General features: G+C 34.3%; 6 protein-coding genes and 1 non-coding gene across 13 annotated transcripts; 2 read left to right on the forward strand and 5 right to left on the reverse strand.

The window, feature by feature from the left end:
• Positions 1-1,880: 1,880 nt before the first annotated feature.
• On the reverse strand, positions 1,881-6,513 carry LOC133303725 (putative E3 ubiquitin-protein ligase RF298). The gene is made up of 4 exons (XM_061503689.1): positions 6,400-6,513; positions 6,049-6,087; positions 3,359-5,477; positions 1,881-2,540 (listed from the first exon to the last, which is right to left on the reverse strand). The coding sequence occupies exons 3-4, from the start codon at positions 5,471-5,473 to the stop codon at positions 1,998-2,000; spliced, it is 2,658 nt and encodes an 885-aa protein (XP_061359673.1). The 5' UTR covers positions 5,474-5,477; positions 6,049-6,087; positions 6,400-6,513; the 3' UTR covers positions 1,881-1,997.
• Positions 6,514-20,506: 13,993 nt separating this feature from the next.
• LOC133303734 (uncharacterized) lies at positions 20,507-23,524 on the forward strand. 3 transcript variants are annotated; one of them, XR_009750505.1, is made up of 4 exons: positions 20,507-20,678; positions 20,776-20,821; positions 21,093-21,229; positions 23,214-23,524. XR_009750505.1 is itself a non-coding variant. In XM_061503700.1 (3 exons), the coding sequence occupies exons 1-3, from the start codon at positions 20,541-20,543 to the stop codon at positions 21,146-21,148; spliced, it is 240 nt and encodes a 79-aa protein (XP_061359684.1). In that variant the 5' UTR covers positions 20,507-20,540; the 3' UTR covers positions 21,149-21,532. The 3 variants fall into 3 exon arrangements, 1 of the variants encoding a protein (XP_061359684.1); XR_009750506.1 differs by having other exon boundaries at positions 23,291-23,519; XM_061503700.1 differs by lacking the exon at positions 23,214-23,524 and having other exon boundaries at positions 21,093-21,532.
• A 1,650-nt stretch (positions 23,525-25,174) lies between these two features.
• Positions 25,175-30,234, reverse strand: LOC133303724 (peptide methionine sulfoxide reductase B5-like). 3 transcript variants are annotated; one of them, XM_061503688.1, is made up of 4 exons: positions 30,226-30,234; positions 27,778-27,875; positions 25,596-25,752; positions 25,175-25,501 (listed from the first exon to the last, which is right to left on the reverse strand). In XM_061503688.1, exons 2-4 carry the CDS (start codon positions 27,870-27,872, stop codon positions 25,337-25,339), a joined length of 417 nt encoding a protein of 138 aa, XP_061359672.1. In that variant the 5' UTR covers positions 27,873-27,875; positions 30,226-30,234; the 3' UTR covers positions 25,175-25,336. The 3 variants fall into 3 exon arrangements, with proteins under 3 accessions (XP_061359672.1, XP_061359669.1, XP_061359670.1); XM_061503685.1 differs by lacking the exon at positions 30,226-30,234 and having other exon boundaries at positions 27,778-27,939; XM_061503686.1 differs by lacking the exon at positions 30,226-30,234 and having other exon boundaries at positions 27,811-27,887.
• A 365-nt stretch (positions 30,235-30,599) lies between these two features.
• On the forward strand, positions 30,600-39,740 carry LOC133303719 (SAC3 family protein B). The gene is made up of 13 exons (XM_061503676.1): positions 30,600-30,919; positions 31,251-31,481; positions 32,672-32,890; positions 32,994-33,247; positions 33,670-33,770; positions 33,866-34,081; positions 35,188-35,415; positions 35,497-35,588; positions 35,667-35,760; positions 36,211-36,303; positions 36,453-37,207; positions 37,343-37,457; positions 37,889-39,740. The coding sequence occupies exons 1-13, from the start codon at positions 30,786-30,788 to the stop codon at positions 39,605-39,607; spliced, it is 4,251 nt and encodes a 1,416-aa protein (XP_061359660.1). The 5' UTR covers positions 30,600-30,785; the 3' UTR covers positions 39,608-39,740.
• A 2,407-nt stretch (positions 39,741-42,147) lies between these two features.
• Positions 42,148-46,127, reverse strand: LOC133303730 (probable protein phosphatase 2C 35). Of its 3 annotated transcripts, XR_009750504.1 has the most exons (5): positions 44,558-46,127; positions 43,352-43,483; positions 42,649-42,870; positions 42,495-42,550; positions 42,148-42,346 (listed from the first exon to the last, which is right to left on the reverse strand). XR_009750504.1 is itself a non-coding variant. In XM_061503695.1 (4 exons), exons 1-3 carry the CDS (start codon positions 45,473-45,475, stop codon positions 42,652-42,654), a joined length of 1,269 nt encoding a protein of 422 aa, XP_061359679.1. In that variant the 5' UTR covers positions 45,476-46,127; the 3' UTR covers positions 42,148-42,346; positions 42,649-42,651. The 3 variants fall into 3 exon arrangements, 2 of the variants coding, with proteins under 2 accessions (XP_061359679.1, XP_061359680.1); XM_061503695.1 differs by lacking the exon at positions 42,495-42,550; XM_061503696.1 differs by lacking the exons at positions 42,148-42,346; positions 42,495-42,550 and having other exon boundaries at positions 42,703-42,866.
• A 3,120-nt stretch (positions 46,128-49,247) lies between these two features.
• Positions 49,248-49,330, reverse strand: TRNAL-UAA (transfer RNA leucine (anticodon UAA)). The gene has a single exon. It is a non-coding gene; the product is annotated as a tRNA-Leu (tRNA).
• A 3,746-nt stretch (positions 49,331-53,076) lies between these two features.
• On the reverse strand, positions 53,077-54,184 carry LOC133303735 (S-adenosylmethionine decarboxylase proenzyme 4-like). Its single transcript, XM_061503701.1, has one exon. The coding sequence runs from the start codon at positions 54,182-54,184 to the stop codon at positions 53,117-53,119; it is 1,068 nt and encodes a 355-aa protein (XP_061359685.1). The 3' UTR covers positions 53,077-53,116.
• Positions 54,185-71,504: the final 17,320 nt, after the last annotated feature.

A 71,504-nucleotide genomic window follows, 5' to 3' on the forward strand; every position in this document is an offset into this window, starting at 1 on the left:
GGATTCATATAGTATAGCAATAAATATTGGAAATGCTAGATAGACAGGAATTTGAATATAATGACTTGGTAGGTTTCTTGATTCGCGAATGGATAAATGGTATGTCATTTATCAAATATATATTTGCATTTAAATCTTCCAACAAAATGCTTGTATAAAGTTAGAGCTCCTCAAGTAAATATTTTCACATAATAACATAAGTCCATAAATAGGCAGAAAAGATGAGAAAGAGCTAGATAATATATAAAGGGACAGAGGACAATTAAACTTACCATTTCAGCTGCTTCAATGATTGGGAGTGTCAACAAAATACCACCAAGTATCTGGATCAATTGATGGGGTTATTCAAATTTAACTAGTGGTCTTGAGTGTGAGTCTTAGCTAGTATGTAATTGTGCATGTGTTCCCAAGCATGGGGTATATATAGCATGAGGAAAGATTTCCTAACGTAGGAAGTGTGATGTCATAATTGTTTTCAATTCCATGGCTCCACTAACATGTGAGGCTGCATGACCTCTCACATCCAGGGTTATGCGTGCATGGGGAAAATTAAGTGTAAGGACCATTTGTTTTCTGATGAGTTAATGGTTTGTTAGGAGAGTGCAAAATAGCATTCCTCGGTTGGGGGGGAAAATTTAATATGCTCCAGGCCCTCCACTTATTCAGTGGTTCATTTGCCGTAAATGGAAAATTTTCTTCCATTTCTATCCCTATCTTTTTGATCTTTTCCTCTTCAATCTTTTCTTTTTTTTTATTTTGGAGAGAGACTACCATGATCCAGACCCATAAAGAACCTTCTCCGGTTCGGAGAAGGAAAGCCGTGCATTTCTTGAAAGGATGCTAATTCAGGGGTACAGCATCATCTGTGATCTCCATCTCGCAAATATCAGTCTTTCTCCTACAAAGCAATCATCGACCCAAGTTCATTCTTTTATGTACGTACTCAAATGCAACACTATTAGTCTCAGAAGGGACCTAGACCTAGGAAGTGACGAGCGTGAGGGAGAATTAAGGCCTCCAAGAAGCAACCAACTTTAGTGGAATAAATACCTCGTATGGTATTGTTTGAGAATTGGCGTGTTATGTAAACCTCGTAGCCCGTACATTCTAACGCAATTTCACTACTTGGAAATACAATTCTAACAATAGTAATACCTTTTCATCTAACAAGAGTCAGCATACATTAAGACAGTGTTGTGCTATTTTTCACATCAATTTTTACGGCATACGTTTTTTGGTATTTAAATTGGTTGTTAAAAGAGTGAATCTCTCACTTGTAATGTACAAAATCATAATAAGAGATATTGTATTTTAAGAATATTTGTTGGTATGAATGTATGATGCTTTTTCTTTTATTTTTCTTCATTTTTTAATGTCTCCCAATCAGTTTTCTTTTGCTTTTATTTCTACTTCTAATCGAGTATGTGAGTGGCCTTTCTTTGTGACCAAACCTACATTTCTGATGCACACGTGCTCACACACTGCAATTTTTTTTTTTTTGAAAATATTTCAATCGATTCATTGCTTCGCAATTAATCCGATTCGAGGCGGATCCAGGATTAAGGCTTTAAACCCCTCCCAAAAGTGGTACTGAGAAGATTCGAACACATGCTCTCACCTCCACCCTGCTTAGCTCCCATGCACCAACTGAGCTACCACCATTTAGTACTGATTGCATTTTTTAAGCATGTGTTTAGAGATTTTCAGATTTTCTTCTGGCCCAAAAAGTTACATATTATTATGGAGGAGGAGGAGGGTTTGATGAGGAGCGGAACGAGCATTATATTTTTCACCAAGCAAACAAAGACAAGTGCAACCTCACGAGAGAAAAGAACTTCAAATAAAACCAAAACAGCAGAAGAAAAAGAAAGCAGTAGCGGAAGAATCAACCTTGGCATTGAAAGCAACTTAATGTGTCTGAACTCATGCATGATTTGAATGCATTATTCAATTCAAGTGACATTATTCAAAATGCTCAAAACACTCAGGTAGATGAACTATGAACGGGCATAACGTACGGTAATACGCCTCTGGATGGGGCTCCTACAAGAAGGACAGTCTTGCATACCCTGTTTCTCATGGAGCTCATTGCATGTAGAGCAAACAACCTGATGAGCACATGGGAGGAATACAACAGACATCTCCTCGGAAAGACACATTACACATTCCCTTTCCCGTTTCACACCCCCTGTCAAAGAGTAGTCACTTAAATTTGTAACTAGTTCTGAAATAAAAGTGGTCCGGGATTCTTCTAGAGCAGAGCCAGTTTTCATGTCCATACAGCTGCTGGCATTGCTTCCATCAATTCCCCTTCTCAGAGCAGCAATTTTCGAAGAGTCGGTCTTCTGTCTCAGTTGTGCCACTTCTTTTTCAAGTTTCTGGATGTCATCTCTGAACCTCTGCAGATTCTCTTCTGCTTTTAATTTGATCATTTCCTCCTTCGATTTTGCTGACTCCTCAATTTGTTCTCTTTCTTTTCTTATAGTACTGGCCTGTATGAGAAGTTCTTCTTTTGCCTTTGCTGCCTGCTGCCATCTAGCCTGTGAAATTTTTCCTTTACAATGAGAACAGTCCCAGTAACAAAACTCATTTAGCACTTACAGATTGAATACGGTTGCATCTGTGGAATCTAACAAGTGATGCATGTGTACCAAACTTTACTCTCATGTGTCACTTCAGTAAAACAATATTCACATTTTTGTGATTCTGATATCAGTATTTTTTTACTAAAGGACAAGTCTTGCAGCCACAAGAGAGATAGAACCTTTAACGTCAAATGAGACAAAAAAGGTGTACGAGGACAGAAAAAAGATGATAGATCATCATATTGATTAATAGCTTGGAGAAGGGGAGGCTGTTCTTGACTTTTTAGAAGGTAAAAAGATGATGTTGAGTTTGAGCCCAGGGAATGGAAAAAGGGGTCTTGGGAGAGCTACCCCTTATAATGAGTCTGACAGTACTCGAACCTGACAAGTCGAGTAATCGATGAACCGGTGGATATATCCAAAAAAAAAGATGATGTTACCTTGTTAGCTAATACTGTGGGAAGGGGAAACCTGTTCTACATGAAAACAATGTTAATGATTAAAACATGCATAGAAATGAATAACAAATACATGTCAATGCGAGTTCATCGAAATTTATTTCATTTAATTCTGAGCAAAAAATGAGAGTGGGGGAGTTTTGAAATTTCAGATAAAATAATCTCTTACTTCGTACGAAATGAGGCTTGTATATTGAAGACACCATGAGACTAAACTATAGCCTAAGCCATATATGTTAGTATCGATATCAGGTGAACATTTACAAGATAGAAAGCACATGGAAAAACAGTAGTAATGAGCTTGAAATAGCATACCTCAACTTGCTCCTGTTGCAATTTAGCTTGCTCCAATTCCTGCCGCAGCTGTGCCAATTTGTGTTTTTCAGCCATTAGTTCTTCCTGAAACAAGGATTTCTGCTTTCCCCATGATTGAAACTTCATTTGGGTCTTCTTTTCCCTCTGTGACACCTCTTGACAGCTTGTGGCTGATTCTGCCGCACGTAACTTAGCAGCCTCCATCTCTCTCCTCAGCACAGCATTCTCCACTTCAAGCTTCCGGACAGCAGTGTTAGCTCGTTCCACCTGTCCACTTGCTTTACACAAGGCATTTTCCATCTCAGAAAGCTTCTTCATGGTATTTTCCTCTAGAGATTGCTTCTCTTTTTTAAGACGATCAACTTCATCTTTCTCTTGCCTTAGTGTCTTAAGCTCAGCCTTGTCCTTACTCAGCCGACGGGCAGCCTGCATAATCTTCTGATTTGCCCACTCTGTCCATTCTTGAAGCTGATTTTGCAGCTCCCGAACCCTTGGAACCAGCTTCAAAATCATCTCATCTTTTTTGTCCTGGGGTATCCATTGCCCCAAGGACTTGTCAAACGGTATCCCCAAACAACTACTATTAGGTGCCTCATTATTGAGGCAGATAGACGACTTGCTTTTTGAAGATAATGAAAGAGAAAGGTCAGTAACTGTAGCTGATAATGCATTTGGGCTACTGACCGCTGGGATAGCTTTGGCTTCATGTACCGAACATGAAGTATCAGTTGAGTGAGAAACAGTATCAGTAGAATCCAGGCTAAATGCAATTGGGGTAGGTGGTCCATCATTAGATGAGAAATCAGCGTCATGATTGTCTTTAGTCACATCAACTCCCATCGCCTTACTTATGTTTAAGGATGCACTCTTTAAGTTTACGGCAGTAGATTCTGATACAGATTTAAGTTTTTTATCCAAGAGTAAACCACTCAAGCCACTCAGCTTTCCTCCTCTTGAAGACCCTTTAGACCCATATGTCCGGTAACTTTTTTCCACATGGAATGGCTTCTGTCGTAGAATGTAGTCCCTCTTGGTGCTACTGGAATGAACCTTTCTAGCACTCCCACTCTTTTCTTCCACCAGGGGAGATTGAGATGCTAAGGCAGTACTAGATGATTTATCAACAAAATCAAATCCAGAATTAACACCCTCTTTCTCTGAGAGTCCACCAAGAATTTGAGAATTCTTGAAGTTGTTCATGCCAGAATTTCCTGCTACACAGGATTTCTCACATTGAGAACCTGAGGGAATTGATTTACAAGGACTTGGAAGACTCAATTTACGAGCTTTTATTTCTATTTTTGATTGTGATTCAGTCTGGACAGAAGAAGAACAGCCATCAGCAATGCCATCACTGCCTAAACTACTTAAAGGGTCACTGTCCATTGCACAAGCATGTGAAACGTTCATGTCACAAATTAACAAACACCACATTGCATCCCCAGTACTGAAGAATGGCCTAACCTCTCGAAGAACACAAACCAATTCAGCCAAGATGTACTTCTCAAGCTGCACTAAATCTTCAAAAGAGTGTTCCAGTGAAAGGTCAATCTCTTGGCCATTCCTAAGAAATGCTAATGTATTGTCAACTACATTAGACACAGTATCTTTGCATCCATAACAGATGCCAGACCTTAAGATGGCCTTTGTAGCAACTTCTTCAGTGTAGCCACATGCAACAATTTTTTTTATTGCACTCCTGAAAATGGTGTCCAAATTGCTCAGGACAAGTTCTTCCAACTGGGATTCTGTGAGATCGTTCCAATCAGCATCATGAAATTCATCCACCTCGAGTTCCTCCTTAGTCGGGCTAAGCCTGACCTCAGATGAAACTAGAGGACTAGACAATCCAAGGTCAAGCTTCAATCCATTGGAATGATCTTGGCTAATACTACACAGGTTAGAAACAGCGGCTTGCCCATGACTTTGGGTTATTTCGAATTTCTCAGCAGAAAATTCATAACTGAGGCTTTCATGTTGAGGTGAAGGAACAATCTTATTTGGCTCCCCAAAAGGTGGATCAGCCCTGAATTTTCTCTTATTCCTACTTCCTTTTTCTTGGACAGAAACTGAAGGAGGCATTTGACTGCTACCGCTGGCAACCAATGATGCCATTTAGCTGCAAACCAGAAGTAATAAAAAGAAAAAAGATCAAACCAATGAATACACTCATCATCAAGTATTATGACTTTATCTAGCAACAATTCACAAAGCATCCAAAATTTACTTATTCCAAAAACAAGTTATGTCTATAAAGATAATGGGAAAATTGTTGAGATATATAAAATCATTAATGTAGCCTCACCCAATAGCTTAAGCTTTTGGGTTGAATTGGTTCTTTACATGGTATCAGAGTCTCGGTGTCACTGCCCCCCCCCCCCCCACCCACTTTATTTCTAGTGGAATTTCTTTCTTCGCACGTGTAGGTGGGCATGTGCATTGTCCACCCTTCAAGCCCAGTGGACTCTCGTGTGAGGGGGCGTGTTGAGATATATAAAATTATTAATGTAGCCTCAATCAATAACTTAAGCTTTTGAGTTGAATTGGTTCTTTACAAAAATTAAAATTGATGAGATAAATTCAGAACAAATTCTGTAACATTATCCACCAAGAAGAAAAAAAAGAAAATAAGTAGTAGTAACACTGGATTATAATGCATTGCATGTATTTAACAACTGAAGATTCATTACCTCTAAACCTCAGTATTGCGACCTACAGTATATAACTCCCTGAAGCGTTCAGACAGAGAAAAACTAATCAATGAATAATAATAATAATCAAAATACTAAAAACACTACCCAGAAATATATAACCAGTAATTGAAAAAGAGCATACCCAATTGAAAAAGATAGAAAATTGAAAACACCCAAATGAATTCAAAGACATATCAATACTCCAGAGTCAGCCACAAATCAGAAAAGTTATCAAAGAAAATTAAGTTTTTAATATTATAGCATAGGCAGCCACCGATACGCAGAAGATCCCAAATAAAAGTGGAAGAAAACCAGAGTTAGAATCAGTATTAGACGATCGAGACGTACCCGATTGAAGCAAATTTATGAACAATCGAAAGTAAGATCGATCTTAGAACATCGGAGAATCAAAAAGAAAATTCCACAATTTTCTTTTTTCTATTTTTTTTTTCTGGTTATTTTATTAGCGCTGAGGCCGTAAGAGCTTGGAGAGTCTTTAAAAGCCTTCTAAGCATTGAACGTCGCCGTCCCTCTATAGTAACTAGGTTTGCATCATCATGGGGTTATAAAAGTGAAAATAAGTCTTTTAAAATAATAATAATAATAATAATAATTTTATGATATAATTTTGGATTTTGTTAATCTCATATTAAAAGAGATAAGTTATCTCATGTCATATAAATAAATGTGTGAGCTCCAACACTTGAAAAAAAAGAAAAAAAAAATGACACTGTTATCGAAAGGTGTGTAAAAAAAAAAATTATCTCATGTAGCATAAGAATAATTTTTTTCTATAATTTTATATCATTTTAGATAAAATGACGTCATTTTGCTATATAATTGATAGTTTTTTTGTCTCCTCTTGTCTTTACTTTCACTCTCTTCTTAATTTTATGGAGTAAAAAAAATATAAAACATTTTCAAATATACATCATTTAAAATAATAAATACTTTTGCAATAATAATAATAATAATTTTGTATAAAATAATATTGTAAGAAGAAGAGTTAATAGCAGCTTCTTTGGAATATTATTTGTATGGGATTTGGACATTTTTATCGTACTATTGGGCACGTACGATAGTAACATCAAAAAATATATTAACCAAGGTTTTATAGATTTTTCCTACGCTGCCGTTATAGTAGTATTAGGTGTGTATGATAGTAACATCAAAAAATATATTAACAAATCAAATCGCAACTGAGCTTCTAAATATTTGTTTGAGTCAGGAGTTTAAACGTTATCTCAAGCAAATTTTTGGAAAAATTTGGAGAGTTAGAGGATGTGTCTCTCTCCTCGAATGGGGGAATTAGTCTCATCCCGTATCCTGAGGACAAAGTAACCGGAAGAAGTTGAATGGAGATACCTTCAGGTTATATCAAAAAATATATATATATTAAGGAAGCAGATTATTCCTACGTTGCCTTTATTTATTTATTTTTCCTCTTTATTTTATTTTGTTTTCTCTTATTTTATTCATTTTTATTCTTTATTTTTTATGGTTTTTATTCAATTAATTTGGAATATAAGTGATATTAATGTTAAAAATGTTGATGTGATACCCTTATAGTAAAAGATGTGATTAGACCAAATACAATATGGGTTAGCCAATGTGTATTGGGCCGAATCACACACAGTTGAGACGGGATGGTGTTCTTTGCCTTTGGGCTTAGAGTTGTTGTTGAGGATCAGTATAGCCTTTGTCCTTTGCTAGCGCGGTGAATCCGAATGGGGTACCTGCGAAGACACTCTGATGTTTAAGTTAGTATCAGAGACAGGTGTATGTATGTGATAATAAAAATAGATAGATGTACCTGGATGTGTACCCTCTGCTTAAATAGTAGTTATGATGCCGCCTTCATAAGGCGGTATGGCTTCTGATTGGCCCTGTTTGGGCTGCAGGTCAGACTAGGACCTAAGTAGCCTTATCTCCTTAGTATCAGGTTATCTGTGTAGAGTCGCGACGAGCTGGAGCTGTCCTTTGTTTATTAGTTCAAAGGCGCGGTGAGCTTGCCTTAGTTCTTAAGTTAGCTTCCTTGTTTTCGGAGCTTATATCAAAGGGCGGTTTCATGCGTGATAGGAGCATCGCGTCTTACCTTGCGTGATGGGGACATCGCGTCTGGCCTGGTGCGCGATGCTCACCATCGCGCTTTGCTCTGGACCCTTCATAAGATTGGGTTTCCTTGTATGTTATTGGACCTTTAATGAGCCTACTATATTTTATGCAGATCAAGATGTTTATTTCATTCTTTGTGTTCTTTCTGGATATTTAAATTGGATATAATTTTATTTGATGTATTTGTAATTTGATAGTGTATTTGTAACGACATGATTAAAGAATTTTCCAAAGTTTATTCTGTCTCTCTTTTTTGCCGAAATTTAATAAAATTCACCTTACTATAAAAAAAATTGCAAGAATATATCTTTGAAGAAAGAATATGTTTAATGAAAAGTTGAAAGACACAAGCAACGACTTTGTAACACAATTGGGATTAATTGGGACCATTCTAAATCTTTAACTTCAAGCGTGATATTAACATTGATGGTCCAATCTTTTATGATGTCATCTTTTTGTCATCCTTTCCGATATATGCTTTCATCTTTTATTTCCATAATAAAAAATAAAAATAAAATACTCATATTTATATTAACTAACCAAAATATCACATTATATTTAATTTTTATTTTAAATATTTTATTAAAGTATTTCTTTGTAGGTCTAATTACAAACATACAAACTTAAAAGCTTTTATATCTATCGATCTATATAGGTCCAATTAAGTTTTATGCGAAGTTAATTACAAGTAATTGAATTTGGATTATTGAATTCCTTAAGTTAATTCAACTCCATAAATACTCTAATAAGGAAACATTAAGATGATAATTTAATTGAGTATTTACAAGTAACATGTGAGTATTGAATAATAAAATAAATTTGATAACGTTACTACAAGAAAAAAGTTTATTTGTGACAAAAATTTTCGTCACAAATTTTGTCACAAATGACAATTTTCGACACAAATAATCAAATTTCGTCACAAATAAATTTGCGACTTAGGAATTTGTGACGAAATTTCATATGTAGTGACGAAATTTGCGACACTAATAAGATTTTTTCTTGTATTTTATATATCCAAATCATGACAATTGAGATATATTATTGTTTTTTTAAGTTCAAATGAAAATAACTTGTTTTAATTTTGCCATACAACAGCTGCAAAAATGATTATATACATATATATATATATAAATAGGTTCGATTTTTATACAGTCAATATAGATAACTTATCTACATTGAACTTAAAACGACGTCGTTTTGAGGCTGAAATCAAGGTATTTTTGTACTTATAATTTATTTCAGGGTTATAATAGTCTTTTTATTATAATTTTTTAATTTTTCAACCCAAAACAACGTCGTTTTGGGAGCGAATGTAGATAACTTATCTACATTCCCTACTGTAGAAACATTAAAGCTTATATATATATGATAAAATTATTTCTATAGCTGTTTTACGTTCAGCAGTAACAGATATATATAGGGGTTTATATTTCTACAGCTGTTATACGTGTAGCAATTAAATACTTACCATATATATACGTAAAAGTGTTAAATATGAGGAATCATAACCATACAAAAGGGAAAAACATTAAATGTGGGAAATACATAAAAGTATTAAGTATGGGAATCATAACCATACAAAAAGGGAAAGCATAATGCGGGGAATCATTTCTATACATCTGGCACTATTGTACATAAACGGTTATAGAAATGATTTTATCTTATATATATATATATGGGTTATATTTATCTTATGTTATAGGAAAATGGTTATCTCGTGTTATATAAATAAAATTACAAGTGGAACCCACATCTAAGAGGAGAAAAAAAAATAGATGTAGTACCCACCTCCACTTTGTGTGTGTAGAAAGCTTGTTTATCTTATGTAACATAAGATAAATATAACCCTATATATATATATATATATATATATATATATATATATACGGGAAAAATATTTATCATTTTAAAGGATATAACCTTATGTCATTTTAGATCCTAACCGTTGATTTCTGTCAATCAACGGTTATAATTTATTGGGTCAAACTTAATGGGCCAAACTTATTTTTAATTAAGAGTAAATACCTTTTTTAGTCCCTGGAAATATTTGCGAAGCACAATTTAGTCCCTCGGTTTAAAAAAGTCACATTTCAGTGTTTCATTTTTAAAAAAAAGGGACACGTTTATCCTTCTGTTAAGTGGAAAGTGACGGCCCTGTTGACGGACACCACCTGGAACGTTAAGTGGCTGAGTCACTAACGTCCTGCCCACGTGGATGAAAGGGTGAGTGACCCAATATAGTCCCTGTCAAATTTAGAACCCTAAATCAGCCTAAGAATAAAAAAAAACCCCAAAACACATTTTGTTGAAGATTGAATAGAGTGTCAAGTAGAAGGTGTTTACTGGCTATTTTCTGGTGCGTAGAAGAAGATGACTATGTTATCTGGCTTGGGGGATCAAGTTTTCTGGTGCATTTGGGAGTAGAACAACCTGACGGAATTTTGGACGAAGGTGCAAGATGTTGTTCAGCAAGATCTGAGTATGAAGGTGCAGGAAAGAAAGCTGTGATGATTGCAATGGTTGTAACAATGAAATGAATTGTACGAAATGTAGTTTTTCTTGAATGAAATTGAATGACTTGTTGACCACTGTGATGAATAATGTTGAGAAGATGCACTTTTGGTCCCTGGATATTGGAACCTAATGATATAAACTAGAACCCAATTTAGTCCCTGGATATTGGACCCTAATGATATAAACTAGAACCCAATTTAGTCCCTGGATTTTTTATCGAGGGCCAATTAGGTCCTTGAAAAAATATATCGGGGCACTTTTTGGTCCCTGACAGTTAAAATTTGGACATAACCTGTTTAGACTAAATTGAACACAAGCTGCAATTCAAAAGTTGTTCATCACAAAGACATAATGCAGCAATTCAAAAATCAGCAAGCTGCAGCAATTCAAAAGCTGCAATTCATACAAGCTGCAATCCAAAAATTGGACATGAACACATTGCATTCAAATTTGTCCAAACAGCAACGACCAAACAGTACCCAGAATTGGACCACCTGCATTGTAGCCAGAATAAAAAAGATTCATACACAAATTAACAAATCAGCATACAGATACAGCTTGCAGCAATGGGAAACAACTAATATAAAAAAGGAAGTTGTAGTCATTCATAATGGAACTTGTAGTCAATTACAATTGCATACCCTTCCATCATAATTAAAGGCTTGTCAAAAAACAGAACCTATGATGGGCACCAAAACCATTCTAAAACATCCATTTCATACACAAAAAACAGAACCTATGATGGGCACCAGAACCTATGGGGGTACCAAAAAATACAGTCATGAACATTGTTGCCTATACAACAAAAAAGTGAACCCCTATACAAAAAAACTGTATCCAAGCATGACTCAAGCTGGTCTTGGTGGCCTAAACCCAGGTGTGGCCATGAAAGCCATAAGCCTGCTCCTTGTGCCACTGCTTGTTGCATTGATGGTTTCAGTTGACAATTGTTCTGCTGGTGGTGGGGCTGTAGGTGGTGGGTTGTTGCCCCTAGTGGCTTTCCTTTGTCATCCACTCTCCCATTTTCATAAGTCAGCTTTCCTTTGCCATTCCTAACCAACACACCTCCATGATGATATCTTATAACTATATAATCTTCTATCTGCATACAAAACAGAACATAATCATTTTTTACACTACCATCATATTAATTTACAATATCATACAAGTAATCACTACTTAACAATATTAATTGGGGCTTTTCAATGGCTGCATAAAACTAATTCCACGACACTGTCATAAATAAATTTGGGGCTTTTTTGGTAATCACTACACACACCAACTTAAAATAACAAATGGGGGACCACATGCAACAAGTTCCAAAAAGATTCAACCAAAGGCAACAAGTCATTCCTTAACCACACAGGGACCATTAAGCAAAAACAGATAATAAACAAAGAAACGAATTTCACGTACCTTGCACGACAGTAACCAGAGTCACAACCGTTTAACGATCTCTTCAACCTAAACCACACTACTTCCACAAGCTTCCAACTGCAGAAGCCACGTACAACAACAAACCACCGTGGGTCACCAACCTTCACCGCAACTGAAGCTCACGAGCTGAGGAAATGGGGGAGGAAATGGCGGGTATGGACGACTTGTGTGACTGTGTCAACTGAGTCAACAACAGGTTTAGATCAACTCACATGCCATTCCTCAAACGACGTCGTTCCCTTTCTGAAATACCTGATACAACCTTCCAATGTAAAACGACGTCGTTCCTTTCTCTCCACGTGGGCAGGACATTAGTGACTCAGCCACTTAACGTTCCAGGTGGCGTCCGTCAACAGGGCCGTCACTTTCCACTTAACAGAAGGATAAACGTGTCCCTTTTTTTCAAAAATGAAACACTGAAATGTGACTTTTTTAAACCTAGGGACTAAATTGTGCTTCGCAAATATTTCCAGGGACTAAAAAGGGTATTCACTCATTAATTAATTAATAATTTTGACCTGATAAATTATAACCGTTGATTTACGGAAATCAACGGTTAGGATCTAAAATGACACAAGGTTATATCCTTTAAAAGGACAAATATTTTTTGGGCTCAATGTAGACTAATTATCTACATTAACTGTAAAAAAACAAACCCATATATATATATATATATGAGTTTGATTTTTCTGCAGCCACACTTCACGTGCAACAGTGACAAATTTTCCATATATATATAAGTTAAAACATTTAATGTGGAAAATCATAACTATGCAAAACGTGAAAACATTACATGTGAGGAATCATAATCATACACCTGTCATTGCTACAGGTACATCAACATTAGATATGATTTCACACACACACACACACACACACACACACATATATATATATTAGAGATATTCTAATCGATTTATCATTTCGTGAATAGTTGATGTGCCTCTGGCAAATGTGGTTTTTTCATGTTAAAATTGATAAGAATTGGGTCATAAGAGAGCAATTTAAATACGTATTTGCTACTTATATTGATTCTTTCTATGTCAATAATATTCACCTTTTGGTTGTGTTTTTACAGGAAAAAGAGGAGTGAAAAATACAAATTATAAAAAGCCTGTTGACGTGACTCCACACGCACGGATGTATCACAGTACAAATGCCAGAGAATTGGCGCTAGTTGGCGCCATAATGGCGCAAACTAGCGCCACCATGCCACCTTGCGCCAACTGAAGAGAAGTGGCGCCACCAAAGTGAAGCAAACCAGCGCCCAAATTGCAAGGAGATGACGCCACTAGGCGCCCACTAAGAGAGGAGAAGTGGCGCTAGTTGGCGCCCAAAATGTGAAGGATGGCGCCAACTGGCGCCGAGTCACGTGCAATCAGGTCCGACTTTTCATTTTGAGACAGAAGCTCCGCGCAAACATGCGCCACACCGGCGCCAACTGGCGCCAGTTTGCAGAAAGAAGTATCGTGCTGCGCGAAGGGTATTTTTGGAAGAAGGAAAATAGTCATATAAATAGGATCCTTTTGACAGAATTAGGGATTCAGACCTATTTCTTCATAAGGAGGCCGACGACAGAACTCAGGAGGATTCTTCTACAGTTCTTCTTCTCTTTTCTTCTTAATTTTATGCTTTTGAATATTGAATTATTTTTAGCCATGATTATGCTTGGCTAGTTTTCTTTTATTGTAGTTAGGGTCACAAACCCTATGTGAACCCTTGTTACGTGGATTGATTTATAATTGCTCGTTTATATAATTATCTTTATCTCTACCTTGTTCGTATTTGATATTTTCTTTATTAGAATTGATCACTCTAATAGTTGATAATAGTCTGAGGATTAGAACCCTAGATAGGGATATTGGGGTTTTCATCCTGAAAGGGGGTAGGATAACGGTTCGTATGCATGCTAGGAATAGATGTGTATTGAATTGCGGATGCCTAAATTATAGAGTTCATTGCTTAATTTTCATGAGGGGTTGCTAAGGGATTAGGATTTCAATTGGGGATTAAATGGTTAAATTGTCGAGGGATTGAGATTTAACTAATTATTTTAGATAATAATTTATTTTATTTTGTTCTATCTTGTTTTGTGTTTGCAGGTGCTACTAATTATTTTGTTTTCTGAGTTTATGCGAGGTAGACTTGCTCCTACAGATTTTGTGATAGATTCTGAAATTGCAAGGACTGAGAGGAGAATGCGGAAAGTTGCCAAGTAGATAATTTGGGAAGAATTCAACAACGTACCTGTACAACCAATACAAGAAATGGCGGGTAACAACAACGCAAACAACCCACCTCCAAGATTGTTGGACACCATTCTGACTCCGGTTTTCAATAGGCCAAATTCAAGTATAATCAGGCCGACGGTGGAGGCAAACAATTTTGAGCTGAAGCCATCTCTGATTACTTTGGTGGAAAAGGTTCAGTTTTCTGGTGCTGAGGAGGAAGATCCTCATGAGTTCATAGATCGATTTCTGATGATCTGTGACACTACCAAGCACAGTGGAGTGTCTGCTGATGCTATCAGGATGCGATTATTCCCTTTTGCTGTTAAGGGAAAAGCTCTCAGATGGATAGAGAGGCAGCCAACTAATAGTATCATGACATGGGAAGACTTGTCCACCAAGTTCTTTGCCGAGTTCTTTTCTATGGAGAAGTACAACCAGCTGGTAAATGAGATCACAAACTTCCGCCAGTTTGAAGGAGAATCGCTGTGTGCAACCTGGAAGAGATTCCAGGAACTTATCCGGAAGTGTCCGCACTATGAGAGAGATGATGACAGAAAGGTAGCAATCTTCTTTAATGGCATCTCTCCTGAAACAAGATTGGTGATAAATAGTGCAGCTGGGGGTTCTATTCGGCAGAGTACATCTGAGCAAGCCATTGATTTGATCAAGAAACTTGCAAGAAATGAGAATGAGAGCTTCCCAGTTCAGGCAAGGAAAGGAGTAATAAAGCTGGAAAGTAATGATGCTATGCTTCCTGAACAAAAGCTGTAGTCCAAAAAGTTTGACAGCTTGAATGAGAAGTTTGAGAAAATGCAAGAGTCCAAGGTTCAATCAACTTCTGTGATGTGTGAATACTGCAAGGAAGCTCATGAGTCTAATGAGTGTCCCACTCTAATGGGTGATAATCCACAGCAGTTGCAAGTGAATGGGGTTTGGTATGAGCAGAAGCCCCAACAAAATTTTCAAAGAAATCAGAGTTCTCCTGGCAAAAGTAATTTTCAGAGGAGAGGTCAAGGAGGTGGTCTTGATTATAGCTCAAACAACTTTCTGCAACCTCCTCCTATTCCACAGAAGGAACTTTCTGATTTGGAGAGATTAATTGGACAAATGGCTCAACACTCCAATGCTTTTATGGAGGAGACTAGAGCCAATACAAAAAATACAAATGCTTTCATGGAAGAGACTAGGGCTAATACCAGAAACATGAGTGCTTCAATCAGAAATCTGGAGAATCAAATTGGCCAGCTGGCCAAGCAAGTTGCTAATAGAACTCCAGGTAATTTCCTTAGTAACGCAATTATAAATCCCTAGTAACACAGTTATAAGTCCCAAGGCATCCGTCATTTTCCTTCCATCCGCATGACAATTTGGAGTTTATTTTACGAAGATACTGAAACACGAAGATTATGAATTAATATTATGGATAATACTTTTTTGGAAAAAATATTTATGCAAGTTACCACAGATAAGTTATCTGCAATTATTTCTAAAATGACGTCATTTTGGTATTGAAATCTTAAAAATTATAAATATAAAGACTATTATAACTTTAAAATAAATTAAAATTACAAAAACACCATGATTTTCACCCAAAACGACGTCGTATTGGGCTTACTGCAGATAACTTATCTGCAGTAACTGCAGAAAAAGTGAACCATACTTTTTTATGTTACATAAGAAAAGTATTATCTCCTACGCTCACATTTTTTAAATAGGTCCCACAATAAATTTGTTCTCTTACCTCAAACTCTTTTCTCTCTCTTATTTATTGTTTGAGCAGGAGATAATATTTTTCTTATGTAACATAAGAAAAATATTACCCTATTATTGTTAGGGGTGTGCAAAATAACAAAAAAACTGAACCGAATCATGAACTGAACCGAACCGCTCCTTAAAATAACCAGTTTTTAAAAACCAGTTCATGAACCGAACCAATTTTTAAAAAACCAGTTCAAGAACCGAACCGGTTTTTACAACCAGTTTAAGAACCGAACCAGTTTTTAGAACTAGTTTAAGAATCGAACCGTTTTGAACCGAACCGTTTTCAAACCGAACCAAATTGATTTTTATAACTTTATTTTTATTTTTATTTTATTTTTCAAAAGAGGGTCGACCCGAACCGGTTCCGAACCGAACCGTTTCCTACCGAACCGAACCATTTAAACCAATTCGGTTCGGTTTTTCAAAAAAACCGGTTCGGTTCGATCCATGCACATCCCTCATTATTATTATTTTTATTATCATGGAAAATTATTTATTTTTAAATGATATATTATTGTGTCATTTTAAGAGAGATAAAAATATAGCCTAGTGCTTTTTTATTTAAAATATAAATTTATAAAAAAATCACTCATTTTTTCTCCATAATTTTTATTATTTGTTTCTTTCTCTCACTTAAAATGACAAAACTTCATATTATTTAAAAGTACAAACACTATACCTTTATTATTATTATTATGATTATTGTTGAAAATGGGTTCTTTGATTGCTTTTCCGCAATGTTTTGTCTTTTTGCTTTAAATTATTCTCTTCGCCGGCTACGCATTCACTACTTGTTTACATTTTTCGTATTTCTGCTATGTTACGAAGTAGAATCTCTAATTTTGTTGGGCTATTTTTCTTCATGTATAATTATGTTTTCGTTTCCTATATTTTCATATTGTCTTTGTTCCATACTTCATTTTCAATTAAATATTTCAATTTATCATCTTTATTTAAAGGGTTTTATAAGAGTTGTGTTGTAGGAAAAGTGATTGTGTTATATTATAGAGATTCGTTTTGCGTGCCGGATTTTTTTTTTTGCTTAAAAAGTTGTGGGTCCCACAAAATATTGTTTGTGTAAGAAAGTTGTTGTGGTCATGTTAAATGATAGATGCAAATCCCTTATTTAAATAGTTTTCTTGGAGATGATTATTTTACTTAAACTATATTGTTACCAATGGAGGCTTTTTTATCACCGTAGCCTTTATTTAATAATTAATTACCGAATTGACCTTGATTAGAAACTATTTCAAAAAATTAACCCTACCAAAAAACATAACACCAATCTACTCTTATTTGACCGTTAACCATGCAGCGTACTCGGGTATCCCCTCCCTACTCGGGTAATTTTTGAAAATTTTATCCTACCCGAGTAAAGAGGAGAATACCTGGGTAAATTTCTTAAATCTGAGTTAATGCTTGAATTATTTACCCGGGTAAAGAGGCGGCTACCCGGGTAAATTTCGCGACAAGATGAGACAGAAACAAGACCGTCTTCAAACAGCTTCAAGGCTCAAGGCATGAACACAAACCGAGCAAAACGCAAGAAGGTCAAGCTTCAAGGCTTTCAAAGCCAGTGGATCAAACAAAGCTGGATAAAAGGTGGAGCAAGCTATTTATATTTTTATAAAAATATTTAGATTTTGAAAAAAAATTTGACTTTTCTTTTTTGTGACTTCTGTTTTTTTTAAAAGCAAACATCCAAACGAACTAAAAATGAAAAGTTCTTTTTTTCAAAAAAAAAAAAATCCATCCAAACGGACCTTTGTCTTCCAAACATTTTTACTGAAAATCAATTGATTAAAACCCAACAACCAATGAACAGAGAGCAAGCGAAACACCAAATAATGCTACAATTCTCTTGAAATCAACAAGAGCCTACGAGAAACCTCTCCCTCTTGACCATCAAAAGCATCAAAGAGATGCAAATACATGATCAAAAAATCATGGCAGAAGATGGGGTCATAGGAACGAATAATTCCAAAAAACTGCACCTTGAGCATGGATGGCTGCAATGGAACGGAGGCATGTTGAAAGGAACCATTGGAACAGAGGTGTTGAGAATGGAGACACTGAGTTTCCGATCCAAGATGTTGTGGATCACTGTGGTGAAGAGCAAGATCTAGCATTGCGAAGTGTGTGTTCGTTCTAGCAAAATTTACCCGGGTAGACCCTCCTTACCCGGGTTAATAATTCAAGCATTTACGAAATCTACCTGGGTATCTCCTTCTCTACCCGAGTAAGGTAAATTTTTAAAAAAATACCCGGGTAGAGAGGGGATACCCGGGTAGGCTGCATGGTCAACGGTCAAACAGGGGCAGATTGGTGTTATGTTTTTTGGTAGGGTTAATTTTTCGAAATAGTTTCTAATCAAAGACAATTCAGTAATTAATTATTAAATAAGGGCTACAGTGGTTAAAAAGCCGTTGAACATAAATTAAAAGGGTTTGATGAGTTATATCATTTTAGGAGAGAGATAGACACAAGGAATGAAAATCATGAGTGAGAAAGTGAGTGGTTTTTTTTAATTTAAATTTTAAAAGGAAGGTTATACTTACAACATATTTTCGTTTACAACCTCTTAAAACCATATCTTAACAGTTGATTTCCGTCAATTAACAGTTATCATTTATTATGAATTAATAATTAAATAATGAGTTTAATTTGAAAAAATAACAACCATTAATTGGCAGAAATCGTGTTAAGATATGATTGTAAACAAAAATAGGTTGTAAGTATAACTTTCCTCAAATTTTACATAAAAAATATTATTTTGTGTCTATTTTTCTCTTAAAATAACATAACTTTATGTCATTTTACAACCATATCCTCAAATTGAGGAAGGTTATACGTACAATTTTTTTTTTTTACAAACTCTTACAACCATATCTTAACACTGTTGATTTCCGCCAATCAAAGGTTATGATTTTTCTAAATTAAACTCATTAATTAATTATTAATTCACAATAAATGATAACCGTTGATTGACGAAAATCAATGGTGTTAAGATATGGTTGTAAGAAATTGTAAAATAAAAGTTATAAGTATAACCTTCCTCCATTTAAAATGATAAACACTTTTTCCAAATTAAAAATGGGAAATGTACTTATGCTGTTGAGCAAAACTTTACATCAACACATATATATATAAAAAGATACGTCGACGTATCCTAATTTTTTTTTTTTCAAAAGTGAGTCTCATTTTGTGTGTGGCTATTGTAACAGAAAAAGTGGTGCAGTGATAGACAAAAAAGGCACCCATTGAAAATTGTATAAAAAAAGGATTTTCGTTTTATCCTTTAACATAACACAACAAACTTTCCTACTCTCATAACATTTTGTGGAGCCCACACTTTTTAAAACAAAAAAATGAATAAAAAATTAAGGCACGCAAAACGAATCTCTATAACATTACACAATCACTTTTCCTACAACATAACTCTTACAAAACCGATAAAAAAATATTGTACATTTCCAACATAATACTTGCTTTTATATTTAATCAGATAATAGGTGCCATACAAAATTGATTCTTCTAATTGTATTAAATCGATACGGAGGTGTATTTGTAAAATAGATTAAAGTAGTTAACAACTAAGGCTAACCAAGAGATATTATTACAAATTAAAACTAATAAAGTACTAAGTAAGGCTAATTCTATGGCACATGTTACTGCATACAAAAGCTTTATACAATATGTATTTCCAAAAAAAAAAAAAAAAACTTTATACGATATCGGCAAATCGATGGGCATTACTTGCTTGTGAATTTGTATTTTTACTTTTAATTATATAATCAAATAATTATAAAATATGTTTAAAAAAATTATAATCATGCATAATCAAAATTTCAAAAATATTAAAAATAACTGTAGTCAATTGTTTCTATTATTAAATTATTAAATGAGTAATAAGATGTGTTTATTTAAATAATATTTAATAACAATAAATGTTTAAAAAATCAAACACCAAAATAGAGAAAAAGTAATATAGAATAAATTCACCTTAATTGTTTTGTGCGCACGCATGAGGTTAGGATTACGTTAGTTTGATAAATTTGTTTGTATTTTTTTTTATTATCGTCTTTGTATACATATAAAAGTTCATAGACAAAAGAATAAAATAATTGTGTATCCAATAATAAAGGAATTTATTAACTTTTATTACATGAAATAATTATCTCATATAATAGATATAGGATAGTAATTTTTATTATTATTCTTTTAAATAATAATTTTTGATATTTTATTTTTGTTGTATAAAATAATTATCTTATACAAATAATTATTTCGTTGGTGAATTGTCGTTTGGTGATTGTCAAGTGAAACGACATCCCAGAGATCGTAAACTAGAGTCGTTTCCTTGATGCACTTTTTAAAGACGTGATATGGGATGGTTTCACAGGGTTGGGCAGTTTTGGGGACCAGTTAATGGATGAACCACCGCCGAACCGGAGCGAAGCGAAGCCGTTAGCGGCGGCGCCACCCTTTCATCAGAGTGACGCAGACGAGGATGACGAGAACGTGAAGCAGCTCGACGAGTGCTCTTCTCTCTATCTCTTGATGCAGGTTTGTTACTTTCCCTTCCTTAAACCCTAAACCCCTCAATTTTCGGATTCATCGAACTCGTCGATTTATAGATGAAATTTGTTTCCTTATTTTTCAGGATTGCGTTGTTCGAACAAACAGGAATTGGAAAGAATGCCAGACAGGTATCTATTTGTATTCTCTCTTTCTGTGTGTGTGTGTGTGTGTAAAATGTGTTCTCATTTTCTTAAATTTTTTTGTTTAATTTATAAAAAAAATTGCTGGAATTCATAGAATTTTTCACTTGGAATTCAAATAATTATAAAATTTCATTAAATTATTTTCTCCAGAAAGTTTACATGCCATGCTTATATTTAAATTAAGTATTGTTGTTGTGCACCAAAAAACAAAACAATTAACCATTGTAACTTCGTAAATTGTTGAACTTTTTGACAGAAGTGCAAGCTTTGAGAGAGTGTTTTGAAAAGAGAAAGAGAAAGAAAGACAAGTAAGAATTTTGCAGGGATGGGATTTTTAGTTGGCTGAGGTCATCTACTGTGCTTCCTAGTTATTCTTTATGGTAGCACAATGAGGTACAGACACTTCCACCCCCCCCAAAATGAATTTTTTGAAGCATAATTCATTTGAAAGTCATTGAGATTGAACTTGGGAAAATGGGACATTTATACAAAGATCTATAAATAAGCAATGCTTTCAAGTGGAAATACCAAAGATGCGTTGTGAGGGAAGAATAATCACCTCCCTTAAATTGTTTTTTCTTTTTAAAATAATTGGAATTGTGTATTGCTTGCTGTTTGATGATAGTATGTTGCATGAATAATACCTTTTCATGCACTCAACAATTTGGTATCCTAAGAGCTCTAGTTTAATATGTTTATTTCCAATATATTGATGAGGTTTTAGATGACATGGTCCTCGTCGGTTTTAAAATCACAAGAGAAAGATGGAATCTTCCTTTTAAAAAATAAAAAATAAATCGTTATGTTGGTCAAAAACCTCTGCATATCCTTTCTTTGTTATGAAGTAGTGAAATTAGCCTTTTACTTGCTAACAGAATGGTGAGTTTGTTACCGATAGCAGTAAAGGTAATAAGGAGACTTGGTAAAACACCCTTATTATCGCCATAATTTGAAGGATTTGGGAAATTGGGATCATAAATCCCATACAAAAATATAAATAAAAATTCATTTACAGAAAAATCTGAACTTATTCTGCAATATAATAGGTAAGGATTAGACTTATGAGGGTCATAGTTTATAGATGCTACGCTGATGCCTTAGAATTAGTCTTTTGGGCTGAAAAGCCCTCGTGGCAAACTGGCAATGCCCTAATTGCTTTCGACAATTGAATCATTTCATTAAGATCTTGTAGAAAAAATATAATTCATGATGGCTAAATTATAATTTTAAAAACATAGAGAAATGGCAGAAGCAGCATTAATACATTTCCCAAGATTCAAGGATATTGGCAGAACCATGTAATAAAAATTCAAACACAATAAGAGTTTTGGATTTAGGGGTAACCTTTGGCAGTTGCATAACATCCTATATAGACTTGTTGGGTGGCATCTTTGTGTCAGATGCTCGTGAATCCTTTCTGCCTCAGTTAGATTGCTATATTTCACACGTTTTTGTATCCACTACCGTGGACAGAAAAAAAAAAAAAAACACCATCAGTAATTAGTAGTGATAACATTTATACGAACCTTGGTAGAACTCTGCAAGATTAAATATTGAAAGATAATTTGGTTTATCATATGTGCAGGATTAAAACCTAATTGTAATGTTGATCATGACCACTTGATTCATTGATTGTATGGGCGTCATCTTTAAGATTAGTCTGTCTGTTTGAAATCCTGCAATATTAGTTTCCGACTTCTCACGGGTAGATATTTCTCCCAAATGAGAAATGATTTTTGCATTTTTGCACCATTTGTTACCTTATAAAAAAGGGAAAAATGTTTGTCAGTTTAAATGATATAAAGTTATTTCATTTTAAGAAAGAGATAGACACAATAATATATTTTTTATTTAAGATTTAAATTAACAAAAACCAGATATTTTCTCTCCCATTTTTATTTATTGTGTCTATCTCTCTTTTAAAATGACATAACTTATGTCATTTAAAATGACAAACACCAAACCGAATAAAAAATTCCTTTAAAGTGAGTTTGTTTTTACAATGAGTAAGAGTGTATTTATTTTTGAATTTTAATAAGTCAATATCATTATCTAAGTTGCACATACTTGTTTGGATAAAAATAAAAAATAAAAAGAGTATATGTTATGAAATGTGTTTTCCTTGTTTTATTACTCAAAATTAAAAAAGTTGTAAAACGATATAATAAAAGTGATGCTTAAAGAACTTTGATGTTCTGCAAATACAGGTTAATATTCGATAACCGAACTCAAGTTGTTTTTTTTTCTTGTTTTTCCCCTTACGTAGGTCATCTATTAGACTATAATACATTATAATAATAGGAAATGTCACTTTCCAGTGTACAATATGTGCTGCCACCATTGCTTTTCGTTATAAATTGTTTTTTTCCCCAATCAGACATGAAGAGAGACGAGTGTAAATATCAAACTTTCTCACGGAGGATATGTTAGATGAATAAGAAATTCTTCGTGTAGATTACATGTATTCAAGAATATCTGCGGACGAAGACAAACACCTTAAATATAATTCTCCCGTGGCAACATCATGGTATGGCGAAAGAAAGCTTGGAGCATGACCGATTGAGTTAAAGTCATCGAGAGTGGGGGTTACTATTGCCACGCAATCATATTGTCTGTATTATTAAGACTAATTCCAAGTGGTGGTATAACATCAAGATCTCCCATTATTCAGAAATACTATTTGCTCAAAAAAGTCAGTAGCAGACGTTCTCATTATCATCATCAAAGGCGCATATTTTAAAAAAGAGAACCTTCAACTACCCCTTGATAAAATGGCCTCTTAAGTTCGATAAACGCATGGAGGAGGGGGAAGCGACCTAAGGGTATGTTTAATTGTTTTTTGATTTTTTGTTTTAAAAATTATTTTGTAGAATAGTTATGAAAATAGATTTTTTTTATTTTTTAAGTTAAAAGTCAAAATATAAAACAAAAATAACTCAAATATTTTTTCTAAATTTAATTCTTAAAACAAGAAAAACAGTTACAATTTTAAAATTTCTTTTTACAAAATAAGACTTATTAAATAGGTTTTTTTCTTCTTCTGAAAATCAAAAAATTAATTTTAGAAACAATATTCAAACATGGCCTGAGTCTCAAAACTGAGAGATCAGAATTGTTATGGGTGCGGCCCAAGAGCCTAACGTCAGTTTGATTTATTAGAAAATATACGAGTATGGTAAAATAATTATAATTTTATTTGATTTTAATAGCAGTAGGGTTCTTTTCTTTTCTTTTCTTTTTTCTTAACAGCCCAAGAACCTTTACCTCATGTGGCTATTTTTATTTATTTATTAAGTAATGTTTGTGCATTGTAAGGCTGTATCTAGTAGGATTTAGCTCAGATTAGGTTAATTTTAGTGGGTTAAGGTTATTTTTAATGTTTTAGTTTATAAAAGTTAATAAAAGGGATTGAAGAGAAATGAAGAAACAAAATAAAAAATGGAAACATATAGGATAAAAAAATAAAATTTAATAGAATTTGATGAATAAAAATATTTTAAAAAATATAAAGTACCCGAAAATAAATTTAAAATAAGAGAATTACATTGTGGGTTGATTTGAATAAAGCTCGAGTTTTCTTTATCACTTTTCAGTTGTCTCTGTATGCTAATTATAATGTTATTTTATTATTAATCCTTGTCGAGAAATTTACCCTCAACATTTCACTTTTCTTTAATTTGTTAAAATTAACCAATTCATAATTTTTTTTTTTAAAAAAATAACATGACTATGAGTTTCACATTACATTTAAAAAGTCGTGTCAGATTTCTCTAAAATCAAATTGATACAAATAGGTAAATAGTATCATGTTAGATAAGTAAGGGAAATTAGAGAGTTTATTATTTTGTTATTCCTATACTTCTTGAAAGGAAAATGTGTTTGGTTTTTGTATCAATTTAAATCGGCTATTCTGTACCAATTTAATCTTCCCAATTTAATTTCCTAAATTGTGTTTGGTTTTTTACTTTTATTTTAATTTAGAGATAAAACAATTTTTTTTAACTTCAATCTCATTTTTATCGATTTAAAAAAAATAAAGATTTCTAATTTTTCATAATTTAAATGTTGACCTATATTTTATTTTTAAACAAATTTGATTGTCCCTCCAGATGGTCCATAATTAGATAAAAATAAAAATAAAAATTTCTTTCGACTAATGCAATTTATTCGTAATGATTTCACAGGTGCAACTTACCCCATAATCTATTTCTTCATAGTACCATTAAAATTTGTAACAAAAATTAGTCATGGCATCATGCAGAAAAAAAATAAACTAACCATGTTTATGGCACACGCAGACAGACCAAATCTTTCCTCCACCAAACAGAAAGCCATATAGAAGACGGAAAAAAAAAAGTGAACGGATTTTACTAGTATCAAGTACAATCAGTGCTTGGTCATGCAAGCTTATAGCAGGAGTTGTCTTTATTAGAACCCCAAATAAATAAGGCTACAAACAAAACAAGTATTTCATTATGACACCTCCAATGAAGCAATGTTTCACAGTGAAGTAGAAGCATTTCCTGGTATAAATTTGACAGAAACACTATTGACACAATGGCGTTCATCAGTGGGTGTCTTGAATCCCTCTCCTTTGAAAACATGACCCAAGTGCCCGCCACAGGCTGCACAAGTTATCTCAGTTCTCCTCCCATCTGGGTCCGACTGAAAATGGGAACTTCCAAAATTACAATTCAATTCCAACCAATAATATTAACAAGGAAAAATGAACATTCAAGAATAAGTTAAAAACACTCACTGTGCGATTGATAGCACCAGGAAAACCCTCATAGAAAGCAGGCCAACCACAACCAGAATCAAACTTGGTAGCAGACTTGTAAAGAGGAGCACCGCAGCCACCGCAATTGTAAATTCCTTCTTCAAAGAACTTGTTATATTCTCCTGTACCCCTCATTCTGCACATGTTCCCAGTTAAGCACAATTTACAATCAGTCCCGATTGCGACTCAATCCAACTCAGGTAAAATGTAGAATTTGTGTGATATTCAAGAGTGATGAAGTCTCACATTAATTGATAAATAGGTTAAGTAAAGTTCACATATAAGTGGTGGGAGGATCAATGAACCCAATGTCACCCACCATGAGCTCCCGCGCAATGCCTTAAGTTTTGGGTTGAGAATTGAGATGTGCAGAGGTGTAAAAAGGATGGGCTAGGCTAGACTAGGCTATGCCTTAAAGAAGCCAGATCTGTGTAAAATACTTTAGGCCTAGTCACGTTTGTTAGACTTGTATAAAATCAGATTATAAGTCATTATAAGTCTGGTAAGCCTTAGGTCTATTAGTCTGTTTAAACCTATTAGGCTAATTAAAAAAAAAAATTAAAATAGTATTACTTTATTATTCAAAATTATTAAAATAATAATTTATTTATTTTATTTAAAATAAATAATATGTTATAGGCCGGCATGTAGGCTTATAGGCCCGACATGTCATGTAAAAGAAAGTTCATGGCCTGCTCTGCTTTCTAAATAGACTTTTTTTTTAAGGTCAAGGCATGTTCTATTTGACTATATGTAATAAAACAAGTTTGGCCTGTTGTAGGCCGAGTTGTAGGTCCCTGTTACACCCCTATGGTGTCAGACCCACTAGCTTATTGGTTTTGGTCACACCTACTATAGGCTCCCCCTAACACCCGACTCTATGTCCAACAACATGTATCAACCCAAAACCTTAAGACATTGAGCTCTCACTTTTATGAACTTCATTTAGCTTATTACCAACTAATATGGGACTTCACTTAGGGCTTGTTTGGTGTGATGTATAAGGCCTGATAGTATAAGCTTATACTATACGTTATGACATTTTTAGTTGTTTGGTGTGACGACCGTATAGTATAAGCTTAATCAAGCATAAGAGAGTAGGATTAGGCCTGATAAGGGGTTGATGTATTAATGTTGCTTAAAAGTACAATTCCCAAGAACTAATATATCATCTCAATATGAATATATTAAAATAATTTTTTTTAATATATTAATTTTTAAAATATTAGAGGATATTATTTTATACAATATCATACCAAACGCAGGATAGTATTAAAATTTAATCAGGTCTTGTACAATCAGGTCTTATACTATCAGGTCTTATACTATCAGGCCTTATCCTATACTATGCACCAAACATGCCCTTAAGCTAGACCAACCATATCAAGTGGGTTCGACACCACATCTCAACCCATAACCTTAAGGCATTGTGCTAGGGGGACCACCTCATCAATGAGCTAAGCTAACCCAACCGTAACAAATGGTACAACATCATATATCAACCCAAAATCAGTCTTAAGACATTGTGTTCATAGTCACCCGTTTATATGGACTTCACATAACTCGTTACCAAAATGTGAGACTTGAATATCCCAAAGGTTACCAATATCAAGGCTTAGAAGAGGGGTCTATCTATTCTATCAAGGGCATCCATCGCAAGTGTCTATGCTTATAAAAATGGACACTACGCAAGCTGCCTCCGACGTCTATGAATCAAAACATATATAAAAGGAAATGTAAATGGGACTTCATTTTCCAATGAAAAACAACTAATGATAGAAGAAATGGCTCTAAAACGCTGCACATAGCAAAACGAATCTACAGGAGCAATCACACTCGCTTACCCCTAAAAGATGATGCATGTTTAAGTAGATTTTCAAAAAAGTATCCACCTTTACACTTTGCACTTCTTCATCTTCCTTTTTAATGAACACCCTTTGAGTTACCTTCAATTTCTACCCTAAAAAATAAATTGCACTTCCATGCATACGCAATAGCCAAAATCCCACCCCCTTCTTCTGACAAAAAAATAGAGAAGAAAAGAAGAGAAAAAAAATTACAAGTTCTAAATTCCAATTCACAATATAATGAATCATATGACAGTGCACAAGAAGCGAAGATATGGAAAAAAAAAGTGTAGAAGAAATGATTGAGAATTTACTCAGTTCCTTTCTGGCGAATGATCCGAAATTGCTCAGGGGAGAGAACGGCCCTCCATTCCTCCTCTGTTTTCTGAACCGGAGTTGTTGCTGCCATTGACTTTCTGCTCACTGCGTACGGCAATTTGGATTGAGATTAATACAATAACAACATTTTCTGGGAAAATGAACTTGGATGGAAAATTGGATCTGGGTGATATTCGAGAAGTTGGGCCACGTGGCACGTAATGGACTTGCTTTCTCATGCATTGTGTCAACGCACAGGACACCGTTACTTTTCTGCGGACAAAAGTATAAATAATAAAAAAAATTGAGAAGAATATTTTATCATTTTAAACGATAGTTATTTTAATTAAAATTATGTTTTATTTAATATTTAAATTAAAAAATCTTTCATTTACTCTTATTATAATCTTTATGGTGTAATTCTTTAATTTTGATTAAAAAAACACAATTCCATACCTTTTAAAATAACAAACACAAATATCAGAAAAGTTAAGTAATAATAACCTATTGTTTTTTTTCCGGATCAGCCCGACAAAACAAACAATCCCCAAATTGGCCAGTAATTGGGCATTATTAAAATAGTCGAAAAGAGATAAAGGCTTGTTTGAAATCTGTTTTGAAAACAGTTTTATGATTTTCGAAATAAAAAAATAAAAAATCTATTTGGTAAAGTTTGTTTTGTTAAAAAAAATTGTAATTTTTTTTTTGGTTTGATATTTATCATTTTAAATAATGTAAGTTATGTCATTTTAGAAGAGAGATAGACACAAGAAATAAAAATCATGTAGGAAAAACGAGTGGTTTTTTTTAATTTAAATTTTAAATAAATATATTATTTTGTTTATATCTCTTTCTTAAAATGATATAACTTTATATCATTTAAAATGACAAACACTTTTTCCTTTTTTTTTTATTTTTAGAATCAAATTTAAAAAACATGTTGGGATTTTATTTGTTTTTTATTTTGGTTTTTAACATTCAAAATAAAAAATACATGTTTTCATAACTATTCTACAAAATAATCTTAAGAGAAAAAAATAGAACACAATAAAAAAATCCATTTTTTTATTTTTAAAATTAAATTTAGACCTATTGATTGTATTATGATTTTTTTTTGTTTATAAAACTGTTTTATAAAAAAATTACGGAAATATGTGTTTTCTATATTTTTTATTTTTTAGTTAAAAAATCAAATCAAAAACAAAAACAACCCAAAAAATTTGAAACCTTACCAAACTGGGTTTTTTTTTTTTTGAAAATCAAAATATTATTTTTCAAACAAACCTTATGGATTGTTTTTATTTTCTGTTTTGTTTTTAACTTTCAAACTAAAAATAAAAAAAAAATTTAAAGTTTCTAAAGTTATTTTAGTTAACTTTATCTAATTTTTATCAAAACACACACAAAAAATGTGGGGAGTTAATATGGACCCATGTGAGAAGAAAAGAGAAAAAAATGGGCCTCATACATTTTTATGAGTATATTTTAGGAAATATTAGATAAAATTATATAAAATAACTTTAAAAACTTTAAATTCAATTATTATATAAAATAGTTTTAAGAACAAAAATAAATAAATCAAAACACAATCAACTTGATCAAATCAACTTATTTTTTGTTTTTATTTTGGTTCTAAAATTTCCCTCCGGTAACACTATTGAATCGTGAGTGTTTTTAACAAATCCATTGAAAAATCATTTATACTTTTATGTTCTTTGGACTTTTGATCTTTATAACCATTTATTAATAATTAATTATCAATTTGACTTTCATTATAAACTATTTCAAAAATTTGACCTCCTAAAAAAATATAACACCAATCTGTCATGTTTGACTGTTGACCACCAAGACTACCCGAGTACACCCCTCCTTACTCGTATTTTTTGAAAAATTTTATCTACCCGGATAGGGATGGGTGTACCCGAGTATTTTTCTTCGCACATAGGAATTTGCTTAAATTATTTACGTGGGTTGGAAAGGGTGTACCCTGGTAAATCTCGACTAGAAACCCCAATATCAATGGGTTTCAGCCATTGTTGTGCGAGATTTAGGTTTTTTGCCCCTTAAATCTCTCTCCCTTGACCTCTCTATTCCGAAACATCACACACATATTTCATCTCATCATTTCAGAAAGTTTAATCTTGGTAGAACATTGAGATTACACTTCCACACTCCCATTTTGTGCTAAAAAATCCGAACCAACCTCAAAACCCAAAACCAAGATCTAATTTTCGTCCGATTTGAAGGAAAAACAAAAACAATGAAAATCAAACTGAGCACTACATGCAATGAATTGAAGGAGAGAATTCTCCAAAAAAAATGGGGTTAGAAGGCATACAATTCACCCACCGCGTGATAGCCAGGTTAGAGACTGTAGTGGATATGGATATAATATACTACATTGGTAACGATATCAGTGATGATGAAGATGTGGGGTTCGTAACAGATGCGTTTGTTGGATTGAAAGTATTAAAATATATTGAGATATATGTTGAAGTTGATGCTGGTCAGTCTTTATCTTTATCGGTGCATACAACCACTACTGCAAATAATTCAAGCAAATTCTTAGGTGAGAAGAACAATACCCAGGTACACTTATCCATATCTGGGTAGACAAAAATTTTCAAAAAATACTCAAGTAATCTTGATGGTCAACGGTCAAACAGGAGCCGAGGCAGTTAGTGTTATATTTTTTTTGAGAGAGTGAAAATTTTAAAATAATTTATAAGAAAGATCAAATTGATAATTAATTATTAATAAAGGGTTCAGAAGCGCTCTTTTGTTGCCTTGTTCCCCTTACTCCTTTTTTTTCTTTCAAGCGACTCTCTCTCTCTCTCTCTGTTGTTGAGGGTGGGTTTCGTTGTTGTCTGTGATTCAAACCCAAAGTGAAGAAAGTGGGATTCGAAGGAACAGCTTCAGTGCGTCCAAGAAATCACTGCTACATCCCCCCACAACCCACTGTTCAAATAAATGCCATAAAAGAAGAAGAAGAAGAAGATAAACAATGTCGACGTATACGGGATTTGGGTTGGGTTCAGGACCCACCAAACCTTCCGACCCCACCGTTTTCTCTTTCGGCCTCAACAACCCTTCTTCTCTCCCAAACCCACCTACTCCTCCGCCACCTCCCAGACCCAGGTATGTCGAATCTTTAAGATATTTTCTTCTCATCCCTCAATCTTTTCAAATAACTCACTAAAAAAAAAGAGTTTTTTTCTTTTCTTTTCTTAAGGTTGAAATGGAATAGGGAATCTGAATCAATAAGCATGTTGCACTTTTCCTTATGTGTCTTCCTTTGATGATGCATGAGCTCCCTCTAGATTGCACTTTTTTTTTTTTTTTTTTTTTTTACTAAATTCCTATGATAACGTTTGACCCATGTAGCCACTCCATACTAATGGGGTAAGGCTTTGTTATCTCAAAATTCTACATCATATTTGCCTTAGATCAAGCTATTTTTGTTATACAGGGAAGTTTTAGCTACCAGCACTTTAGATAGCCATGCCAGTCTATCAGTCAATCATGCAAACTTTTCGGCCCATCAACTCCAGTCCTCAGTCTCTCCATATATTGTTTCTCAGAATTCTCAGCATAGTTTTGCAAAAGATCTTGACAGTCAAGGCTCAAAGAGAACTAGGTCCCCTCCATCATCTGCCGACAGACAGGAGAATTTTAATGTTGCTCATAAAGACTTTAGAAGGTATTTTTTCCCACCTCTCTTTGTTAGTGTAGTTGTTGTTTTGTTATTTTCCTTTGGGGAAGGTTGTGTCTGTCAAAATTGGATGTCTCTTGGTTTATATAGTGTTATGGCTTGGATTCCACCGGGCTGAATTAAATCTTAAAGAAGACTGACCTATCTGTAGTTTTTCTACGAAACAATTAACTAAGTATGAACTTCCAATTCCAAAAATATGAAATATAAATTTACCTGCAAATGAAATAATTGTAAAAAGATTTAATAAGTTTTTTGTTACATTTTGGATTACTTTCTGTTTGTAGAGATCTTAATCTCTGTAGTAATTTTTTGCCAAAATAGTGCTTTGCGCTATATGAGAAAGTAGGAAAGAGGTTATATGATTTTGAAGAAGTCTAATCAAATGTGACCAACATCTTGATTTGAAATGCTTTATCAATTCATATGTGTATCAAATGATCCCTAAGGGCTAAGGCTATGTTCGGATGTTTTGGTTGTAATGGAATTGAATGGTTTTGTAATGGAACAGAGTGGAATGTGAAGGGAAGGAATGGAATGGTATTGTTTTTCTACTGTTTGGAAGTTTAGAGTATTAATGTAGAAAAGAATGGAATGAAATGGAAAAAGTTACAAATTTGAAATTGTAATATCGTGTTCATATATAGGAAAAGCAGTAAAGTCACCTTTATTTATAAACAAAATAATGTGACAAACATTGGCAACTTTATGGGTACGAGGGGAAATGCATCTCTCTCCTCCTAAATCTATCTTTTAAATGGCGGGATAACTTTACATCCATTCTATTCCTTTGTTTTCCACAAATCTCGATACACAATGAATACCGAGAGCAAGTGAGAGAGAGAGAGAGAACTCTCATTATAGATAGGAACATTGTGGTTAAGTTACAAAATAAAATTAGATTTATCCTAACTTTTCAGTGGGCATAAGGGAGATTTGCAATTTGTTTTTCTCTACATACGAAAATGATGGTTTATGTTTGCAATAATTAATATAGTCTAGCAGACAGCTATCATTAACTATCAATGTTTGTTGAACTTAGTGTTGGTGTTTTGAAAAATATGAATTAAGCTTGTTGGTGTGAGTGCGTGTTCTGCTATTATAGCAATTTCATCTCATTTATAAATAATGAAACAGAATATGCTTTTTTTGAACCTGTTTTGCGGATCTTCTTCCAGGCCTTCTATATCTCCTCCTAGACTGGGAGTTACATCAAATGTTATGAGGACTGGACCTCTTTCTCAATTTCACCAATTGCCATCTAGTGTTTCTGAAGCCACTCTAAGCAGGCCCATCAGCTCCACTGCTCCTAAAAGAACAAGGTCGCCTCCTCCGTTATTTTCAGCCAATGAAATCCTTGAAGGAAACTCTATTTCTTCGGAAGACAACTCTGAACGGTAAGATATTAGGTGCAGTGGCACCATTTTTTGTTCATTATGCATGTATTTTATCTGAAATTTAATTTGTCTAAAGGACCTTTATTCTTATTGTGTTATTCAGCGAAATGTTAGCCAAGGCAAAGCGTTTAGCTCGCTTCAAGGTAGAACTAAGCAAATCTGAACAAAATAATGCTGATGTTGCAGACCAAAAGGCTTCTGCAAATAGACATGAACAGTCTGTGTTGGAGCAGAAATATGTGGGGGGGCATTTAATGGATACAGCTGGAAACTTTACCAGTGGCCATGCTGTTTCTGATAAGGAAGGCTTGGAAGGATCCAATGTAATTATTGGTTTATGCCCAGATATGTGTCCTGGTATATTACTCAAATTTTAAATATAAGAGTAAACATGTGAGAATTGTTATATTTCCGTATGATCTTCCAAACCTGCAATGAAATTTTTTCAAGAAGTGTTAGGAATTCCTTTTTGTTTTTTGGGTGGAAGAGTCTAGTTTGAGAGAAGTCAATGTTAATTGAAATATCTTTTTAACTATAATGTTACACAGTCTGAAAATTTTAGCCAAAATTTTGTCGGAATTCACCTAGAGTCAAGAGTGTTTTTTGTATGGGATAAAGTGGTAGGGACCACTCATCTATCCAACTCATTCTAGTAAAAATTCTGGCTATCTAGCACTTTCCATCTTTTAATTTTTCTAGTATTTCCAAGATGGGAATTTTTCTACTTTATGGTATAAGCATGTGGTTTCATTTTCTTTTTGATTTTATTTGTGTTTCAGAGTCAGAAAGGGGAGAGCGTGAAAGGAAAGGGGATCTTGATCAATATGAACGCTTGGATGGGGACAGAAATGTAACCAGCAGACTTCTTGCAGTCAAGAAGGTGATTGTCAAATTACTAATACTATTGTTTTTCTTATGAAACAACTTATTACCTTTTCAAGTTTTATTAATAACATGAATCATGATTCACGACAGTATACTAGGACAGCAGAGAGGGAATCCAGCTTGATCCGGCCTATGCCCATCCTGCAGAAGACAATAGATTATCTGCTCAGTTTGCTAGATCAGCCTTATGATGAGAGGTTTCTTGGTGTATACAACTTCTCTTGGGACAGGATGAGAGCAATTCGCATGGACCTGAGAATGCAGCACATTTTCAATCAAGGGGCTATTACTATGCTGGAACAGATGGTGCTTCCTTGTGGCCATTTCATTGGTGTCTTTGTTTGCATACATGTCCATTAACCTTTGGTTATAGTCATCCTTTTTATGAATGAGCGTGCATGGTAAAGAGCTTGGGTTCAAAATCCATTGGTCACACATTTACTGCTTACCGATGGACATGTGTAACTCCCATTAGCAGCCTAAAATATAGAAATATACGACTCATACTTTGTGTATAATTAAATTTTAGCAACATGAAGATATCACTTAAGGACCGATGGGCCTGAAAAGTGAGTTAGTTAGTTTGTTAGGAAAATATTCTAGAATATTCTTAGAAGAGGGAATAAAAGGGGGGAATGTGTAGAGTGGAGGAAGGATGAATTCAGTTTTAGTTTAGGGGGGAAATTGTAAGGATCTCTTGAAGCCTGGGTATGTTGGCTTTGAGGGTGAGTTGGGGTCTTTTGGGTTTATATTTCTGCATTTAGTCTTTTTAAGGAGCTTGTCTGTATTTATGTTTTCATCAATTTACAGTAAATAAAATCAGGTTCCATCAAGGACCTTGCTTGGGTTGTAGTGATTGTCAATTATCTCTAGTTAATCTAAGTTATACTGGCTGAATTACTCTTGATTTGTTGCGCCAACTGGCCCTTAAATATTTTTGAACTTGGGAATGTGTTGGTTTTTTCTTTTTTAAATTTTCCTTTTGTTTTGTTATACCTTATGTTGTGACATTACTGCCACAAGTTGTTATTGGTGACACTGCAACATGTAGCACTTGTCAGATGTCTTGGCTTTCCAGTTTGTTTGGCTAATCCATATATAGTATCATTAAGATCATGTGCCAAAATAAGCATTCACTCTTTTCTTGTAATAATACAGATATAAAAGCCAGATTATTGCTTTTGCTTAAGTGATAACATCAATGTTTTTCTTATATTTCTTTAAAAGCTATGTGGGTTCAGACAGTCAATACCAAATATATAGTTTTGATGTTTTTCAGTTTCATATTTATTTATTGGTATAATAGTTTTTAGCAAGTTCTGTCAGCTTTATCAAAAACATGCATATTCTTTTTGCAAGCAGTATCTGATGATTATGAAGACTAATGAAGCTGTTGATTTCTGTGGTTTCAGATAAAACTACACATCATTGCAATGCATGAATTATGTGAAAACACTAAAGGAGAGGGATTTTCGGAGGGCTTTGATGCTCACCTCAATATTGAACAGATGAACAAAACTTCAGTTGAATTGTTCCAGATGTATGATGATCACAGAAAGAAAGGAATGAATGTTCACACGGAAAAAGAGTTTCGAGGCTATTATGCTCTTCTTAAATTGGATAAGCACCCTGGTTATAGAGTAAGTAGCCTTTGTCGTGCTTTGATCTTTATGGTTTCATTTGCTATAAAAAAACCTAAGGAGATAAGCAAGTTATTCTAGGTTGAACCTGCAGAGCTCTCCCTTGATCTTGCTAAGATGACTCCAGAGATACGGCAGACTCCAGAAGTTCTATTTGCCCGAAATGTAGCAAGGTTGTAATTCCCATATAAGTTAGTTAATTTTTCTGTTATCTTGTTTGCAGTCTGACCATTCCTTGTTTGCTTTTGCAGAGCTTGCAGAACAGGTAATTTTATTGCCTTCTTTCGGCTTGCAAGAAAAGCAACATATCTTCAAGCATGTCTAATGCATGCTCACTTTGCAAAGGTATAGGGTATTCTTGTCTATTATCTTGTGCTCAACAAGGACAATAGGATTGGACTTGTCCTTGCGAAGCTTAGGGCTGCCATCATCATGTATAGGCTGGGCATGCATTTACTCAATCATTGCAGGCCTTGTAGGAAATTTAGTTGATTAGAGACAAACTGCTGTAGTTTCTTATCTAAAATGGATGTTAGATATGCAGTCCACAATTGAGTACATGATATTATGATTTTTCTTGCTCAGTTTTGTATAAAATATCTGTCTCACAGTGCATAAATTTTAGAAGGATAACTAAATAAAATTAATTTGATTTTATGTGACCCCTTTGAATCTGCTATACATCACTGGAAAGGAATTTGTGGAATTCGCTTTAGTTATGGTTTTGGTAATTATGTGACTAAGCTACATCTGATCAGAAATCCTAACCTTTTTATCTTGTTTCACTTTTACCAGTTACGTACCCAGGCACTTGCTTCTCTACATTCTGCTCTACAGAATAACCAAGGTCTCCCTGTTACTCATGTTGCTAACTGGCTTGCTATGGAGGTATATTTCATGGATAGATGTGGAAGAGTGGTGTCTCCTTTTTCCTTTTTCTTGTGTGTGGATTTTTTTTATTTTTTTTTTAGGGGGGGTGGGTGTTGTGTCAGGATTTTCCAACTTCCGCTTACATTGACCTTTGTCATTATAATTAGGATGAGGATGTAGAAGACTTCTTGGAGTATCATGGTTTCTTGCTAAAAGTATTTGAAGAACAATACATGGTAAAAGAAGGCCCATTTCTCAATGTTGATATTGACTATCCCACAAAGTGTTCCAAACTTGTGCTCCAGAAAAGGTCTGAAAGGATAATTGACGATGTTTCACCCTCAATTCAAGCCAAATCACTACCTGTTGAGACTATGAAAGAGATTCAGATGAGGAAGTCATACAAACATGAAACACAAATAGTGTCAGCTGTTGAAAATGGTAGTTCTGTCAAGAATCTTGATGAGGAAATTCCAGACTCTGAAGCTATTTTCTCCCCAGAGGATAGTAAATCGGGAAAGACATTTAAGGAAATGCATGATGGTGTTCAAGACAGTGGAAAAGATCATGATATGTCTAGTACTCTTCCATCGCCATTGAGCTTCCCCTTTCCTAATATTATACCTGAACCACAACTTACTAGAATTAACATTTTGAAGAGTATCGATTCTGATTTGATTGTCAGAGGCTCTCCAAGGAGAAACTTCCACTCTAATGTGGATGGAAGGCCATTGGAGATTGTATCAAAAACAGATCCACCAGAAAGTTCATTAGCTAATAGTTTTTCTGAGCCATCTTTTGTGGCCCAGGGTGTATCCAAGGATGAGTCTCTGGTTCAAGAACATGAAGATGAAATCGATGGAGTTAAAGAAAATTGTCAAGATGAAGAAATTGCTGAGGCCAAACTGAAGTTGTTCTTAAGGTTTTCATACATTGTTTCATTACACAGTTTTAGAGTTTTAGCATATGAATTACTCCCATATATGTCCTATTTGTTAATATTTTTAAGTCATTATATTTTATAATCCACATCTTTCTTCCTTGTCTGCCCTGTCAGGTTATGGAGGAGGCGAGTGTCAAAATTAAGGATGTTACGGGAAGAGAGGCAATTAGCATCAAATGCTGCACTAGACTCGTTGACATTGGGGCCCCCAATTCGACATTATATAGATGTAAGTTTGGTAAGGTCTTGTGAATTTTTAGTAAATTGCTCTTGCCAGGGGAATGGCATTGGGGATGGGAGTGAATCAAATATGATTGCTTCCCAGGGCACTTCCTTTAAAATTAAATTTGGTTGTTGCGGCTGAACAAAAATAATGAATCCCTTTGTTGATTCATCATTTTAATTTCTAATTGGATATTTTAGCTGCTATTGACTTCCTGTTGACCATTTCTGAATTCCTACTAATCCTGAATATTGTTACTGAATGAGTGAGACGTACTATTTTCCATAATTAAATATTGACACTGTATGAAGTATGAACATAAATATCATTAAGCAATTCTAATTTGCTGTATTAGGAAGTTTTTGTGAATACCTAACCTTGACTTGATTTATTGATTTATTTGTTATTGACTTTGGTGGCTCCCTTTTTCAATGTAGCAACCTAGCAACTTGGACAAGCTTGACATTGATATAGCTATGAGGAAGAGATATGAAAAACAGGAAAAATCATGGGCAAGACTTAATGTTTCCGATATAGTTGCCGGTACATTAGGCCGACGAAATCCAGATGCTAAATGCTTGTGCTGGAAAATAATTTTATGTTCTCAGATGAACAGTGGACATGAAATGGGAGCAGCAGGCTTGTGGTTGACCTCAAAGTTGATGCCTTCTAGCGATGATGATGATGATGTGGTTATTTCACCTCCTGGCTTGGTAATATGGAGGAAATGGATTTCTAGTCAATCGGACATTTATCCTACCTGCTGCCTGTCTGTAGTTAGGGATACAGCATTTGGTAGTCTAGATGAGGCTGTATCCGGGGCAAGTGCAGTTTTGTTTCTTGTGTCTGAGAGCATTTCATGGAAACTTCAGAGAGTTCATCTTCATAATCTTCTGATGTCAATTCCCTCTGGGGCTTGCTTGCCTCTTCTGATCTTATGTGGCTCATGTGACAACGGTTTCTCTTCTGTTATAATTAATGAGCTGGGCCTTCAAGACATTGACAAATTTCGGGTTAGTAGCTTTCTGGTTGTTTTTCTTGGTGAAAACCAGCAGATGGAACACTTGGGTGGGTTTTTCAGTGATACACGATTAAGAGAGGGGCTGCAATGGTTGGCAGGTGAATCACCCTTGCAACCCAACCTTCACTGTGTGAAAATACGAGAACTTGTTCACACACATCTAAATTCCTTCTCAGGAGTGCATGACATCATCAGAAACTCCAATTTGGGTCCTAATGACTGTATCTCATTGTTCAATGAAGCCTTAGATTGCTCAGCGCAGGAAATTATTGCTGCTGCCAATTCAAATCCTGTTGGTTGGCCATGTCCAGAGATTGGTTTACTTGACAAGTCTTGTGATGAAGATATAGTAGTAGAAAGGTTCTTGCCAACTTTGGGATGGAGCTCAAATGTGAAAACTGAACCAATTATTTGTGCTTTGCAAAACTGTAAGCTCCCTACTTTTCCCTATGATTTATCATGGTTGGCCAGAGGTTCTGAAGTTGGACATGAGATTGAGAACCAGAAGATACAGCTTGAAAATTGCTTGATCCAGTACATGACTCATACTAGTAAGATAATGGGAGTTTCATTGGCAACAAAAGAGGCATGTGTCACAGTGCAAACCTGTGCTAGACTTGAGCTTTGTGGCTCAAGCTATCGTGTAGTTCCACATTGGGGCATGATCTTTCGTCGAATTTTCAACTGGCGATTAATGAGTTTATCTAGTAAAGAAATCTCCATGGCTTACATCTCAGAATGTCATCATGTTTCTCTTCCTAATATGGACTTGGATGCATGTTTATCTTCATCTTATTATCCCAACTCATCTTTAGATGAATTAATCAGTGTTAGCTGCAACTCTCCTCTTCCTGATAATGGTCAATCAAGGCCTGAAGCACTTCAACGTCTTCCACAGAGGGATTCAAATGATGTATTTCATGAGAATGTTAACCTGAAGGATGCTGAAAGCAATCTTCGACTTGATAAATATCCTAGCATAAATACAACATTCTCACATGCTTTAAACAATGCTAATAGTGGAGCATTAATGAATGGGAAACCAACCAAAGAAGCTGACAAGTTAAGCAATCTGTTGGAGCAATGTAACCTGCTGCAGAATGACATAGATAAGAAGCTGTCTATATACTTCTAATGTGAACACCACTTTTCTATGTTGTATTTTTGTATGTATATGTTAATTTATAGGGAATTGTACGATAAGTGAATTATAACAAGTGTTTTTGTTGTTATTTCGTTTCCCCTTGTCTCTGGGCTCACAAATATTGGGAAGGAGTTAATGGTCAATCAGCCAAGAGAAACATGACATGGACTTGAAACATGCATTTAATTTGATGTAGCAGTGACGGTAAAGATGATGATGACAATGACAGCGAGAAGTTCCTGAAATATGAAAAATGACATTGATTTCATCTATAAAAAAATTCATCAATTTAATCTCTAAAAAAAGTGACATCAAACACCCCTTTAATTATAGAAAGTTGGCATTAATCCTGTCTATTAGTAATAGGAAATAACATTAATTCAGTCTCTTAATCTCCCAACGAAAAAAGATTTTGATGTTATTTTATATGATAAAAAGACTAAATTAATACTATTTGCCTTTCAAGAATGAAAGCAGTGTTAACTCAACTTTTCAATAATTAAAATGAACGTATGCTCTTTATTTATTTTACTTATCCAATCTTGTGGCATCCTTTCCCTTCATGTATATTTATGTATAACTGAAAATATTATTAGGGTAATATCTTTATCTGATATCATTTACATATTTTTTTTTTATTACTATTATCCAATATTTGGTAAACTATGAATCAAACATTTTACTTATGCATATCAGATAACTTATTCTATAAATAGCACGTTAAAACAGTTCATAATGATACTTAAGAGAAAAATATATGAATATGAAAGATTTCATATTTAGCGTTACAATGAAAAGAGTTATTTCAAAGGATTTAATTAGAAAGAATGGACTCTCCATATAAAAAAAAGTGTATATGATCTCCCATGTTTATTAGTACATTAATTATCTTGTTGTGTTCTCAATATTATTTCCATGCTTCCCGAAAGGCGTGGAATGCCCATTACATGCCATATTTTGATACGCAAAATATGTATAAACTTATGAAACATATGGTATTGTAGAATACTCTGAATGCTGGAGTATGATCCACGCCTTGAGGAGTGGAACTTTGGATGCATCGGTGAGATTCATAGGTAAATAAAACAAATAGATGGAAGACATGACACGAGAAGGCAGTCTTATATTGCATATTTGCATTGCATTTAATGAATTTTTAAATTCTTTAAAAATAATAAGTTAATTTACTACATTTGAATTACGTATGAATTGTCCAAAAAAAGAATTAAACAAGGGTTAAAGGTCCCCCTATGCCATTACCCTCTTTTGCGATTGAATTGTTAGTAACACATGATACGAAAACAATCGTGCCCTTTTCTTCCATTCCACTATCTTTTATGTTTACATTAGTAACTCATATCGACTTAAATACTCAAGTCCTCAATATCTAATTTCATATCTATGTGCCTTATAATTGTATTTGTCTGTTGTTGGAGTGAAACGACAAGATTGTATAAAATTAAAATGTGTCATTTAAAAAACAACAATAACATTACTCAACAAGCTTCATACCAACAATCATAAATAATACAGCTCAAGAAATAAATCACGAAGAATAAAAATAAAACATTTTTTTATTAAGAAAAGTATTACCCTAATGTAGAAAAAGGAAACGATTTTATTTTTTTTATTGCATACGTGAAAATTTAGAGGGGAAGTTTTTTCCCATTTCAGCAAGAATTTATAGTAATATCACTTAGCGTTTAAAGTTTCTAAAATTATTTTAGATAATTTTATCTAATATTCATCAAAATACAAAAAAATATATATAAGACCATGTGAACCCAAAAAGAAAAAAGAAAACATGAACCCCATATACTTTTATGGGTTCACTTTTTCTGCAGTTACTGCAGATATGACGTCGTTTTAGAACAAAAATCATGATGTTTTTATAATTTTTAATTTATTTCATGATTATAATAGTCTTTTTATTTATAATTTTTTAAGATTTCAATACCAAAACGACGTTTTGAGAAAAAATGCAGATAACTTATCTGCACTAACTGCAGAAACATTTTTCTCTAATTATATATATATATTTTGATGAACATTAGGAAAAATTATCTAAAATAATTTTAAAAACTTTAAACCTACACCTATTATAAAACATTCGTGGATTTAAATCCAAGACATGATGCTATCATAAATGCAAGGTCAACAAAGCGAGGAAACTGTATCTTTCAACGTAATTCGATTTCAAAGTTCAAATACAATTAATTTCCAAGGGGAACATAGTACCACTGAAGGCATTTGGGAGAAAAATAATTTATGAAAAAAGAACGGAAATTATTAATTGTTAACATGTGACAACGACACTTTTACTTTTTCATCAACACAACCTTTGAAAACTTTTCTTTAATTGCTAATAAAAATATGATTGGCAATTATTTTGTGAAGTTATTATTTTCATTTAACGGAATCTTAATACGTGAAACAATAATTCATATCAATTAGGTTGTTTATGAGTCCATTGTCTATACCAATAACCATTATTTCAATTACTAATTTGCAGTAAAAACATTAAACTAATCTTGAAACGCAATAAAAAATCTAGATATGTTTCTAAGTAGCATTTGGCCTGCCTTCTTAGTTGACCATTGACCATGATTCAATGCAAATGTTAGTAAGTTAGTCACTACTCTCCTTTATCTCAATCAAATGTTTGAATCTGAAGAGTGGAGGTGCAGTGCTATCCAAAAAGGTACGTTCCAGTGTGCTCCTGAAGTGCTTCTGTAGGGTTAAATGACATGTAACTTAAATTAGCAAAATATTGATAACATAAGAAAAATGACCACAGGATTTTGACTCAATGAATAATAATATAGTGGAAAACAAGTACATTTATATTGGCAATGCAAAAAACATAGAAATGTACCACCTAGGAGAAAGTAAGAGGAGATTTGGTGAAGCTTCCATAAAGCCTCTCTCCAATTACTGTAAATTGAGAAAGGGAAAAGAAGAAGAAGAAGAAACAATTATGACAGAAATCTTGATCAAATGAACAATATGAAACAATGCTAGTAAAACTGTACCAATTAAATTGGCCTTTGACATGCTGGAGAGGGGACCACTATGGCTTGGCTTCTCATTGAGACCATATGCTGGCAGGACTGTATATCAGAGAAACCACTCCTCCCAGAACGATAAACATCTAAACCAGTGGTAGCAGATATCTCTGAAGTTCCCTTTCCCCTCTTAGCCCTTGTTACAGTACTCATATTGAACTCACCTGATCCTACTCCAGATGTACCTGACTACAAAAAAAAACCAAAGATTAGATAAACAAGTTAAATTATGGGATAGATTTAAATGATTGAATCACCAATAGAGTTTTTGGTTCTGCATACTACACTTTTAAGGGAAAATGTATTTTGAGACACAAAAGGGTAAAATTTTGTTTTGTATTTTTTTTTTTAGTAGTTGTATTTTCTTGAGTATAGATCACCTTATAGCAGTCATGAGTTACCATAGCTCACTACACTTAATCAGCCATCAGTCATTTATAAACCTCTATCCAGACATACTAATATGTCCACATGATAGATCATTTCTTACCAATACTAAACATATCGGGTTGGTTTTTCTTTTTCTTTTTCTTTTTTGTTTTGTTTTGTTGTTGGTGGGGTTGGAATAAGAATATTAAAGGACATTACATGTTTATAATCTTTAAACAAACCTACAAGAAGAAAAAGTTAAAAACCAATTAGTCCAAAGGAATATTCAAGTAATCCATACATTAGGCAGGCCTTTGATCTGAACAATGATAATCGTTATATCATCTGTACGGCCCTCATGTTCCAACCATAGTTTATAAGACTCTCCAGCAATGGCAGCACATGCATCACGGGGATCTGGATAACTTGCTGCCTACACCATAAAAAAAAAACAAAGAATTTATCAAGATAAGAAATTGAATCATAAGATAGATAGGATTTTACAACAAAAAAATAAAAATAAATCATGATCACAATAAGCTAGGTTCTACCCATCCGATTTAGTAGCAACCCTACTGTTAAAAAATATAAATGTTAACTAGAGAAGGTAATTTTTACACAAAGAATTCGTAATTATTTGTGAATATATGATAAACAGGGTGGTAAACAACTAAATACTGAAATATTTGTGTACACTAATGAAACAGATCAGAGATGATCAGCAGCAAGCAGCTGGAAAATTTAAGTTTCTCTCACTGAACCATCTTACACAGGTTGTGCAAATATTTAGGATGTAAAGTATGATTAGCAATTAGCATTTAGTCTTGTGAACTATTTACAGATCAAGCTAACATAATTATGGCAGTTTTTACATATGATACGCAAATAGGCCTTAAAAAAGAAACATCAGAATATAGATTCATCTTTAAAAGATTATAAGACTCAGCATACGTGATTAAATGAACTGGTATATCCTTCTCTCATAAAAATAATTACTTATTAAAAAGCATTATAACAAACTGTTATCATAAAAATCCAATAATTGAAGCAAAACATACAGAACAATACTGACAAATAAGATAACTACATGTAGTCAACGGCACTAGTTGATTGATAATATTAGCAAACTTGATTTAGTTATAGGACAGAATATGGCAAAGAGATATGAACATTATTCCATGCAACAAATATCACAGATAGGAAAGAAGAGAAAGTAAAAAGCTCATACCATAACACAAAATCTTTCACAGTACTGTACAGCCATAAACATAACTACAGGAAAAAGAACATAATTTGCATCCAGATTTTCAAGTACAAGTTTTCAATTGCAACTTCCAAGCCATTAACAGATACATACAATTCCATTAAGAGAAGTACATGATAGGCCTTACAAGCCTTACAGCAAGTAAAATTCAACTAGTGAAGACATTATCTGAATAAAAAGTCAAGGTTAGACATCAAAAGGGAAAGAGAAAGAACCGAGGAAGAAAAAGGCTCCATGTCATACCATATCAACAACATTTTGGCTACTTAGGAACTCAAATATGCCATCACTTGCAACAACAAAGAAAAGATGATTAGGTGTAAGCTGAACCGTTGACACCTCTGGAACAGCAATGACACCGATAGTCTCTGCCAAATCATCCCCTACACTCCTTGTAAAAGCAGTTCCCGGAACCATCCCATTCTGAACCCACAATCTCGGAGGATCATCACCCTGACTCTCTTCATTACCCCAACTCTGGATATCCGGATCCTTATTCCCTTCCACCTGATCAACACTCAACACCCTTGCCCCACAAAGTTTTACTCTTTGATATTCATCTCTCCGAAAGGGTGTCTGATCAGATGACAAGTCCTCAGCAACAATCCGATCCCCATCCTTAACAGCCAGCACAGCTCTCGAATCACCAACATTAGCAACATAAAGGGTGTTTCCAATAACTAGCACTGTAATTGCGGTAGTGCCACTCATAGAATCATCAATCTCATTCTCATGCAATTCATCATTTGTTGTCAAGAATGCTGAAGTGTAGGATTTAACAGGGTCCTCCAAAAGTGCAGGGTCATTTGACAAATTTTCTACCAACCTATCCTTAACAAAGTTTGAACACTGGCCACCAAATTCACCATGCCCATCAAAGACACCAAAGAAATGGACATTTGAGTTACCTTGAACTTGTGTCCTAATGCAGAAACTATCTTGGTTTTCTTTATCAATTGAGTCAGGGTAGTATCCCCGCTGAGTGAGAAAAGAGTATTCCAAAGTGAAGTTGTGGGAAGGGACAGGAACAAACTGCAGTGATCTCTGAGTGAGTATATGCTTTCTTTGGGAACAGTAAGGTCCAAGTTCTCTGTAGTCCCGGGAGCCACCCACTGAAGTTGAAGGGTAGCGGCTACAGCACTTGCCATGGATACAACCCATGTTTGAAAAAGAAGCTATGCTACTGAAATCAAGGCCTGGAAGCAAAGCACAAACTAAAACTCAATAGTGCAATTCTGGGTGGGAACTATAGCTTAGGAGCTTCTGAAACTCCGCATTGTGGCTCCAAGCTTTATTCTTCAACCCTTTTGGGAAACAGGCTTTGAGAAACATAAACAAACCCTAGAGGCAAAAATCAGCAGAAGAGATGAGGAGGAAATTCAGGATTTTGAGCTGGGAATTGTGACCAGAGCTTGAGAAAAACAAAAGGGTCTTTTATCAAAATTGTGCACAAGTGAACAAAGAAAGCGAATATTTGAAGAAGGCCACACAAACAAACTCAAAAGGGTGAGAAAACAAGAACCCTAGAGGTAGAGCAACCCCACCAAGAAGCAAAAGGTAGAGACATTTTGGCATTTGATCAAAGAAAAAGGGATTTCACATTCAGAACATGTGTAGTGGGGTTCTCGAAAAGGAAAGGAAGAATTGTACATTTCATTAGGGTGCAGAGATCAGGAGAGAGAGAGAGAGAGAGAGAGAGCATCAAAGTAAGACACTGGTAGCAAGCAAGAGTCCAAATGAAAATTCACAAGAATGAGTTTGTGTTTTGTTCTCCCAAGAGAATGACAGTGACCCACAACACAGACACAGTCACAGGAACAGGATTTGAGATTCTATTCTATGAGTGCATGGTTGGGTAATTTGTTTATGGAGAAAGCCCTTATTCCAAGGAAACACACCCCAATAAAAACAAACACCACCCAACTCAGTTGTTTTGTCATTTGTGTGAGAGAGAGAGAAAGCAGGTCCAATGCATTTTTGTTTTTACCGTTTTCTTGTAAAATAAATTCTGTTGACACATGCTTATTTAAGATAAGATGGGAACATATTTAAGCATTTTGAAATTTTGGTATTGAGCAGAAACGTTAGGCTCAAATTTAAACAGGGTGTTTCATTATTCATTTGAATTAAAAACGGGTTTTGAATTTGCTTTAGTGTGATTTTCATCTTGAAATTCAAACGGGCACATCTAATCCAAGAAACATATTTATCAAAATCACTAAATATCATCATATTTCAGTTCAGTTAAACTATGAGGTCTTGGCATTTTAGATGATTTTTTGTGAACGTAGTAAGCTTGTGTCTTGCAAAGGATGTGGACTTCATTTTATTTTATTTGCGTTGGCTTGTGCATCTCTTTTTTTTTTTTATATTTTAATTGATTTATTGCATCATGATTAGTTCAAATCAAGATCAATTCTGTGATTAATTACGATATTAATTAAAAAACGATACTAAAAAAGATTGAACACATGTTATAACTCCATCCAATGAGGGAGTCATCCTCCTGACCCAGCCAAGACTAAGGAGAACTTAACTAGTGTCAAATACTAAAATCCATTTTACAGAATAGTTAAAATGTGACTAATTTTCAAAAATAAATTAGCATCAAGGCACCACTTTACTCCAACGTGGCTCCGCTTGGTGAGTTCCCCTTACATGTCTTTTCTTTAAACTTTCCAATTTCATTATAGAAATCTCTTCATTTCAATTCAACAACAATTAGCTTGGAGGCAATATCATTGGAAATTTTCAATACATCAATCATATCTGTTTTATTGTTACAATATAATAATTATTTTGAAATTGCTTTTGACATAGTTAATTTGTTTAAACACTGTCTCAATTAACATTCGTACGTAGTATATGAATTCCACGTACAAATGTGTCATTATTGTTCCTCTGTTGGGTCATATTCATTGCCTCCGTTGTTTCCCTTTCTATCTATTTATTTTTTTCGGTTTTATCATTGTTTGATTTTGGTACAGTTTGTCTTCGTTTTTATTTATAAATGGGCATATCATAACAGTAATTAAAGCTTTTTTTTTTGGGTATCCGCAATTAAAGCTATTTTGTTTAAAAAAAGTAAGTACGAAGAAGAAATTTATGACAGTATTTTTTTCTTTTGTTTTTTTGGTAAGCCAGTATTTCTTTGTTGACCAATAATCTTCATTTTTTTTTTCATGATATTCTTGCAATTTTTACGTGTAAGATCAATTTCTTTGAGTACAAAGTACAAACCAATATCATTAAGCTCTCTCCTTACATGATTTTTTTATAGGTTTTATATTTTTTATATATTACATAATCTAATTTTATTTTCCTACACATAATAAAAAGACGAAAGAAAATGAAATAATGAAAGAAAAAAAAATGTAAAATTCAACCTTTTTAATATGCATGTAGAAAATTAGAATTAGATTATGTAACATGACAAACATAAAATCTTTTTTATAGTTCAAACATTTGTTATTATCTTCACGCTTCTTTTAATAACAATATGCTATTATCTTAATAAATTCGACTAATATCTTAATAATCACTTAAATACTAAAATAAAAAGTATTATATAAAAAAATCAGTATTTAATGTCTTAAAAACTTAAAACAAAATATTTATTAGTTTTTCCTCTTAAGCAAGTAATTTGGAGAATTATTATGAAAATTGAAAAATTCATTAAAGGAAAATAAAATTATTTTACAAATACACGAGAATCCCATCAGTACTTAAAGAAAACTTTTCGGTATTATGACATATAATTGAAAGTGCATTACTGACGCCTTAGTTATAACATAAATAATGTAGTTAAAATATAAGATAGTAATCATGTACATAAATAAAGTAGTACACATTTTCTGATACAAAACAAGAAAAATATCTAGCTATTAAGCAACTAAGAATTTCTCCCTATAAAATTACTGGACACCCAAACTTGAATAGAAAAGTTTAATCACTAGTTAAGAACTTAAGATCAAGCACGTATCACAATTACTCTGTTATTTCAACCAAGAAAGTTCCTTCTCTAGTGCTGGTGGAAATTTAGGGAATCAACATTAGGCTTTTAAGGGGTCAAAATGATGAAGGCCAAAACGGATTTTCCTCTTACACCAAACGACCAAAACCAACTCGGTGTCAGTGTCACCAATGAAAACAGCCAAACGGGGTTAATCTATGTATGTATAGTTATTTAAGCCCACCCAGTTAAGTTGATGCATTGATTTCATTGTAGTAGGCAATGGGGAATCATGCATAGGCCAAAGTTCCATCATTCTTCAGATAAGTTAAGCTACCCTTCATTGGAGCCATTTTGTAAGGCACTTAAGCTCCCTGATAAGAATTATTTGGTGGGCTGACTTACAAAAATCTTGTAACTCCTGTAAGTTATAATATCTTCATCACACTTAAACCAATTAACTATAATATTTAATAAAAATATGAAATATATTTATATGCTATTAACTTGACTTTAGAAAATAGTATAAATTAGTATATGTTTCAGCCTGCCACCTATCGACATCACGATGGAATTTCCAGTCATGGAGCAATTTTTACATGATCTGATAATTAGTATATTTTTTATATTGGACATGAAATGCCCTGTATTTTCCATTGAAATCTTTAAATGATAAGAAAGTGACATTTAATAAATGAAATATTTGAATGCATTAAAGTTGTCGCCTGTTTCAGTCAAAGAAAGAATAATATAAAAAATATATATATATTTTTTTATGAATATCCTTATGACATGCTTGTGGTAACTTTAAAAAATAAAAAATGAGTGTGGATATTCTAACTACAAAAAACTCTCACTATTAACTTATTACTCATTAGATATGTAGTAGGTTGGTAGTAGGAAATTTTGATAGTTAGAATATTCTTCCTCCTAAAAAATAATAGAAAGTTATATTTCATTATCATGCGAGCGATTAAAAATTGCTGGCTGTGGGGTTCGAACCCACGCGCACTTATGTGCAGAAGATCTTAAGTCTTCCCCCTTAACCTCTCGGGCAAACCAGCTACTTGTTTCCAATTACCCCATACTACTTTTATAGTTATTCCTGACCGACAAAAGGACATGAGAATAACCCTTTGAATTACTTACTAGCACTTTCAATATTATGTGCCTTCTTCATGAAGCTCCATCGGACAACTATCTTTGGGACTTCTTCGTTGGGTATGGGTATTGAAGGGTGAAGGAATTGGGTACGTTAATGCAAACTAAATAGTGGGGTTTTGATCATAATTTGTTCAATTGTTGGAAAGCTGAGAATTTGAAAACTACACTTGTCTCGTTTTAGGTAATTTGTAATTATATGTTCAAGATGAATAAGTTGCTCACCATTTTAAAATTAAGAGTATTCAGCTGATCATAATAAAATTGCTTACAGATATGGAATCTTAGTCATGAGCAAATTCCAAACCCATTGTCATCATCATAGAAAGTTATTAACCGTAAAGAATATGAAAATATTTTCACTAACCATGCATTGAGGTTGGTGGTTTTCAATCAAGTTTCCTACTCACATAGGTTACGGTTTGAAAATAATTAAAACCTAAGTCTATCATTAAAATCTGTAACAGCCTCAAACCCTGTAGCATGATATTGTCCGCTTTGCTCTCAGGCTCACGGTTTTGTTTCTTGGAACACCCCACAAAAGGCCTCACACTAGAAGAAGTATCCACACCCTTATAAGGCATGCTTCGTTCCCCTCTACAACCGATGTGGGACATTACAAAATCTAACGCTGATACTTGAGGTTTTTATCCAACTCGCTAGTTTGATTGAAGCCCTTGCAAGGGATAGGAGTTTCAACATGCTTAAGTTTGAGAAAGGGAAAATAAAGATGAAGAAGTGATTAGTGTATACCACGTGTACATATATTATCAATTTCCTTGGTAAGGATTTAAGAGCATGTTTGAATAGTAGTATAGGATAAGGTTTGATAGTATAAGGTCTGACGGTATAAGATCTGATTAAATTTTAATACTATCCAGCGTTTGACATGATATTGTATAAAATAATATATTGTATAAGATAATATCATCCAATATTTTGTAATGCACTATATAATACTAAATAGGATAAAAATAAATATTTTTGACAAAAATATCTTTTAATAATGAATTTATATAATTCTTCCAAATATATCAGATGATATTAATTTTTAGAAATCTGTTGATCAGTGTGTCCAAAATATATATTAATTTCTATAAAAATAAAAAATCTCAAATATTTTAAAATTTTATATATTGTAAAATTATTTTTTATTTTAATATATTAATATTAAGATAATATATTAATTCTCGAGAATTGCATTGGTTAACACATCAATCCTTTATCAGGCCTAATCCTACCCTCCTAGGCCTGATTAAGTTATACATCATTTTGATGTATAAAGGGATTTGTTATATAAGTTTATACTATATGATGGTCACACCAAACAATTAAAAATGTCATAACATATAGTATAAACTTATACTATCAAGCCTTATACATCACACCAAATACGTACTAAATCTTTATGAAATAGGAGAAAAATTTTAGTGCTGCCGAAGCACTATTGACTCAGTGGTCTGGATCAGTGAGAAAAAAAAATTAGTTTTTAATCCAAGTATCAATCCCTTAATGAAAGTAGCACGTAAATTTTTCTTCCCTGAAATGGGGTCTCGAGTTTTGAGAGTTATGAATAGAATCTTGTCCTCCTAAGTGGATCTATTAGGCTCGACTCGAATGAGTGAAGCTTAATTTAAGCACCCAGTCCAATAAAACTCTCAAATTAGTTGGCTGTTAATTGGGTTTCAAAATACTCAAAGAAGAGAATAGATGGGCTTTTTTTGGATGCTTTGACATCTAAGGAACGCCCATGATCCATTGTAATGGACCAGAGGAGCTTCACTTATCTCGTATATTTTCGTCCTGAAAATTGAAATGTGATATAAAAGTCGTAATACTACTTTATGTTGTTCATTTCCCATGTGTCATGAATATTAATAGAAATATAGGGTTTGGATTTTGTACTCAGATACAATTGATATATGAATTGAATCAAGATTCAACCAATAGCCTAAAATTTATACATAACGAAACTATCTGGTAAAAACTGTTGCTTGGAGAAAAAAAAAATAAAGAAGGAAAAGAACAAGTAAAGGCTATTGCCCATTTTCCTTAGAACTAGCTGTGATTATGATCTTTTTTATGATGCAAACGTGTTCTATGAATTTTGTCTAGATGTGTTATGTTGGAGAATCTTGATGGCTTGTAGAATTATATAATTTGGATCAAGGTTGTGGGGGTGGGGTGATATTTAAGTGAAATTCATAAGATCAATTTGTTTGTTTATTGCTTAACATTTATTTTACTTTATAATTTGAGTTATAAATTTGCATTTAAATATTTCAATTAAGTAACTGATAATTAACTTGATTAAAGACAAGATGAGTTTAATTTGAAAATATAACTTTGTTAAACTGCAAAGGTTAAATAATCTACAGTACGTAATACCTTTATCTTGACTTTACTCAAAATCAACATAGCGACACGAATTGTCACACTATAGATCACTGAATTATATTTATGTCTTTGGTCTTGTAGCTTTGTATTATGTCAAAGAGGTATACTAATTATGAAACTTTTTGGGAAGATCTCCTTGTTTACAAAAAGGCATCTAAGAATTTGGAACATATTATTATTGCAACTCTACCTGTCTCTAACTTTTGTCATTTATTTGCCTTCCATATGGCGTGTCACCCAAATTCAATAATTATGGCCACGAGCACTTTTTAAGTTTCTTAATGACCATAAAATGCCATCACCAACAGGCTCCGTTAGTATGTACCTGCATAATGCATGGCCATCTGTTCTAACTTCCTCAAATTACTCAGAATAATATTACGTTCGCATAACCCTCTCAATAATCAGACATAAGCTTATGAAAAAGAAAATGTGACATTACATATTAACAGTTTTCCATATAGCTCTGGTAATGTTTCATGCAACAACACCCTTACTGATCACTGTGCTCCCAAAACATAGTGCAGCAAACCAAAGAGAAATTAAGGGAAAAAAAAAATATGCACCAAAATTGTAATTTTCTTCTCTAAGATTATCCATGAACAAAATCATGAGGAATGGTTCACTTGATCGAATTTTACTGTAGGAGAGCACTCTGCTTAGACAAGGTGAGAAGCTAAATTAAAATTCTATAAACAAAGCATAAAAGACAAAGAGGTTGATAAAACATGTAAAAAAAGAGAGAAAGGGAGGATAAAATTACAAAAACATAAAAAAGAAAGAAAGTTCAATATAACCTCAAACAAGAGCACTTTTACACCCACTCCACATCCTCAAAAATCTTAGGCGTGACAAGCCTAAGTGGGGTGCATTATGATGATCATCCCAGTATCCCAACCTCCACCACTCTCTACCTCCCTTCTCGTCGAATAAATCTTTGGTACTACTGTATTAAAGATTCAGTATTACATGTCAGTTAATTTTTTTTTTCTATCAATTTTTTTTTCTCTCTTCTGATGTGTAATTTTTTCTCTCATATTAATGGAGTGCGCTGAATCTAAATACAATAATAATAATAATACCAAAGATTTATTCGACCATCTTCCTCTTTTTGATAATATACCAAAATCAAATCCCTTCCTTTGTTCCACCCACTTGTTCTAACTTTCTAAACAAGTCAACCCAACCATATCCATTCATCATCCATAATAACCAATCACATTCTGCCATGTCACCAACCCCCCCCGGACCCTAAAATTTTAAACTAACCTTCTAAACTCGTTCATTCCTATCTACTGTGCACTTTTCCGGCGAAGACCTGAAAACGTTTGAAAGACAACACTACCTGCTGCCGGAAACTGATCCATCGCACAACTCCTACATTTCAACCCCAGAGGCTCCACCGCACCCACCACCACCCTCGTCCACATTTCATTCTTATAGCTGCTGTTACATGTCGTTGTCGTAGACACCGACATAGTCCCTGGTCGGAAAATCTGAACAACCTTCCTCAACACGTGGACTATATCATCGTTCATTGACATGGACCCCACGCATTCAAAGCTTGCATAGCTGTAACCATCCTCTGGGGTTACATGAATGGTGGAGTACCATTCACCATCCATGCCATTCATGGAGTAGCCACAAGGGTCGAATGCAAAATCACATAAGAGTGCATCCTTGTTGATTTCATTGATTCCTGTGAGCTCTGTCATTTCCTTCCCGGCAGAGTCGCCGGTTTTTCCATCCCCCGGTCGCCGGAAGAACTTACGGGCTAAGATGGGGTCGAGCTCTGTCATGCAAATTTCGATGGTGTATGGTTCTGTTTCGTTATGGTCGTCATAAGGCACGTGATCAGACTCGTGACTTGTCGCAGTGAAAACGTGCCATGAATGGGAAGAAGATTTTGAGGGCATGATGGAGGCTTTTCTATAGCAGAGGTTTGGAGGGAGAGTGTTTTCCAAGTAGGTAACTTCGTCTTCGAAGCTTGTGTGAGGGAAAGGTTGTGAGTTAGGGAAGATGAAGCTACCTCTTGTGTAGCGGCAAGAGGAGAGAGTGAGGCCTAGGTGATTCTGTGCATGGTAGATCAAGGGACAAATTGATTTGAGAAGTTGGGTTGTTCCACAAGTTTTGATGATGATCTTTGTTGGGTAGATAAATAGGCTTGATTCTGATAACACATAAGCATCAAAGTAGGAGTTTCCAACAGCTGAAACCACCGTGCATTGGACAGCTTGTAGGGTTTGTTGTATGGATTCAAAGTCAAGTTTTCTAAGACCAAGTTGGAGGATGGTTGGATCATCACCAAAGAAATGGAGTTCCAACCGTTTCTCGAACCCTTCAAAACCAGAGACTGCCATTGGGAAATAACAAGAGGGGAAAAAAAATGATAAAGCTAGTACTTAGTACTTGAGGAAGCTGAGAGAGAAAGATTTGGTTTTTATGGTGTTTGAGGTAGAGGTGAGAGAAAGGATTGGGGTTGGTTTGGATTTATAAGTGTGTGTGTGAGTTAAGAGTGAGAGTGTGTAGGAAGTAGTGAGGGTTTAGAAGAGAGCATGCGGGTGATGGAACCAAGAATCATGATTGTAGGCATAATGAAGTGAATAGGATGATGATATGCAACAATTTTGTTATGTTTTTTTTCTTTTTTCTTTTTAAGTTCAATCTTCTCTTCCATCAGACAGAGCAACAGGAAGCGGAATTAATGCCCACGCTCATCAATTCCTTGTTCCTTTGTCACTGCCTATTCTATACCTCTATATACTCACCACTCTCCTTGATTACTGTTCTATCCTTTTAGCTCTCTAACTAGCCCCCAATAATACATAAGGGTAAGAACAGTATTTTTAATTTTTAATTTTGGAAAAACGAATTTAAAAAATGTCTTGTAAATATATGAAAGTCAAAGACTAATATTTAGAGTTGCAAGGAAAAAATACAGTTTAATATTTCAAAGATTATTTTCTAGAGTATGGGCTCTTTGGTATGTAATGTTAGTTTTATGTCTTTCTGCAAGGAATTTAATTTGAAATAAGATTGATGTTTAATGGATATGTGGGGCTAATTTGACTAGAATAATGGGTTGAACTGATGATGAGAGATGCCGGAAATAATTGTGTTGAAACATATCATACACTTTTTTTTTCACTCTCACAAAGAAACTTTAGATTTAGTAAGTGTTTTAAGACCATGTTCATTCAAAGGAATTTGATTTCATGAGTCAAAGTTTAGCATTCAACTTAATTATTTGAATGATAGTTTTAATAAAATAGAAACATAATCATAAACCGAAGCTAGACGTTGTATTGTTGTTCTGCATGACATCAATTATTCACTCTGTAGAGGCATTACACCATTTTAATTAGAGCTATCATACTAGGTTAAAAACAGAGGTAAGCAGAGCATTCTGTAACCAAAAATTAAAATTTCTAATAAAAGGCCCAATCACTTGGGATTTTGTTTGATATGAGCAACACTCCGATACAGATAATGGCCACTGCATAATGGAAAAGTGAGAACATCTCAGTTGATGGAGACATCTTTGTCTATTGCTAGGAGAGCAAGTGTTAATTTAACCAAAAACTTGATATGCTCAAAATATGATCCATTTTTGGGGTTAGAATATTAGTCATAATAATTTTGCACAAGATGAAAAACTACATAGGAACAAAACGAAAAAACCAAAAGAAATCAGGCGTGGCAGGTAAATAATGAGAACATCCTGAAATTGGGGGAGGCCCGTACGTGAAATGAAAAGCTCTAACATCATTTTTATTCTTCATGCAGTTCATGTAGCAAGGTGGCATTATCATTATTTTACCTATTTTATGAATTTGTTTCCTGTATTTATTAAAGCATGCATGCACACTTCTTAACCACGTCAGCATCCAAATTAAAAATGAATTTCTTTATCCTCCAAGTGATTAGACTTGAAAGCTTTGGTTATTAGCCTTAACGCTTATCATTATTATGTTAGCATGAAAGTTGATTTATTTTTGAGATTTGCATTTATCATTTCACATCATACAAGAAAGTTTCTTACACAGATAATATTTTGTGGGACCCACACTTTTTGAAGCAAAAAAAAAAATACAGCACGCAAAACGAATCTCTATAACATTACACAATCACTTTTTCTACAGCATAACTCTTATAAAACCCTTTATTTTTAGTTGAAACAATTTTAGAGACTCATGTCATAATACCATGGGAAGTATATGATTCTAAATTCTTATATATATATATATATATATATATATATATATATATATATATATATATATATACGGGTTTTACATTTCTACGGCTGCTGTACTGTGCAGCAATCAAATACTTGTCAAATATATACTTGAAAGTATTAAATGCGAGGAATCATAACCATACAACGGATGAAAACATTAAATGTGAGAAATCATAACCATACATCTGTTGTTGTTGTACGTAAAGCGACTGCAGAAATAATTTTACCTATATATATATATATAGGGAGGAGTTATATTTACAACTCAAATAGTTTACAAACTCTTACAACCATATCTTAACCGTTGATTTTCGCTAATCAACGATTTTTATTTATTGTGAATTAATAAATTTGATTTGTGAAAATCTTAACCGTTGATTGACGGAAATCAACGGTTAAGATATGTTGTAAGAAGTTGTAAACGAAAATAGGTTGTAAATATAACATTTCCCATATATATATATATATATATATATATGAAAAATATTTCTACAGCCACTTTAGATAAAGTTGTCTACAACTACTCCTTTTTAACTAAGTATGACCGGTCATACATAAAAATTGCATCTTTTCTCTCTGCCACGTCAGCCGTATGAGGAAAGAGAAAAAAAGAAGTAGATAACTTTATATAAAGTCGCTGTGGAAATACTTTTTTTCATATATATATATATATATATATATATATATATATATAAATGGTGGTCCTTTTGCATTTGCGTTTCTAACCAAACCCCAAGTCAAATATAATAACTCTCTTCTAACTTGTTCGGACATAAAGTTGATTTGGATCATAATGTTTAACTAGTTTCGTATACAAGTAACAGTAATTTTGAAGTAAAAGGGAGTAATTAGTGCTTCATGGTCTTTTAGAGGAAGTTTTGGTAGCCTGTCTATGCCGACAAATAAAACTAACTTCTCCATCATATAGATGGTCTCCTTGACTTTCAATTTACGAGTATTGTGAAGATTATATCAATAATTCACCATAATCAACATTGCAGAAGCTTCCCCTTAATTAGAATAAAGACAGGTAGAATGTGTTATTTAAAATGAAAAAGAAATATACAAAAGTCACCGAATTAATTATCTTCATGTGTAAGGATACTAACTAGAACAAAATGGTAAAAGGGGACTGAATAAACTAAATTTGAGGGGTGAAGAGGAGTAGAGAAAAGTTGGGGGGAAGGCAATGATGAAAATTTGTGAGTTCAGAATCAAAATTTTGCAGTTTTAAGAGGTAGAAATGATGCAGAATGTATGGCGTCATCAATAAATCTTATAGATGTGGCTGGCAGCCACCATTATGACCACAATATCCACCTCTTTGTGATGCATGCGCACTACCAAACTCAAACACTATCTCACAAGCCCACACTTTCGCTCTCTCACACGCAAGGCAAACCAACCAACCACACACACACACAAAAACCTTTACAATCTTGCAGATACAGTCACTTCCTTGCATATATCCTCACAAATAAAAAAGATGAAAATGGTCAACCACTAAGCTGAATCGAATCTTGTTTAAAAAGTCTCAAACAAACTCTCTACGAAACCCCCCACCACCTTTTTACATCAAAAGTTTCAAGGAAAATCTCAGCCATCTTAGAATTAAATGTTGGCGAGGACTTTGTTAATTTGAAGAGACAAAGAAAAGGATTTTTTTTTTTTTCCCCTCAAAAAAGAGTTTAAAGTTAGGAGTTGAAACCCACTTTAATCCTAAAGTTTGGCCCCACTAAAAGTAGTCACCTTTCTAAACCCCATACAAGCTTAGCTAAATGCCACATCGTCTTCATTCCCTAGCCCAAATCAACATAATAATGCAAACCCCAAACCCATGATTGGTCCCACTATGTGCCCCAAGACAACCACCTTGGACGACCCCACAGGGGTACCCACCATCTAGCATGTGTCCCAACTAGATGACACAATAGGGTCCATCTTTGTTTCAAGTGTTAATAGATTTGAGGGACATGTTGTCCCCAATGGCATGAGTTGGCAAGGAGCAAGAGGGCTTTAGCCGCCATGCTTGCATGCGCATATTTTGGCACACATGAGGCCAATTGGCACACAATTGCACAAATAGGAGATTGGTTAGTATGGGAAATTTAATTTTAAGTGTGCACTACTAATGAGCATAGAAGAAGTGCTACTGTACCATGCGCACTAAATTTGGCCTTGCAAAGGAACCCCACCACTCAGCAACTCAAAATTTGGAAAGTGTTCCCTTTTAATGTTCATCAAAAGTGGTTGGATGATTCATTCATTTTTTATTATTTTTTTATTTTTTTGAAATCTTTTGTATCTGGGCTTATTCTTCTCAAGCTTTTATTGGCTAGCTAATGGTTACAGCTTAATTGGTGTGGGTCTGATACGTCTTATTCTTTCTCCTTTACAAACAACATTATGTGCAGTTAAAGAAACAGTACTTTAATCCCGTGCACTCGGTGGTAGAAGCCATTGAATGAAATAAATGAACTGATATATACAAGCATATAACATTCCGGAGAATGTATTATCTCCATTTTTAATTCTTTAATAGTACCCCACCCCAGGTGTTAATTGATTGTTAGAGACTACCATATAGTAGTTTTGATGAAAGTGGAATCTTGATGATTGTATGAACATGCTTAAGAAAATCTTAGGATAAATCATCTGTGCAAATATAAATAATAAAATTTAAGGCTTGACACTGAACTAGATTAATTTTCTTTTATTTAAAAAAATGAACTTAACAAGAGACACAATATAATAGTCCATATTATAACAATGGTAATCTAGAACAAGGAAGGATGGTTCCCACAATAATCATTCCTCATAGGTGTGCTGAGATTTTTTGAAACAAACAAGACATGTTCTGACCTTTCAAGTGGCCAATCTCTTGGAAAATAGAAAGTCCCCCACAATACAGAGAGAGACTTAGTGTGGCCAAACAAACCAAATTATTTATAAGTTCATTTGTAATGTTTTAATGTGAGACCTCGAGCCCTGCCAATGCCAGAGCAAAATCTATCTCGAAAGATGGAGATACTAGATTGACACATACCCAACATACAACTTATCCCATCCTCCCATACACACCACATCATTCCTCTTATGCTTTAACCAAACCAAACCTTACTCTTCCATTCTCTTATCATTTTGAAAATAAAAATAAAAATGCATGTCTGTGTATTTTTCTTGCAAAATTGGAATCTCTCTCGATTGCTCCATGGCAAGCATCATTCTGCTGCGTGACCGGGTGACCTTCACAACTTTCCTCTCCCCTCTCTCTGCTGTCTCTTGTTATTGAAGATAGTAGGTGATATTAAATCACTAAGAAACTTGAACTCGTGTATAAATCAGAAGAGATAGATAATCAGAATTATCACTGTGCAATTATAAAGAATTAAAGAACAGACTTACTTGTAAGATAATTGAGACAGAATGATGAAACAAACAGATGACGATATCAGAGGAATAAAATATGCAGAATCAGAGGAATAAATCTGAGCCATAGAACGTGTCTCCTTAAGACAATTTTCCCCCTCACTGATGGTAAATGGACACTTGTCTCCCAGGATAGAACGGATTTCGTATGAAGAGTGGCGGTACTACCAGTTAACAGCCCAAACGAACACAGCAGTGCCAGAGGAAACTACACTTGAGTATGAAAGGAATATGCAAACCGGAAAGAGAAAAATTCGATTAAAATTTCTGAAGGTGTCAGTGTCTACAAAATAGACACTGGCCGGTCACGATGAACCGCCGGCGGCGGCGAACCGTCGTGACTGACGGCGGCGAATGGGTGCGACCGGTGACCGTTCCGACGAACAGGTACAACCGGTGACCGGTTCAGAGAGCAAACACAATAGGTGACCGGTGGCAGGTAAAAACGTTTGGGTTTGAATTTTGGAGGAAAGCAACGGATATATTTTTTTTGGACAAAAAATTAAAAAATAATTTTTATTACACACCTATGAACCGAACCGAACCGAGACGAGCCAGCCGGCCGAACGGCGGCGACGCGTGTGTGGTGGACCAAAACCCACCTAGCTCCTCCCCCTTCACAAAATGTATAGTGACCCAAGGGCCAATCTAGGAGAGTGAGATGAGAGCTTATAAACTCTCTCACTTCCAACTAGTTGTCTAATCTGGGACTTGTTAAAACCTACACATCCCTTCAACTTTCTTTTTCTCTTTTCTTTATTAACTCACTTCTTATTCATAACCAATAGATGATTGTTGATTAATTTTAACATCTCTTTCGTTTGCTTTCCCGTACAATACAAATTTGCTGTACAGGGAAATCGTACCCAATCATGGCCTTTTTCAGCTAATGCTAACTACTGGCACTAAACTTGCACTAAAATTCATGTGCATGATATTGAGTTTATCCAAATTTTCACCAATAAAAATATCTATGCATGCAACTTGGTAAAATCCCACCATACCAATCATTGGTTCAATTTTCTGAGTGAATTTTTCTTACATAAAATATAGAAGTTATCTTATTTCAAAGTTATCTTATTAGAGTATCAAGTTTGAATCAAATCATTATCTTTAACAATGTGATTCAATTCAATTAATTAAATTTACCTTTATTAGTATATTTTTTAATTTGTTACGTTAGGAGACCCTTATTGAAATCAAGATTGGGAATTGAGAAAATGGGTGTGGGAGATCAAAATCCCCTACCTTTAATACTGTAATCCCTGATGACTAGGAGAGTTAGCATTAGACCAGAAGGCAATTGATATTGCATTTTGGTCTTCAAATTTTAATGAGTAAGCAAATCCTATACTTTCAAGATCTGTGCAATTGGATCCAATTCATAATATACTCGTTAGAAGTTTAATAAGAAAGTGTAGTGGCACTGGAGTGAATGACATGGAAGATGACATCTCATTGACGTAACTTTGGGGTATTTTTGTTGTAAAACTTGAGAATCTTTAACCCTGAAGTTACAGTGATGTCTTATTTTCATCTCTCTGAAATCTTACAGATGGAATCATTAACACTTTGACCCTTGCCCACATTTTGTCTTTCAAATATCTTGTGCCAATTGCTCTCATTTTGCCATTGCTCTAATTGACCGCTAAATTGATTGGTTGCCGCAATTGTACAAAAGCAATTTTTTTGGATTTGCAATTTTCCTAGTCTAATCAGCAAGATCTTTTAAGTGTTTTTTTAGGGCTTTATATTTCTCATGTGATAGGAATCAAAAACTTTTCTTATACACACTAAACCAAAATGAGACCCATTATGAGAGAGAAAAAAAACAAACCAAAAAAGTAAAAGCACGTGGATCGATGGGTGAGTAAGAATTTATACTCCTCTTATGCAACATGAGAACTTCATTACCCTTTTTTTTATACATTAAGTGCTTTTTCATATCATTTGCTTTGTAGCTTGAATCCAACCCAATTTAAGAATAAGTACATTATTAGATTACTATTTTAAAAATATTTGTCATTAAAATTTCAATTGTAAGTAATTTTAAACAAAATACATGAAACAGTGATCAAAGTGTCACTTTTTGGCAAAAATTTTATCAAAATATCACGTGAACAGTATTTTTTACCAGACTACCACGTGGAATGATTCGCTATGACTGGTAGCAAATTATGTTTGCCAATGATTTTGTGACACGTGGCCATATTGCAGACCAAATTCGCCATCACTGGTAGTGAATTATGACACGTCAGCTTTTTCCTTCGAAAGTGTGCCACGTGTCACAAAATCATTGGCGAACATAATTTTCTACCAGTCGTACCGAATTATGCCACATGGCAGTCTGGTAAAAAATACTCTTCGTGTGACATTTGGGTAAATTTTTTATCAAAAAGTGACATTTTGGTCACTGTTCCAAAATACATTAACCTAAATATATTAAGAAGTTTTTGTGTTGTTTGATTCACTAAATCTGGGAAAGTTAATTGAATGATATGTGTGTCCATTATATTCTTACGGGCCTGTTTGGAGCACCTGATAAAGAAGATAGGATATGATAACTTATCATATCCTACTTTTATCTCTTGTTTGGTGGGTTAATAGAATATGATTAGCTTATCCTATTGTCTAATTTTATCCTATCCAATACATGATTTCTTATCCTATGGGGGAGCTGGGTTAGGATTCAAGAGGATATGATACCAATATTGATACCCAATATATCCCCATGCTACCCAATATATCCCTGCGCTACCCAATATATTTGTATTTACTACATTATATTTGTTTTTTCTTTTTCCTTTCTCTTTCTACATCATGTTATCAGATTTCTAATCAGGTGGTCATCAAATACAGGACATGATGTAGGCTTATCAGCCCCATATCATATCCGACCCTTATCAGTCTCATATCATATCCTACCCTTATCCTATCCTGTCTACCAAACGAGCCCTAAGAAACATGAAATTGATCAAATGATGTCAAGCAATGAGTCACAATAAATTGTAGGACCACCACTTTTTATATTTTCTTTTGAGTAATGCTGTTTAATATGGGAAAATTGTCACCAGGGATGCTCAAAATATCCGGAAAAACTGAATTGTTTTAAGAACCACATTGAACTGAACCAAAAACACTGGTTTTTTAAAACAGTTCTTGAACTTGAACTGGTTTTAACTTTTTAAAACAATTCAATTATGATCCAATTTAAAACTGGTTGTAACCGATTCGAACTGAACCAATTACTTATAGGGAAAAATGTGTATCATTTTGAAGGATGTAAAGTTGTGTCATTTTAAGTGAGAGAAAGAGATAGATAAAGAGGAGAGAGTGGATAAAAAATATAAAGGTGTGGATCCCGCCTCTTTGTGAGAGTAAAAGGATATAAGTTGTGTCTTTTAAAAGGACAAACACTTTTCTCTTACTTATATTGTAACGCCCAACCGCTTCAAGAATCAATGATTATCCCCGCATACTAACACGAGACTTTTCAGTGTTCTTTTTTCTCACTCGCACACTTCCCGGGAAAACTTCCCAGGAGGTCACCTATCCCAGAATTGCTCCAAGTCAAGCACGCTTAACTGTGGAGTTCTTCCGATCCGGGCTACCGAAAAGCAGATGCATCTTGTTAGTATAGGTAGTACCAATTAATTCTTATAAGTTATCTCAAACTGTGCAGCCTTATACCTGCACAGCCTTTGGAATCCCTCTCTTTCGGGTGTCGATTCGATTCATTCATGCATGTAACCCCCCACTGGAAGCCTGTCAGAAGCCGCTCCTTGTCCGTGCCCTCTTTGCACCGGCGATCACTCCCCGCCCTCGTCAGCACTCGGGATGTTACATGCCCACCAGCTTCCGCCTGGTTCGTCCTCGAACCACACCGTACTGGAAGAGAGGCCCTGCTGTGATACCACTTGTAACGCCCGACCGCTTCAAGAATTAATGACTATCCCCACATACTAACACGAGACTTTTCAGTGCCGACCACTTCAAGAATCAATGACTATCCCCACATACTAACACGAGACTTTTCAGTGCCGACCACTTCAAGAATCAATGACTATCTCCACATACTAACACGAGACTTTTCAGTGTGCTTTTTCCTCACTCGCACACTTCCCGGGAAAACTTCCCAGGAGGTCACCCATCCCAGAATTGCTCCAAGTCAAGCACGCTTAACTGTGGAGTTCTTTCGATCTGGGCTACCGAAAAGCAGATGCATATTGTTAGTATAGGTAGTACTAATTAATTCTCATAAGCTATCCCAAACTGTGCAGCCTTATACCTGCACAGCCTTTGGAATCCCTCTCTTTCGAGTGTCGATTCGATTCATTCATGCATGTAACCCCCCACTGGAAGCCTGTCAGGAGCCGCTCCTTGTCCGTGCCTCTTTGCACAGGCGATCACTCCCCGCCCTCGTCAGCGCTCGGGATGTTACATATATCACATTATCTCAGTATATCAGTTTTTCACTACTCTTCAATCTGCACTATAAATAAGCCAACAAACAGAGACTTCCAAGTAAGAAATTTTTTAATGAAAACCTTAATCATGAAAACAAATATATCACAGTATCTCAGTAAATTAGCTTTTCACTCTCTTTTTTTCTTCCATGAAATCTTTTCAAGAAATGTTTTTCCTATGAGCTCTGTTTCAATCTCTGTTGTTTGAAGCTTGTGGACGAACAATGAACCCTGTGAACGGCACCATGGGGCTTCTGTTGATCGAAAACTGCAACTTGTGCCAGGCAGCGATTGAGACGCTCCGTGGTGGCACCTTGAGGCCCATGTCGGAGCTTCATGGCCTAGACGCTCCCACTTCTATCGCCGATGACGCATCCGAATGGGAAGTCACTTGCAACGACATGTGGAGGGTCTGAGATCTGAACCCAATTTTACAGTTCTCGAGGTAGCAGATTAATAATTTTGCTTTCAACGGAAAACGCAAGCGATTGAACGAATTCACTAAATTTCAGATGACGATCGATCTTAATCTTAGTTGACGCCAAGTTTCAGAAGGGGAAGACACGCACGCTTCCTTTCTTTTGTAGTTTTTCTTCATTGTTTGAACGCTTTGTTTTGAGAAGAGGGCTTTCTGGAATTAAATTAATAAATTCTATTGAGATGTTGAAATACTGGTTTGGGTCGAACCGGTTCTGAACCAGTTTCAAACCAGTTTTGAACCAAATTCAACCAGTTCAAGTTAAAAAAAAAGGTTCAGTTCTGTGATCCGAACCGAATTAAAATGGTTTGGTTTGGTTACGTAAAAAATCCAGTTCAGTTCGACCCATGCCCATCCGTAATTGTCACCGAGTTGACTATATAAAGAAAATATATATATATATATATACATGAGTAAAAAAAATAGTTTTGAAGGTAATTACATAACCCCCATTACATGCATTCATTTAAGGGAAATATTAGTCTCGAATTGTAGGATACTAATATCTTATGCTGTAGATATAAAATATGTGAGACCCACTCTTTTAAAAAATAAAAAATAAATAAATGAGTGGACCCCACATACTATGTCCATAACATAAGATACTAGTCTTCTTACTTTTCTACAACATGAGATTAATATTTACTTAATTTAATTATATCAATTCTCTCAACTTTCATGAAATGCTTTTGTGCAAAATATTGTCCTATTTTCCCATCACACAAACATTTTTTATGTTGATTACATGTTTAAAATTTTCAATAATATACAACTAATCAAGGTATACATAATTACCCTATCAATTTATTACCGAATCTCACAACAAAGAAAACATAATAAGAATAATAATAATAATATTAATAATAATAAAATTTAAAATAAAAACAACTTATCTTACAAATCTAGCTATTTGCTTCTCTGAGCAAAGGTCTTGGGCATTAAGGACCGTTTGAATGTGCTTTGTAAAAAAAAAAAAATTATATCTTACTTATTTTAAAAGTATTTTTTTTTACAAAAGTTAAAGCTATTTAGATTTAAAAAAAAATTGATTTTTGAAAAAATATTTAACTTTTAACTTCTGTTGTTTTTAAAAGTTATAATTTTTGGTTTCTAAAAAAATAAATTTTTGACTTTTTTGTGACTTTGTTTACATTCAAACAAACTTTGTAATAGAAATATTTTTTTTCCCTAAAAAAACTGTTTTTGGCTAAAAAAATAATCCAAAACGGGTCCTAACTCTCTCTTGATAAATAATAATTCACTGAATAAAACCTTAAACTAATCATTTACTGTTTAACCGCTCACAAATACCCAAATACAACTACTAACACTAGTGGATTGCTGAGGAAGTGCTGACATAAACATGGTGTCATTCAAACCATTGGAATTAGACTTGGTTGGTTAACATATAATGGTTCACCTTAATTTGATTGTCCTTTTGCTGCACAGTATTCGGAATAGTGAACTTTGTGCCCTTCTTAGAAGACAAATTTATCTAAATGTCAAGTCAAAAAACAATTTTACCAAACTGCCAGCAAGTTCGTCCAGAGCAGTAGCGAACTTGATAGGTTGATGTGTCAGTTTTCTGGTGGTGTCAGAGTTCACTTCTGACACAGACGACCTCGGTTGAAATTAATGTCTCACTTGCTAGGCCACGTGGCTTGTATGCAGCAGAGGTCGCCTGTGTCAGAAGCGAACTCTGACACTACCAGAATGCTGTCACATCAGCATAACAAGTTCGCTACTGCTCTGGGCGAACTTGCCCTCGTAGCAGTTTGATAAAATTGTTTTTTAATGTGACATTTAGCTAAATTTGTCTTGCAACAGTAGGATGTCACTGTTCCACAGTATTCTAGGAAGAATGGGAGAGAAATAGAAGTGAACGTGTATTATTACACAAGTGTTATTTTTTCTTTAATTCCTACAATTTGAATAAAAAACTGTTTTTCATTTTAAATTAAAATTGTAAGCTTGGATTATGTTTAAAGATTAATGTACTGAATTTTTTTATATACAAAGGAAACAATACAAGGAATTAATTAGCGAACCTGGAACCTAATTACAATTATCCGGCAAAACAAAATAAAACACTATACAAACCGAAAATATATAACACAGTAAGGTTCTGTTCAATAAAGGTAGCATTTGTGAAGTTTTCGAAAATTGTTTCGAAGAAACCTATTTGAGTACTGAAAAAGTCATATCTATTTGAAAGTTTCAACTCTCAAATTTGGAAATCTATATATTTGAATGTCTGCTCAATAAACATGATGATGGTGGTTCGGTGGCAAGATGAAACATAGAACTACATTAAACTGCGTAGCTAGCTGAAGAGGAAAAGCTCATTGTTTGAGGGGCCAAATATTCTGCGCTAAAACATATGTGTCGGTTAACTCAATTAATAAATTCTTTAACAATAAGTATCAACATATGAAATCAAATCTTAATTTTACCCAAAAGAAATTAGAAAAGAAAGAAAATTACCCCGTTATAGAGTCCACGTTGGTTGATACAAAACATTAGTATATAAAATATAGAAAACTAAATCATAACATTTATATAAAAAAAATTGTTGTCAAATTTTGATAGCTAAAAAACCTTTCTGTTTTAATGTCTGTCTCAAGCACAGAGCCAAGAGATGCCTTTGAAGCAATTGATAATTAATTTGTGAGAGGTTGCGGCATGTTGGAGTGGGCACATGTCAGTATGGAGGCCATCATGTTCCCTCTTCTCCAAACTATTCGTCCTCTTTATAAAGCTTATATTATTAACTCATAGAATTATTTTCTTACTAATTGAGCCCCCTAAATTCCCTAACTCCAAGTTATTTCCAACTCCATAAATTTCTAGCTTTCATAAAGACAAATCTCTTGGACATTGAAAAGGCTTTAGTATCTTATCTCAAATAAATATAGTAAAATTTTTTTATCCTTTTAAATAACACAACTTATATCATTTCACTCTCACAAAGAGGTGATACCCACACCTTTATTTTTTTTTGTCAACTCTCTCTCTCTCTTTCTTTATTTATCTCTTTCTCTCTCTTAAAATAATACAATTTTACATCATTTAAAATAACACACACTTTTTTTATAAATATATTAAAGTTCACTTGTGAAAACTTTACCATGGAGAAAGGTATCTCAAGAAGATATCTTAGTCAACGAAAGGTTGTTTTGCATCTCAGCAATGTTACTTTTGGAACTTAGCAAACCTTATCTCAAGCCACTTACAACAAGGACCAATTTAAATAGTTTGTTGCTTTACCACTTGCTGCAACTTGAAGTGGCACCCCTAAAGTTGGTAATATCTTCTACTATAAATACAAGTGTCCTAAACACAAGGTACATATCTTCTTCTACATGAGAAACTTACTTACACAAAATCTGACTTGAGTGTCAGAGTGTCATGCAAGTATACCCCCAACTTGTTCTACTCATGCTTTCAACATAAGGAATAAATATATTAAAGCCCACATGTGAAGACTTCACCATGAAGAAATGTATCTCAAGAAGATATCTCAATCAACAAAAGGCTGCTATGTATCTCAACAATGTTATTTTTGCAACTCTTCGCAAACCTTATCTCAAGCCACCCATAATAATGATGGATTGAAATAACTTGTTGTCTCACCACTTGCAGCAACTTGAAGTTGCACCCGCAAAGCTGGTCATCCCCTTCACTGTAAATACAAATGTGCTAAATATAAAGTACACATCTTTTTCTATATGAAAAATCTGTTTACACAAAATTTTATTTGAGCATCAGAGTGTCTTGCAAGTACATTCCCAAACATATTCCACTGAAGACCTGTGGGTTAAAGCTACGTACATCAAAATAACTTGTGTAGAGAAAGATTTTCATGATCAGCCCGGATAAAAATGATTCTGATCAGTACCATTGTTAATGGGGGTTTGCATTCATCATTTAACATGACACAAAAAAGTTTCCTACACACACAACATTTTGTGGGGCCCACACTTTTTGAAGCAAAAAAAAAAAAACTACGGCATGCAAAACGAATCTCTATAACATTACACAATCACTTTTCCTACACCATAACTCTTATAAAACCCTTGTTAATAAAGAAAAATCCATATCTATTTTTTTTTTCTTTTCCCAAAGGGCAATAGAACTAATATAGTATGATTAGATTTTCTCGGACATGTATAAGGTAGCATTATATACGTCTTGGAACTCTTAATCCCTCTTATTTTTCATTTTTTAAGTGTTTATTATTTATGACTAACATTGGAGTACCTAGATTAAGATCTTAAGTTTGATTTCGGATATAGAAAACAAATATTAAAGTAGCTACTAGGTTTGTTTAAAAAAACAATTAAGCAGCTAGGCATGCACATATTATCTATTAGAAATCCCAATTGAAATCATAACATGAATCCTAATGTTTTTTTTTTTTTTTGGCTCTCTTTGCCTTTTGCCGTGAACTTTTTCCCCGCTAAGATTCTCCCTGTCCAAACATATATCCGGATCCGTTTAATATATATATATATATATATATATATATATATATATATATATATGAATTTTATTTTTCTTATGTCACATAAGATAAATCTTATCTCCTACTCTCATAACAAATGGTAGGAACCATTTTATTTTTTAAAAAAGAAAAGAGAAAAAAATAGAGCACGAAAATCAAGGTGAGAGTAGGAGATAAAATTTCTCTTATGTAACATAAGAAAAATAAAACCCTATATATATATATAGAAAAACATTTATCAAGCAGCTTGAGATAAGTTTATCTTCGGCTACCCCAAAACCAAGGGCGGACTGACGTTGTTGCTTTGTGTCTGCGCATGCAGATACAAAAATTTGAGAAATTTTTTTTTCAAAGGAGTAGGTAATTTAGGTCAAGTAAAAAAAAAAGATTTAGAAAGATTGAAAAGAAAAAAAAGTAAACATAGGTCCAACCATGATAGTTAAAATCAGGATCTTACCTAAAATTTGAAGGAGGATAAAAAATTGTGGGTTCGTAGTAATTCGACAAGTCTCAATAAAAGGTAACTTTCTATATTTATTTTAGAGTAAACATCCTTTTTGGTCCCTCGCAATATCTACGAAATCCTTTTTGGTCCCTGGCAATAAAAAAGGACCAAATTGGTCCCTAAAATTATGAAAAAAGGGCCACATTAGTCCTTATGTCAACTCTTCCGTCACTAACGTGGCCTTTTTTGCATACTGTTAGGGACCAATTTGGTCCTTTTTTATTGCCAGGGACTAAAAAAGATTTCGTAGATATTGCCAGGGACCAAAAAGAGTGTTTACTCTTTATTTTATTTGTTATTGTAATAGCTTAGTTGACTCTTGATTATTATTATTTTTATGTTAAGTTAAAGTTTTCTTTTCTTTTCTTGTTTATATTTTTTTTAATACATTTAAAATCTTCTTTAAAAAAAATCTTCGGGGGCGCTGCCCCCGAACTCCCGAACCCACACCTTAAGTGTAAACATATAAAAACAATTTTCTGGGTCCGCCACTGCCCAAAACTACGTCGTTTTATTTATTTATTTTCTTATATTAATTGATTCACATTTGAATAGTTATGATTTCATTTCTCTCTCTCTTTCTTTATCACAATTGATCCATCTTTGTACGGTTATGATTTAGTAGCCAGAGATAAGATTATCTCAAGCTTATTTACAAAAAAAAAAAAAAAGATTATCTCAAGCAGCTTGATAACGTCAATGCTCGTATTAATAACATCATTCCTCCTTCGGATGTTAATGGTCATGACCGAATTTTGTGGACAAGGACATCTGATGAGAGTTTTTCGCTGAAGTCCGCTTATATGGCCATATCCAGGGGTAACGAGGAATCTACCAATTTACCTTGGAATCGCGTTTGGCAGTGGCATGGACCTGAACGGATTCGTACGTTCCTTTGGCTGTTGTTAGGAGATAAAATTTTGACAAATGAAAGGCGTTGCAGACGGCACATGGCGGGTTCAGATATATGTCATATGTGCAATTGTTTTACGGAAACTTCCTTACAAGCGGTTAGAGATTGTATTGCAGCAAAAAAAGTGTGGGAGATTGCAGTTAAGCGAGAGGCTTGGGAGGATTTTTTCTCTCTTAATCTTCAGCAATGGGTGTTGTCCAATATCTCTGAGGATCGTAATTGGTCCAATTTGCCATCATGGCCTCTTCTGTTTGGTATCATTTCCTGTTTCATTTGGCAAGCTAGGAATAAGAAAAATTTTCAGGGATCTTCTGTTCCTGCTTATGGCACTTTTAGAGCTGCTATGGTCTATGGTGAAGATTTTTCTTGGTCAGAAAACACGCTTCGGGTTGCTGGTCTTGAGACTAACTCGAATAAAGAGAAATTAGTTTCTTGGGTTTTTCCTTCGGACCCTTGGGTTAAGCTCAATGTGGATGGGTCAAGTATGAATAATGGAGAAGCTTCTGCTTGTGGGGGTGTATTTAGGAATGCTAGTGGAAGGTGGCTTGTTGGCTTTTGTAAAAATCTTGGCTGTGGTAATGTTTTGTTAGCAGAACTTTGGGGTTGTCTCCTTGGGCTTGAGATTGCATGGAGGAAAGGTTTCCGTTTTGTCTGGCTTGAAGGTGATTCCTTAGTAGCCCAGTTTTTCATAAGAGAAGGGTGCAGCTCTCATCATCCAGCCTCTAACTTGGTCTTGCGCATAAGGAATATGCTGGATTGGAATTGGAGGGTTAGAATTTCCCATATTCATAGGGAAGGGAATGGGGTTGCCGATTGGATGGCCTCTTTTGCCTACTCCTTTGATTGGTCTTTACAAGAGTTTGACTCGCCTCCTTCTGGTTGTCGTGACAAACTTGAAAGGGACTATGTAGGAGTAGTTTGGTCTAGGAGGTGTTCCTAGTTTCTTTTTTTGTTTTTATGTTTCCTGTTTGCTTTTCAAAAAGAAACGATAAGCCCATATATATATATATAGGACTTACAATTTCTCATGTTGCATGAGAAATTCAAGTTTTCCTACAGAGAGAGAAAGGGGTGAGACCCACCTTAAAGAAAAAAATAGAAAAGTGGTTGGCACGAACATCGAAGTGAGAGTGGTAGGAGAGGAG

The sequence above is a fragment of the Gastrolobium bilobum genome, unplaced genomic scaffold (genome assembly GCF_033153095.1).
Source record: "Gastrolobium bilobum isolate Gb01-03AN ecotype WA unplaced genomic scaffold, APGP_CSIRO_Gbil_v1 utg54127, whole genome shotgun sequence".
Classification (NCBI taxonomy): domain Eukaryota; kingdom Viridiplantae; phylum Streptophyta; class Magnoliopsida; order Fabales; family Fabaceae; genus Gastrolobium; species Gastrolobium bilobum.

Coding starts and splice junctions, on each gene's coding strand:
- LOC133303735 (XM_061503701.1), bottom strand. CDS start 54,184: ATGGCAGTCTCTGGTTTTGAAGGGTTCGAGAAACGGTTGGAACTCCAT.
- LOC133303730 (XM_061503695.1), bottom strand. CDS start 45,475: ATGGGTTGTATCCATGGCAAGTGCTGTAGCCGCTACCCTTCAACTTCA. Junction 43,484..44,557: donor GCCAAAATGTTGTTGATATG/GTATGACATGGA, acceptor TTTATGGTGTAG/GCAGCAAGTTATCCAGATCC. Junction 42,871..43,351: donor AGATCAAAGGCCTGCCTAAT/GTATGGATTACT, acceptor TTTTTTTTGTAG/TCAGGTACATCTGGAGTAGG.
- LOC133303725 (XM_061503689.1), bottom strand. CDS start 5,473: ATGGCATCATTGGTTGCCAGCGGTAGCAGTCAAATGCCTCCTTCAGTT. Junction 2,541..3,358: donor TGCAACAGGAGCAAGTTGAG/GTATGCTATTTC, acceptor AAAATTTCACAG/GCTAGATGGCAGCAGGCAGC.
- LOC133303719 (XM_061503676.1), top strand. CDS start 30,786: ATGTCGACGTATACGGGATTTGGGTTGGGTTCAGGACCCACCAAACCT. Junction 33,771..33,865: donor GACTTCTTGCAGTCAAGAAG/GTGATTGTCAAA, acceptor GATTCACGACAG/TATACTAGGACAGCAGAGAG. Junction 37,208..37,342: donor AAACTGAAGTTGTTCTTAAG/GTTTTCATACAT, acceptor CTGCCCTGTCAG/GTTATGGAGGAGGCGAGTGT.
- LOC133303724 (XM_061503688.1), bottom strand. CDS start 27,872: ATGGCAGCAACAACTCCGGTTCAGAAAACAGAGGAGGAATGGAGGGCC. Junction 25,753..27,777: donor ATTCGCCAGAAAGGAACTGA/GTAAATTCTCAA, acceptor GAACATGTGCAG/AATGAGGGGTACAGGAGAAT. Junction 25,502..25,595: donor CTGGTGCTATCAATCGCACA/GTGAGTGTTTTT, acceptor TCCCATTTTCAG/TCGGACCCAGATGGGAGGAG.
- LOC133303734 (XM_061503700.1), top strand. CDS start 20,541: ATGGATGAACCACCGCCGAACCGGAGCGAAGCGAAGCCGTTAGCGGCG. Junction 20,679..20,775: donor CTCTCTATCTCTTGATGCAG/GTTTGTTACTTT, acceptor CTTATTTTTCAG/GATTGCGTTGTTCGAACAAA. Junction 20,822..21,092: donor TTGGAAAGAATGCCAGACAG/GTATCTATTTGT, acceptor ACTTTTTGACAG/AAGTGCAAGCTTTGAGAGAG.